The sequence below is a fragment of the Mizuhopecten yessoensis genome, unplaced genomic scaffold, assembly GCF_002113885.1.
Source record: "Mizuhopecten yessoensis strain PY_sf001 unplaced genomic scaffold, ASM211388v2 scaffold5141, whole genome shotgun sequence".
Lineage (NCBI taxonomy): Eukaryota > Metazoa > Mollusca > Bivalvia > Pectinida > Pectinidae > Mizuhopecten > Mizuhopecten yessoensis.
Window position 1 is genome coordinate 654,703 of NW_018405900.1, and position 72,089 is coordinate 726,791.

At 35.0% G+C, this 72,089-nt stretch overlaps 3 protein-coding genes across 32 annotated transcripts in view; all 3 read right to left on the reverse strand.

Annotated features, from left to right (window-relative positions):
- The window catches only part of LOC110450248 (sulfotransferase family cytosolic 1B member 1-like), a 15,472-nt gene extending 11,311 nt beyond the window's left edge, over positions 1–4,161 (reverse strand). The window contains exons 1-2 of the mRNA XM_021497654.1: positions 4,065–4,161; positions 3,064–3,140 (exon numbers count right to left, since the gene is read on the reverse strand). The gene's annotated coding sequence lies outside the window, so the exon portion shown is untranslated. The remainder of the gene's footprint in view (positions 1–3,063; positions 3,141–4,064) is intronic.
- Positions 4,162–9,222: 5,061 nt separating this feature from the next.
- On the reverse strand, positions 9,223–43,058 carry LOC110450249 (xanthine dehydrogenase/oxidase-like). 2 transcript variants are annotated; one of them, XM_021497656.1, is made up of 35 exons: positions 42,981–43,058; positions 40,025–40,090; positions 39,429–39,486; positions 38,979–39,072; positions 38,179–38,290; positions 37,802–37,928; positions 36,555–36,616; positions 35,939–35,980; positions 35,494–35,556; positions 35,142–35,274; positions 33,895–34,065; positions 33,387–33,463; positions 32,193–32,286; positions 31,953–32,059; positions 30,831–31,009; positions 27,148–27,301; positions 25,676–25,853; positions 24,785–24,963; positions 23,234–23,353; positions 21,823–22,044; positions 21,180–21,243; positions 20,525–20,594; positions 19,552–19,639; positions 17,944–18,030; positions 15,790–15,981; positions 15,162–15,307; positions 14,836–14,917; positions 14,145–14,240; positions 13,648–13,776; positions 13,303–13,377; positions 12,974–13,026; positions 12,467–12,581; positions 12,177–12,263; positions 11,416–11,583; positions 9,223–10,149 (listed from the first exon to the last, which is right to left on the reverse strand). In XM_021497656.1, exons 2-35 carry the CDS (start codon positions 40,070–40,072, stop codon positions 9,997–9,999), a joined length of 3,825 nt encoding a protein of 1,274 aa, XP_021353331.1. In that variant the 5' UTR covers positions 40,073–40,090; positions 42,981–43,058; the 3' UTR covers positions 9,223–9,996. The 2 variants fall into 2 exon arrangements, with proteins under 2 accessions (XP_021353331.1, XP_021353330.1); XM_021497655.1 differs by having other exon boundaries at positions 38,179–38,287; positions 38,976–39,072.
- A 5,304-nt stretch (positions 43,059–48,362) lies between these two features.
- The window catches only part of LOC110450250 (cytosolic carboxypeptidase 2-like), a 143,559-nt gene continuing 119,832 nt past the window's right edge, over positions 48,363–72,089 (reverse strand). For 22 of the 29 annotated variants that reach the window (XM_021497671.1, XM_021497677.1, XM_021497663.1 and 19 more), the window contains 8 exons: positions 70,771–70,938; positions 68,855–68,923; positions 65,816–66,014; positions 64,371–64,379; positions 60,450–60,528; positions 58,733–59,416; positions 55,516–55,591; positions 48,363–50,879 (listed from right to left, as the gene is read on the reverse strand). In XM_021497671.1, coding sequence (XP_021353346.1) covers positions 50,740–50,879; positions 55,516–55,591; positions 58,733–59,416; positions 60,450–60,528; positions 64,371–64,379; positions 65,816–66,014; positions 68,855–68,923; positions 70,771–70,938 — 1,424 coding nt within the window. In that variant the 3' untranslated portion in view covers positions 48,363–50,739. Of the gene's footprint in view, positions 50,880–53,073; positions 53,097–55,515; positions 55,592–57,894; positions 57,917–58,732; positions 59,417–60,449; positions 60,529–64,370; positions 64,380–65,815; positions 66,015–68,854; positions 68,924–70,770; positions 70,939–72,089 lie in introns of all 29 variants that reach the window. The other 7 variants (XM_021497675.1, XM_021497682.1, XM_021497681.1 and 4 more) reach the window with 7 other exon arrangements.

The window sequence follows — 72,089 nt, forward strand, 5'->3', positions numbered from 1 at the left end:
TCCCCTATAAAGTAAACATAGGATAAAGTAAACATAGGACATATACCTCCCCTATAAAGTAAACATAGGATAAAGTAAACATAGGACATATACCTCCCCTATAAAGTAAACATAGGATAAAGTAAACATAGGACATATACCTCCCCTATAAAGTAAACATAGGATAAAGTAAACATAGGACATATACCTCCCCTATAAAGTAAACATAGGATAAAGTAAACATAGGACATATACCTCCCCTATAAAGTAAACATAGGATAAAGTAAACATAGGACATATACCTCCCCTATAAAGTAAACATAGGATAAAGTAAACATAGGACATATACCTCCCCTATAAAGTAAACATAGGATAAAGTAAACATAGGACATATACCTCCCCTATAAAGTAAACATAGGATAAAGTAAACATAGGACATATACCTCCCCTATAAAGTAAACATAGGATAAAGTAAACATAGGACATATACCTCCCCTATAAAGTAAACATAGGATAAAGTAAACATAGGACATATACCTCCCCTATAAAGTAAACATAGGATAAAGTAAACATAGGACATATACCTCCCATATAAAGTAAACATAGGATAAAGTAAACATAGGACATATACCTCCCATATAAAGTAAACATAGTATAAAATAAACATAGGACATATACCTCCCGTATAAAGTAAACATAGGACATATACCTCCCCTATAAAGTAAACATAGGACATATACTCCCATATAAAGTAAACATAGGATAAAGTAAACATAGGACATATACCTCCCGTATAAAATAAACATAGGACATATACCTCCCGTATAAAATAAACATAGGACATATACCTCCCCTATAAAGTAAACATAGGACATATACTCCCATATAAAGTAAACATAGGATAAAGTAAACATAGGACATATACCTCCCGTATAAAATAAACATAGGACATATACCTCCGGTATAAAATAAACATAGGACATATACCTCCCCTATAAAGTAAACATAGGACATAAACCTCCTATATAAAGTAAACATAGGACATATACCTCCCATATAAAGTAAACATAGGACATATACCTCCTCTATAAAGTAAACACAGGACACATACCTCCCGTATAAAATAAACATAGGACATATACTTCCCGTATAAAATAAACATAGGACATATACCTCCCCTATAAAGTAAACATAGGACATATACTCCCATATAAAGTAAACATAGGATAAAGTAAACATAGGACATATACCTCCCGTATAAAATAAACATAGGACATATACCTCCCATATAAAGTAAACATAGGACATATACCTCCCCTATAAAGTAAACATAGGACATATACTCCCATATAAAGTAAACATAGGATAAAGTAAACATAGGACATATACCTCCCGTATAAAATAAACATAGGACATATACCTCCCGTATAAAATAAACATAGGACATATACCTCCCCTATAAAGTAAACATAGGACATAAACCTCCTATATTAAGTAAACATAGGACATATACCTCCCGTATAAAATAAACATAGGACATATACCTCCCATATAAAGTAAACATATGACATATACCTCCAGTATAAAGTAAAAACAGGACATATACCTCCCGTATAAAATAAACATAGGACATATACCACACATATAAGAAATAAACACTTATTTTAACAACCAGAGTACTAATTAACAATAAAATAAACAACAATTGTATCAAACCTACAACAAGACATCACAATATCATAATACTATATGTATCACAGCAGATTATCTTAGCCAAGACCTAGATAGAATTAACAACTGGGCTAGTACATGGGACATTCAATTTAACCCCTCTAAAACCAAATCACTAATGTTTTCTAGATACCAAGATCCTATCCATCTTCTAATTAATTTCTCTAATACTTGTGTAGATAATGCCCATGATCACAAACATCTTGGATTAACTTTTTCTAAAGAGGCACTTGGTCTACCAATGTTCAATTAATATATGAAAAGGCTAGTAAAAGAATAATTAGGTCTCTGATATATAAGATTGATAGGAAATCACTATGTAAAATATATACAACATTTATCCGTCCAATGCTTGAATATGCAGATATTGTCTGTGATAACTGCTCTGACAATCTTAAAAATGTATTAGAATCTGTACAACTAGAAGCTGCAAGGATTATCACAGGCCTAAGGAAAGGTACATCACACCAAACTCTATATAAAGAACAAGGCTGGGAATCTCTGTCTGATCGAAGGATGAACCATAAGCTAATTCAGATGTATACAATAACTAACAATTTATCACCAACATACCTCCATGACATATTGATCCTCTTATTCATAACCCAGAAAATGATAGGTATAATCTAAGAAATGTAAGAATGTTTAACCCACCACTATGTCGTACAGAACCCTATGCTAAAAGTTTCTTCCCAGTAATGTACAACAAGTTCAATGGACTTGAAAATGATATAGTACATTCCCCTACTCTAAATAAATTTAAGGCTAAAATATGTTTTAATAATGATATCTCTTATGTATTTACAAATGTAAAAATTGTGAAAGCAGAATGGGTAACATAATCTTATATGTCAACTGAGAAATGAGGCGAGTGACCTGCACTATGATCTGTTCAAATATCACTTGAAAGAGTCTCCATCTTGTCTGAGTGTTGATGATTATGAAACTGCTATCCATTATCTTTTACAGTGTCCAATGTATATGGATGAGAGACAGACTCTAATAAATGAGATTTTTGAAGTGTGTCCGGTCAATCTTGATACTAAAATACTTCTTAACGGAAGCACTATGTTAAACAATACGGAAATTAAATCTATACTTGATAGTGTTCTTAAATAGATAAACAACACAAAAATGATTTGGATAATTAATTAAAACAATCTATAAATTTTGTTATATATAGTCATAATTGATAAAAAAAAAATACTGTCCTTAAACCATTATGTGATTCTACTGATTGTTATATATACATTGATGTTTATACTATACACCTAAAGGATTAAGCTTTGGGTGCTGTTTTTACTGATGGGTGCAATAAAGTAAAACAAAAATGTGCTAAGTTTAAATACTTACGTGTTCTGTAGTTAAATCTGGATTCTTCTCGAGTGGTGATATGTGAACGGTAGAGGCCGTTAGTCTAGACTTTATGTCTGAAAGTCGATTGGACGAAAGATTTACACATTAGAACACTGGCAATACAGCGTACACATATATACTACATGTACTTGAAATCTTCTAGCTATATTGCCTCATTTTATTTTTTTTATTTTGTATTACCTTTTGTATCACTCCTACCAATGATATATATTGATACTACATGGTTCTATATTGACTTTTTAATTAGAGCATTGTATATCTCAAAATATCAATTATTTATATATAATTGAAACATTCATGGATTTATCTCCCCTATACCAGCTGTAATATTTAGAGTGGGGATAGTATATAATTTGCATCAATATTTTCTTGCTAACCGTTTCATATGTGTCTTTGTCATGTCAACCTAAGGAGAGAACGTATATAGGCCTAGTCTGCTGTTCAATCCTAGTGTTCACCCAATAAAATATGATGAAATGAAATCACAAATACATAGCAACACCTCACATATTATTACACGCTAAACTTCGACAGTATTTTAGATCTGATCCATGGCTTTAGTCTCTGTGCTATTTATAGCCCAAAGTCTTATAATGGTATTAGATATTAAAAAAATCTCCCATAGCCACACAAGTCCTTCCAACTTTGCAAGCTCTCATAAATAATGCAGTCACTGATTTAAATCTGTCTTTTGTGAAGTTTTAACATTTGTACCAAACCGATAAAACAAACAACTATGCATACATAATGTACCTGTCGTCTGAAATAGATCGGTGTTTATGTTGGATTGTTAATCGGTATAACGTAAAACATGTGTACATATGTCCAATTTAAAAACAAATGCACATGTACTTGTCATATACATATAAGATATAAACTGTGTGCATGTTCTTTTTAAAAATGTACATGTTTAAGTCATATACATATAAGAAATAAGGTTTGAAGGCTGTTATCGGCCATTGTATACGAGAAATTACCTTGTGCAAATATGTCCGTCGGTTACCTTGTACAGCTCTGTTTAAATTCGACATAAACGGGAACACGCTTGTGTAAGGTTTAACGTGTTGTCTGATCTAGTTATATGTCAGGCGAGGATTATGTAATTACGATGGCCGACAAGTGCCGGAAAAAAAAAAGAAATTCATTTTTCATATCTTTGGGTACCATGGAACGCTTTTCAACACAATGATAAGAACAAGGCAGAGTACTGCAAGGCAATTCATAGTCCCTCACCAGTAATGATTTATATATTCAACAAACAGTACACCTATATCAGGAAGCATAGGTCACAGTGAGGATAAAGTGACCTACTTCTTGCATTCTGTCTTCCCAAAATGTCCTTGTACACCAAATATGGTAACTCCAGGTGAAATAATACAGAAGTTTCTCAAATGATAAGTTAAAATGTCAAGTCATAGGTCACAGTGACCTAATTCTTGTACATTGCACCCCGCCATCCCAAGACAGAGAGACGGACGGAGTGCAAACCTATAGTCCTACCCGGGAACCGGTTTGGGACTAAAACTCATATCATTGTGCACCATGGTTGTCAAACCTTTGATTTTGTATGTTTCTGTACCAACACAGCGGCCGACAAGAGCCATGGTACAGAAACATATCAAACCGTCGCCTCTGAAATGTTATCCAGTGTGACAAATTATCGTCTGATAAGGCTGTCACGTACACGGAGTTTATGTCTCGTGAAAGGTGTCCAATTCTCATTACACCAAGCATCAGTGACAATTATGATAGGTAAATCAATTGATATAAGCTATTTAATTCATAGCATTAAAAAAATTGTGGTGCGCTTCTACAACAAAATGGGAAATAATTTCAATCGATATTATCCAATACTTGTACATGCTTGTGCCTTCACTCGCCAAATAAGAAAAGTGTGAATAACTCAAAACTCAGATGGGCTCGATGTAGGGACTAATTGATTTATTCAATTGGTAATGAAGTGTAAAAAAGACCATTATATTTTCTATGCTATTTTGCATTCTATTTTTGATTATAAACGGTTATTTTATGAGCATACAATCGATAGCAAGATGATATACAGAAGAAATATCGAAAACAAACGAACTTCGTTTTATCCTCTATTAGAAACCATATTAAGGCCCCAGCATATTCAAAAGTGTAGCAAACTCTGCCTTTCCTCAAAAGTGATAAATGCAAGCCGATTACTGTTTCAGCATTGTGATCAGGTATTTTATTACCGAGGGTCATTTCTGGTCACGGTGTCAGATAGCGCCATTCGAATGCTTTCATATCTTTCTGTTCCATCCATTCAGTACCATTTTTAATGGCACATAATATGACAGCAACGAGCTTTAGTATCTTTGTGTATCATACTGCAATGGAATTAAACAATGAGCTTTCATATCATTCTTCCGGCTGTTGTCGGCTGTGAGAACAGATTTATGTGTAATTATATGTGATTTTTTAAATTTCGTTTATGATCTTTATATACTACACATGGTACACAAAGAATGTTTTTTTCATTTTTTTTGTGTAACGTGGTATACTTTATGTGATGCACGAAGAAATTATTTTTCATATCTTTTAGTACCACGGTACACTTTTATGTGGTACACATTGATATGAAAAATCAATTCATTTTGTTCGGCTCTTGCCGGCCATCGTATAAACACAGCGTTACGCCTGATCCCACGATAGCGTCCTACTTAGTTACCTTCGACCCATTTCTTCCCCTTCTATACAAACAATTAAAAAATGTCTCCCATTCCACAACCATATCGTGCAACTTCCTTACGATATACACACACTACCTTTTGTTTGATCTTTTCTCTTCAAAATCCCGTAAGTTTGACAAGTTTATGAATTCTTATTAAAATCAGACATGCGTCACTTGTTCTACAAATTTGTCAACAACAACAACAACAAAAAACTATCATACGAGCTAAATTGTACTGGAGATATCTGACACACTGTTACATAGTGGTGCATTCTACAGTGTTCGTGGTACATAAAGCTATGAATTTGTGTATATCTGCACCTCTGGATGGATAGATTTACACGCCTTTGTGGCGGATCTTTACAACCCCACTATGGCTAAAGGCCATATATGAGGTTAAGCTGTGCCTCTCTTCTGTCCAGTTTGACTTTGATTTTGAAGAGCTTAACAGAACAGGTAACATAAACCTTTCAATTCATTCTCAACTGTATTGACGATATGCCGTCTTTAAAACAAAATTTTAAAAAACATCAATAATATGGGCAAGTTTTATGGTTGTCATCGTGGTCACATTGGGAACGATTCTTTTTCCTTACGCGATATAAACATTGACTTGTTAATTTTACTCAAACGTTTTCCTGCTGGTTTAGATTTTACTTCCTCAGTTCTCCTTTTCAGAACGTGACATCACTTGAATTTGGCCAAGATGAAGCAACCGACGCCTACCCTTTCGTAATATATTTTATTAATATGAGCCTGAATCGCTCACCTGGTATTAATCTCACACGTGTAATCTTAAAAGCGGGCTAAAATAAACCTACAGGCAGAATATCAGTGTTTGATTCATAAAAACCTATTAAAAGATTTAAACATATGACGGCCGTGACCTTGAATGTCGAACAAGGACATTAGGTTGAACAGAGTTTATAGTCTTCCAACCTAGCATGTTTCTAGGTAAATATCATTACCCTGGACCTTTTGATTATACAGAACAAATCATTTAAAGATTAAATATCATCAACCTTGGCCTTTTGCTTATTAAAAAGAAGTCATTCAAAGGTTTTAAACATATTTGACCCCTGTGACCTTGAAAGTAGATGAAGGTCATTCATTTGAACAAACTTGGTAGCCCCTTCATCCCAGCATGCTATTGGCCAAATACATCATCCTAGGCTTTTTGGTTACAGAGGAGAAGTTCTTTAAAGTAAAAGGTTGACGCCGGCCAGACGGACGGACGACGGACGCCGCACCATGGCATAAGCTCACTTGCTCTTCGGGCAGGTGAGATAATAAATCACACACCGATACAATACACAGCATAACAACGCAAGATGTAGTTTAACATTCAAATGGTTTATTTTTCTGATATATTTAAATAAGAGTTTCTTCAACGGTATTCTGAAATAAGTAATGGTTCAACAAATAAATCTTCTATTTGACATACATATCAGGATGCTTACCACTTTATACAAACTTATGTCATTAAATTGCCTCTTAAGGATCCTGATACTACTGGACCAAACTGTAACCACGTATTTGAAAATATTCTCTCCGACATCACTTTAGTCATACCCTGCCGAGTTTTATTTGTATGAAAAATAATAAAAATGAAATAAACAAAATAAAATTAGCAACGGGTATCTGATTAAAAACAGTTCAGTGGGTTTTTTACCGGAATTTGAACCACAGATTTCAGATGGCTGTACATGTACTATAGTTCTACTGATCTACCTGGTCTACGGAAGTGGCCTTAGTAAAACTGTGCTAAAGTATAGCCAACACAAAATGACGAGGAGGTTACCGCGTATACGAAAAACCATAGTGCAGTGGGACAGGGATCCTTAAAATCCAGTTCCATTGAGATGTCACTCCATTTACATCTTCAGACATTCCTATGCTGCATCAGACATCACGTGTCCTACAATTAAGTGCACCAGTACATCGCATGACTCTACACTTAATTGTATCACTCCCATCATATGCCTGCGGGACACCTGCATTTGAACAACCGTTTATATCATGTCACATGTACGTTACCCTTATTCACATCCCATTTATCGCATGTATATGTCCCTTATAATCAACTTTCAGAATAACCTTTTGCTAAAAAGTAAATATATGATAACAGGATTATAATATGTGCACTGTATTGAAATCAAATCGGTACAGCATTCGACAATCGGGAAATAAAAACCTTAAAGCAAGAAACACTAATATATGGAAGTCACAACGTTGGCATGTACACATAAACAAGTGTACTCTAACTTGTATAAAAAAAAAATGTCTATGCAATGATGGAAACAATTTTGTTTATAAATCAATCATTTCATGACTTGGTGCTAATACTGTAAAATTGTTTGTTTTGGCTGCTATTGAAAAGGACGACACACTCACACACATAAATATATACTTAGTTTCTAATTTAAAACTGCTGTTATAACTCTGTTTTGTTTCATTGAAACGATTTGCAATGTTCTATATCTCGAGTAAAACTAACTATTATTTCTGCGTCTGAACACACGTCCAATCACTTCCACATCCTTGTTGAGATTATTCAAGAATTGATAAATTTTGAATTATTTCATCGTTTCATTACTGTTGGAGATGTTAAAATACCTTCAAACGCTGCATTTAGACATGCATCTACAATTTATCAAGACGACCATTCACAAATAGAACAAGAGGCCCAATGGGCCTGAATCGCTCACCTGGTATTACTCTCATACTTAAAAGCCGACTAAAATACACCTACAGGCAGAATATCAGTGTTTGATTCATAAAAACCTATTAAAAGATTTAAACATATGACGCCCGTGACCTTGAATGTCGAACAAGGACATTAGGTTGAACAGGGTTTATAGTCTTCCAACCTAGCATGTTTGTAGCAAAATATCATTACCATGGACCTTTTGTTTATACAGAACAAATCATTTAAAGATTAAATATCATCAACCTTGGCCTTTTGCTTATTAAGAAGAAGTCATTCAAATGTTTTAAACATATTTGACCCTGTGACCTTGACTATATGTCAAGGTGATTCATTTGAACAAACTTGGTAGCCCCTTCATCCCAGCATGTTACTGGCCGAGTATCACCACCCTAGGCCTCTAAGTTGTTCAGAAGTTGTTTAAAGATTTTAAACATATTTGACCCCTGTGATCTTGAATATAAGTCAAGGTCATTTATTTGAACAAACTTGGTAGCCCGTCATTCCAGTATGTTACTGGCCGAATATCACCACCCTAGGCTTCTTGATTGTTCAGAAGTTGTTTAAAGATTTTAACATATTTGACCTCTGTGACCTTGAAAATAGATGAAGGTCATTTATTTAAATAAACTTGGTAGCCCTTCATTCAAGCATGTTACTGGCCAAATATCATCACCATATGCCTTTTGGTTACTGGGAATATTATGTTTAAAGTAAAAAGTTAACGCCAGACGGACGACGGACGCCGCACCATGCCATAAGCTCACTTGGCCCTTCGGGCCAGGTGAGCTAAAAATCAGCCGTTGCTTGTGACACAATATCTCTTGATTACTATAATATTTTTATATCATATTATTTCTTTAGGAAAACATTACCTAGCGCCTTTGGAACATTTTAATCGCATACGATATTCTTTTATCATTTATATACATATAGGGCATTTAAGCTGGCATTTTGTCATGCGTAATGATGTAAATCGATTACACTCGTTCACTGTTGTTTGATCTCTCCTAATTAATGGTGGTCTCGTGTCTATTTTGTTAAACCTTGTGTTCCTGTGTGCAGTCGCTGTTTCGCTACTTTCCAAAAACACCATTTGCTTTGATCTTTACATATTCAAATCATACACACAACTGAATTCTGTATTTGGAGAGTATATTGCTCAAACGTTCCAAGTGCAAATTGAATTTTCCAAAATACAGAATATGTTAACAGAAGTATCCTCTGCTACAGCACTGACCTTTAGTCTTTCAAAATATTGTCGCCCTCTTAATTTTTCCTCTCACTTGATGATATTTTATCGATTGACTCATGTCCAGTCAGCAATCAGCATTTCTTATGTTTGATAATTTACTGGAAAGCTTCCAAATCATCAGCTTCCTGTTAAAATCCCCTCTAAATCAGGATCGAAAGGGGTTTAAATAAAAAGGGATAATCTCTCCAATTTTCCAATGTACGCAAACTGCACAGCCAGTCATAAGAAGAACATGATGGTCATTCAAGTTCAAGGACACGCTGACCGTATGGCTTCAACCGTAAGTGGGGCGTCCAGCCTTATTACCGAAGGTAAGCCAGCGTCTGACCTAGCGGCTTGGATGGCATCTCTCAGTGCAAGATATACCGAAATGGATAGTATCATTGGTGGTTCTCCAATTCCCTGCGGATAATAAATCGCTGTCAGCAGTTCATTTGTTCATGATATATTTATAATGGATAAATAATGAGATGATGTAGATGATCAAATGAAACACAACTTTCACTAGCTTGTCTTCACGTCATAGTGATCACCATGTACCCTTACTTTACATACATTTAATAACTCAGAGGTGTTCCTAGTTAGATTCACAAATGAGACAAGGCGAGTTAGATGACGTTCCAGTTTGATTACAGATAGTACTGTATCACATAATGTACTGTGCTATCCAGTGAACATACCCATGTCATATATTTTTGCGTATTAACCCATGTAATATGACCTATCAGTCCTGTGATTGGTTGTAAGTTTCAATTGTTTCAATTGTGACGTCACGTCTAGGACAAGTACATGACGACATAGACTTACTCACTGGAGTCTAAATGGCGGCTTTTTACATTTCAAGGTTGCATGAAAATTGTCGTTTTACACGAATAAATGCCACAAATCTTGGTTATGTGATAAAATGGATCTTACACTCTTTTTAATTTAATATGAATTTTATGAAACTCGTCACGAATTTTTCATTTTATAGATCCTTTATGTATGCTTTCTGATATACATAATATACATAATATACATCTGATAACATGTTTGAATGACATAGAATTCAGTTATATGATCATATTAATTAAAACTGAAAATAAACTTGAGACCATAATACTATCGAGTGTTTGTGCACGTGTTTACACTATCAATGTTTCCTTCTCTAATCCTTTATAACGGTTTAGATAGTGTTCCATGTTTGGATGGGGTAGAGCCATATTGAACAGTTGAAATTGTTCAAAAATCCAGCTGTTACATAAGTCGTGTTTTTTTAATATATCTATTAGTTCTTTAAATAAACCACTTCTTATCCAATGCCAATTATATTGAGTAGCAATTGTACAAACTATAAATACTGAATGATGTCATCAACAGTTTTTTTGTCATCATCCTTTTATCATGTTGACAAATTATCAAAGTCTTTGTGTCATCATGTATAACATAGTATTTTAATATGTCATAGATATTATAAATATTTGCATGTTAATTGTAAATCATGAATTAAACTTTTTAGAAAACCATTAACTGTTTATTTCCATATTGGATATTTTTTATTCGATCAGATTTAATGCCAGGTAGATAGCAGAAATATAAGTTTTCAAAATATTGTTTTTATGCTTCAGTTTATATCTATCATTGATAATAATACAACGCATAAAGGAAAATATGTCGTTGAATACTAACCTTAGACGAATATACTGCTCGTTCGTTAGGACAATCCTTTAAGAGCGACACTCTGAACTCTCTTGGGATATCTTTGACATTTGGAATCTTGTAATCAACTGGTCCAGAAATGTTGTATCGACCGTTGGCTTCCACGTGTATTTCCTCCATAGTGAGCCCGCCGTATCCCTATCAACCATCACACATTTATTTGTCAAGATATATAACAAAATTAAATGCGTTATATATGTAAACCAAACCCTTATACCTGATTTGTAATGATAACCAATGAAGGGAATATAAAATTGATATGATGTGCTCATATGCTTTCTAGTACAGACGACATGCTGTGACGCAGTTTTTAGACGACTGATTGTCATAGCCAATTGTCATATCACAGAGCGGTACCGTAGTCTGGACGAAAAGGAACCAGTGAAGCAACAATGGCTAACCTGCATCATTTCTGATGTACTGCCTAATACTTTCATTATTTGATTTCGAATTTTGTTGTGACAGGATTTGCGATGACATTCACTTATTATTGACTTCCCATCGAATTAACAAATTAACTCCCAGATTTTCATAATTTGAACTGCATGTATTGATTCAGATCGAGCATTCAGATGAAGGTCATCATGTACAATTTGATTATTTTAATAATCATAAATTGTCATTTGTCAATAGACAGCAGCTTGACTTGCACTTGAGTTTAAACATCTCTGATTAAATTACATTTTAAAACACGTGATTATAGTGACTGTAGTAAGCACTTTGTAACCTACCTGTACAAAAGCGCCTTCTATCTGACCTATATCTATACCAGGGTTGAGACTTTTGCCGACGTCCATCACAATATCAGTACTCAACACCTGAAGGCATAAAGCAGAACCACCAAGAAATCATTTTTCATATATCGTTAAAAGAAGTTGTATTATTCTACATCATTACTAGGAATACAAAGTAGCGAATCTTTGATTTTGAAATTTTTAAAGTCGACGCATAAAGTAAAAAATAAAAATATTTTGCCGCACCATGTATTTGTTTTTAGAGGGGTATAACGTAATCAGAATACCTGGTGTTCTCCTGTCAAACAATCGATCTCCACCACACTACAGGCTGCACCAAACGTAAAGTAGTGATAAGGGTCGCCTTCTCCCTTCTCAAAGTCCCAATGATGGGTTCCGATTCTGTCGATTCAAATCAATATATCCATGCCGAAATATATCGTCCGCTGTACTTATTGATACATATTGATAAGATAATGTTGGTTAACAGTACTAAAGCGTATAACACAACAGTTATGGAATTCTGTGACTTTTCGGTTAATATCAATTTTCAGGCTCAAATCACATCATATTCACCATCACAAAAGTTCAAGATTGTACAATATTAAGCATTAATTTTTCTGACGTCGTCAATGTATCCCGTTGAATTAGATAATGTGGTATTGTTAACTGTTTACTTCCAAGATTATAATATCATTGTTTATGTTTCCATTTTGATGTATTGTTGACTTACCTATAGTAGTAGTAGCCAGTAGCTGACAGACTGATTCCATTTTGATGTAACGTTGACTTACCTACAGTAGCCAGTAGCTGACAGACTAATTCGTTCAAGAAAAGCTTGTTGAACCTGCACGATGAGAAATAAGAAGGACATAACACAAAAAAATACACATAATACTTCAGATTTATATTTTACGAGTCTCGGACTGACATGTTTGACAAGCCATCTTTGCGACCACGCTTCACTTTAGAGGTTGTTACTGAAGGTCAGAAAACACGTAAAACATGGAGCTTAATGCTGCGATTTCATAAACAGGTACATATGTAAATGGTCCACCCGGGAAAACGTGTTTCTAATACAAATTTGAATAATTTCTTCTGATATAATTGATACAACTCATACCAAGTCTATCCAAGTTAGTTGTGGTTTTCCCTCTTGGATTGGCGCCAGTCTTTCCCTGATCGTTCTGCATGCATTCTGTTAAGATAATATAAAAGACGTCAGGCACCATTTATCATGCTAATCCCTTTTCACCTGTTTACTCAGTGTTACAATCACAACCCGTCGAGGGTCAAAACCGGCGCAATTCCAATATAGCCATGCGGACCTCTGGACTCCTTCCTATACATGCATATGTGTGTTCTTTTTAAATATTCTAATACTGATACAGATTTATTGAAATTGTCTGTCAAAACTATATTTTTCGTTACTATATGCCTGAACTACTTTTAAAACAGCCAGACTTACCAGTACGGCCTCTCCGTAGATGTCAGAGCTAAAGCTTGCTGCTGACGGTATGGAATTAGGAATTATATTGGTCCCCGTGCCACTAATGTGCACGTTGTCCATAGGAACACCAAGTGCTCTTGAAGCAACCTAAAGTAGATTGTGATTATAACCATTATATATATGAATCACAGAACGATCAAACTAGACAACGACTATTTCAGTACATGTAACAAAACAACAAAAAATACCGAAATGTTAAGAAAACATTATTCGAACAAAGAAAGATTACATTGTCATTGAGACCCGTAAAAAAGAACGAGACGAATAAGATAAGCTATCCTACATTGTATGAAATATCATACACACGTAACTTTCAATAAAATAGTCAATGTGGCAGACAGTATTTATAATATATAAAACTGTTTTTTTATGGCAGTTGTTTCTTTGAAATTTTTAAGGTATATTTGCGAATTCTACACGACTGCAAACATTGAAGTAGCTTAGAGTAAACCTACTTGTATCATCTTGGTGTGAAGTCCCTGACCCATCTCTATCCCTCCGTGTGATATCAACACTGATCCATCCAAATAAATGTTGACGAGGGCGCTTCCCTAGCAATCATAGACATGAACAAAAACTATCATAGTAAAAACATAGGAAATACACTAACAAACCACTATCTTGAAACATTTCATTTATTTTGTAAAGATATCTCGAACGTTTTTCCTGCCTGAACAAGTCTTTAAACAAAAACGGCTATTTTACAACTCGTTTTCATTAAAGTGTTAGTCAATCAGATCTTATGGTGTCCAAAAGTATGGAAAAAAATATATTACATGAGGAAAAGTCTCGAGCAATCAGTTGGTTTGAACGGTGGCCATCTTGGATTTCACATCCAGTTTGCATTGACTTATTAACCTTGGATTACAAATTGCCTTCAGATAAAAGACTGAAAAGTCAGGAAGGGTAATATTTTGATCGAGTTTTTATTAATTGCAAAGTAACAGAGAAATAATCAAGAAAATATTATGAACAGCAGTAGACATCCCTCAACCATAACTAGTGGCTACAGCTCATGTATATGACTTGTGTCTTGTGACTTTCAATTACTTACCCCCATCCCCACCCCCTACTGCAACTCTACCCGATATGCCCCCGTCACATAACCCCCTTAATCACATAAAGTAAAAAATAGTAATGGTGTACCTGATTTTCAGCTCGATTGGGGTATGAAACAGAGCATTTGCATGGCAACAATGCAAGTCCTCTCTTTCTCAATTGATGTAATCTGAAATAAATGTTAAGTGAGATATTTGATATTCAATTTTTAAATATGGTATATTTATATATTAAATTGTATAATAGAACCATGAAATAAGATCTAACCTCAAGCAAATATTATGAGTTGGTATCCAATTCAAATGAAGTATCTGGAATAGGAATCTCGGGCAGTGTACAGGAAGTTAGTGAATTAGATGTGAGCGAAATCGGGCAAATGTATGTTTCTGTGTAATGCAATACATTGTACCTACTTGTTAAACTGACTGACTTCCTCTTTATTCTGAACGAAGTTACTCTGACTTTTGCACTCATTCCAACATTTCTCAAGATTACAATTCGTCAGTACCTTGCGGTAATGTGTGCAGTCTCCCTCCTTGTACAAATTCGTGAATCTGATCTTTAAACCAACAACAAATATTACTAATACATTAAATCGGACATTTGCTCATGTTAAATATAAATAAATACGAACCGTGTTTTTTTTTTATAAATATGAATGGCATAGTTTTGGTTCCCCACATAAAAATGCAACCGCAAGCATTAATGTATTATCCAAGCAACCTTGGGAAGTCATTGAAACACGAGTGGTATTAAGTTGATTAAATATACCAATCACTGGTTACAACAATTGACATGTTAACTTTTAAGACAGCACATTTTTTTTTTTACCGATACATCGATTGTTTTTTCTGCTTAAACCTCAATGAATAGTAATTTTTAATAACAGACAAATACAAAAAGCACCCATCCCATTGGCCTTTAGACGACTTCTTTTAAACAATTTTCATAAATATATGAAAAATGATATTAATAGATTTTGTTTTGTTATAGAAATAGTCATTTAAAATGCTGATGATGATCGTATCTACGATGTGTTACCTGTTCCGGTGCCAGTGTAAATGCCTGCGCCAAATCGGCTATGATTGACTCGATTATGAATGCCCCCTCTGGTGCCCCGAAACCTCGGAAAGTCGTGTTTGATGCAGTGTTGGTCCTGCAAAGACTGCCCTCCACTCTGTAGTTAGGAATTCTGTAACTGCCATCCACGTGGAACATAGTTTTGTTCAAGAACTGTCAGCAGCACACAAAACAAACAGGTCATGTGTATTCTAATAATGAGGGTAGATTAAATGAACATCAATATATGATTTTTATGTTACAACTCGGTGGATTACCACTTGTTCGAAAGACAATTATCGTTTTGTCCTCTTTTCACTAAACTCGATGACCCGTTTTCAATGGCAAACTGGCTAAATGATAAAATGCTCTATTTTAAATGTAGGTAATAAGTTGCGGTCGTGGTAATCTGCTTAAATTGTTGAGTTTTTATTTATTTTAAAATCAGAAAACAATCTTAACATGTTTAAATCTACTTATAAATTATGAATATGACCCAGTGTATTGCAAATAACAGACTACTTGCAAGCTTTCCAAGGAAGACCTGGTACTGTCGATTCAATGTTGCAAATTGTAAAAAATGCATATGAATTTAAAATGTCATATTTTAATAAAGATAAACCAGAAAATGCAGCAAAGCTGCTGGACACCTGATCTTTTGATGATAATTACTTACTTACAGTCTAAAAATCACGAACCAGCACACTTGAATTTATTCTTCGAATATCAATGACATTACTGTTATCGTTCAGGATATTCTGTTCACGATCCATATCCACACATAACGCACAAGTGTCACTCTATAATTGTTTCAAGACACGAACATGTACATTTTGACTGCATGTTAAAATGTCAACAATGTGGTACATGTCATAACGTAATCTTCTGAGGGAGAGGATACAGTACACGATATACATGTACATAAAATCCATTTAAATCTGGTTCGATTTTCATAAATATTGCCTTTGACAATGCACGTTTAGATAAAATAACAACTGTCTGAAGTAAAGAGTCAAACGTTTCCTCTTTAATTGAATAATATATAAAAGGTTAATATCTGAATGAGGATACTGTTCAACAGGAATACCATGAAATTTTCTTTTTAATATAATTTTTAAAGTAACGGGACGCAAATATTGCTCCATCTGAAAAGCGCGGGAATTTATAGCGTATTATTTGACGCCAGGTTTAAATTGAAAACGATTGAGAGCTCCATTGTGAATGTGGATCTCAATGCGACTTTACCATTTGCTTCTATTATCTAGTAAGATTTCTAAACAAAAATGGTAGCAATGGAGTGGCTACATAAATACTATAATGTATGTTGCAAAAATGAAATAAGACAACAAATTATTTTGCCGTCACTTCATCTGAAACAAAGTCTTCGCAGTGAGGAGAAAGTACCGTTCTGATTGGACAACTTAGTGATATCTTCGCTTCTTCCTTTGAACACTTCGTATATTTTGACTTTAGTGAAGATAAAAGACCGTATCAAAGAGAGAAATCATGATATTTCATTGGTAAAATATAATAAATATTGTGCGATTACTGTAGTGGTTTTCTAATATATTTTTGTAGATAAGATGCGGCCTCAAGTTCCCAGGAGGCTTTCACGCATGTGGAAGCACCGGAGGAGAACCAAGGTTTAACAGATCAATCCAATGCGAAGCTTCACGTAGCTTAAGGGTTTGAAAAAATGGGAGGTTACTTCAGAGAACAGTCAGGACATACACAAGGTAAGCTGAATAGGCTGGGATGTTATTAATAACAACAATCAGGACATAAACAAGGTAAGCTGGAATAAGCTGGGATGTTATTACTTACAACAGTCAGGACATAAACAAGGTAAGCTGGGGAATAAGCTGGGCGGTTATTACTTACAACAGTCAAGACATAAACAAGGTAAGCTGGAATAAGCTGGGCTGTTATTACTTACAACAGTCAGGACATAAACAAGGTAAGCTGGAATAAGCTGGGATGTTATTACTTACAACAGTCAGGACATAAACAAGGTTAGCTGGAATAAGCTGGGCTGTTATTACTGATAACATCCAGGAATTCAATTCGGCATAGTGTTTGGTAGTACACATCTGTGTTATAACCAATACGTTATAAATAGGTATACACATATATTACCCAAGTTGAACAATCAAGGGAATATCCAGCATCAACGAAAATCTTGAGTTTGACCGCAATCAGCTGACCATTTTTATTGATTCCAGCCTGTAAAGTAAAATGTTTCAAAGATTAAGGACAAAGGTTTGAACTGGCGTAATACAACGAATGTTTATCAAACCAGTCAGCACTAGTCCTACTGTCTCACTATCACGTCACCACTAAACCTACTGTCTCATTAGATAGTAGTCTCCACTAATCCTACTGTCTCACTATATGGTCTCCACTAAACCTACTGTCACCACTAATCCTTCTGTCTCACTATATAGTCACCACTAATCCTACTCTCTCACTATATAGTCACCACTAATCCTACTGTCTCACTATCACGTCACCACTAAACCTACTGTCTCATTAGATAGTAGTCTCCACTAATCCTACTGTCTCACTATATGGTCTCCACTAAACCTACTGTCACCACTAATCCTTCTGTCTCACTATATAGTCACCACTAATCCTACTCTCTCACTATCAAGTCACCACTAATCCTACTGTCTCACTATATAGTCACCACTAATCCTACTGTCTCACTATTCTCCTGGAATTAATATCGACTACGAGCAAGAGTACATTGAAAAATATTGCCGCTTTCATTTTTAAAGCGAATGAGATACGGAACATTAACTTATTTAATCAGGAGTAACGTCCGCCCTGATGTCGTTAAACCTGCATTTAAGTATGGAAAGTCACTGTTTTACTTTATAATATATTTATGTAATTTAATGCATTGTACCACTACATATATCCTTGTATATGCAATGTATTTATGGCACAAAGACATTTGTGTCTATTGCTGAATAAAGATTATCATAAACTATATAGTCGCCACTAATCCCACTGTGTCACTATATAGTCATCACAAACCTTCTGTCTCATTTTATAGTATCCACTAATCCTACTGTCTCACTATATAGTCTCCACTAAACCTACTGTCTCACTATGAAGTCACCACTAATCCTACTGTCTCACTATTTTGTCACCTCTAAACCTAATATCTCACTATCTTGTCACCTCTAATCCTACTGGCTCACTATCTAGTCTCCACTAATCCTACTGTCTCACTATCACGTCACCACTAATCATTCTGTCTCACTATATAGTCTCCATTAATCCTACTGTCTCACTATTTTGTCACCTCTAAACCTAATATCTCACTATCTTGTCACCGCTAATCCTACTGGCTCACTATCTAGTCTCCACTAATCCTACTATCTCACTATCTAGTCTCCACTAATCCTACTATCTCACTATCTTGTCACCGCTAATCCTACTGTCTCATTCTCAAGTCACCACTAATCCTACATTCTCACTATCTAGTCTCTACTTAATGATAATTAATAATAATGATAATTGACCTGTTTTCATGCTAACTACGCAGTGTGTTGGAATTGTTACTTTCTTATATTCAATCGTTTCCTAGTAATACCCCAACATCATCCCATCCTCACCCTAATCCACTTTATTGAATAAAAATATTTTATTCAAAATGCATTTTTTTGACATTCCGCTGAACACAGTGATCCCAGACACGTAGTCAGATGTAAGTTAGGAAATCACTGTATAACTTACTTTGTACTCGGTAAGGAATGGATGACGTTTTCCCGAAATCTTGAAATCCATTGATCTATCTAATACACATCGAGCAGGTCGCTTTGTTCTGTTTTAAATGTATCAAAAATTCATTTGTAGTAAATATTCAATGTTGTAATGACTATTTCCCGATTTGTTTCATTTATTTTTCAAACCATCAGCTTCCATCGATATTTTTTAGGCAAATATTGTCAGATTTAATTTGATTAGCTATTGCGCGCCGCTGTCAGCCTATCAAAAATAAGCAGTTCTCGACAACAACAAGGACGGTGGTTTGACAGTCATTGAGGCAACCTAAACGCCTCATCTATTTCTAAATTGGTAACGTATGGGAAATTGGAAATACATTTTTCTGATGCGGTACATACATGTAGTATGAAACGGTGAGTTGCTATATCTGCTGAACTTTAATATAGAGTAAATCACCTTAGCATAAAAACACAACGTCACAGTTCAAGGAAAACAGTCTTAGGACTGATCCGCATTCCGACACCAAAATAGTCAAGGTGATGAGTGTAATTACAGCGATAGGTATAGTCGTGATTGTAAACAGTAAACCGCCGTTCGCCCTCTTTTTTGTACACATATTTTTTGTCATACGAAAAAGTATTTTTTATTTTTTTTATTTCTCTCTGGCTTATATTTAACTTTAGTACAATCAGCGAGGAAAAGTTTTGATCGAATTTCTTACTGTATCCTTCAGTGTACAAGTTTGTTGTCCTAAATGATGTAAAAATATTGGTTTGAGCAGGTACACGTACGTATTTTATACAGTACATACTTCCTGTGTATATAACCAAACGTTTGCGAGAAAACAGTATTTAACTAACCAAGTAAAAATTAATGTTGTTCTAATGTGCTGATTGTGTGACATTGCTGTATTTGTCATATTGTCTCTTTATTTTCTATAACTGTACGAATTAAAAAACATATAAATGTCATTAAAATATACCTGTATGCTGCTACGGCCGCTGGAGCAAGCGCATACACAACTCTGAACTCTTTTCCTCCAAACGCACCTCCTGCGAGGAAAGTTATTCTAAATAAGTGGTCAGAAACTTGTAAATCGACACTTTCGACCATATTATAAAAACAACAAAAATGCAAGAATGCGACTTCTTACGTATCATTATATATGTAGTAACTGAATCTAGCCTTGGGTAATATATAATATATGCTTGTTGACATTCATTTATTACATTCAGGCATAATTAAGCGTGATATACATTGATAACTATTTTAACATGCTTTTAGAAATAACGTCTTCTCTTCAACTCCAGCCTTTGTATGAATGAACCCAATTATATTAAATTTATTAGAATATGAAATACATAACTTGTAAGCTACAGCTTACACAGGTACATGTAGGAGTTATACTTCTTAACTTTCGATTAACGTTATATATTTATTCTTAATTACACGAGTGATGCGAATACATTACTTTGTGTGGAATAGTCAATAAATAGCCAATTACCGTTCTTTAAAAACAGTTTCTCGCTTTAAGTCAGGAACTCTTTTGCAAAGTAGGACATTGGCATAGATATGTAATTAAGGTTATGCGTTGCTGTATTACAAATTGCGAATAGCGGTTTATACTTTGTACTCACCAACCCGTTTTGTCCTAACGGTAATGCGATTTGCCGGAATTTTCAAAAACTTAGAAACTGACTTCTGTAAAAATAAACCTAGAGTTAATAGTATAGAAATACATTTGTTCAAATACAAGCTGTTGAGCTAGAGTTCACATCAAACAAAATCATGATGAAATGATCCGTTTCCAATTTTACTTTTGAGACAATTAAGTCAGTATGTCAGAAAATGCAAAAACAAAAACAAATACGCACACACACACACACACACACACACACACAGACAGATACACACACAGACACACACACACACACACACACACACACACACACACACACACACACACAAAAAAAAAACTTATTCCCTTGTTATCAGTAAATAAACTGTTTTTGACATTATCAGGTTTTTTCCGTTCCTTACAGGGCGATTTTTGTTAGAACAAGCTAATACTCCATACACGACTGGGTGGGGTTTCAGCTCCAATTCCATAATTCGTTTATACATTCTGCACTTTACTCCTGTTGCAATGTGTTACATTAACAGCTTTTCAGAAATTATTCATATCTTCAAAACAAGATACTGAATATAACTCAAATATTTTGAAAATATTTCACAGTCTGTTGTTAATGATGGCACCCACCAACTTCTCAAAAGTCTTACTTGACAGAAATCCTGTGATTGGGTTGTAATGAAAACTTCCATCTCGTCGTCCTCGTGCGGGACAGCCACTGAAGCCTGAGTTTCCATGTACATGTGTTCCTGATAACCTGATGGGATCACTCCCTCCAGTACAAAGTCGCAATCCTCAAACACCTTTTCAGGGTCTCCCATTTGCAGTGGTTTGGATTTGAATGGTATAAACGATTCCTTGCTGATGGCATCCTTTTGATTATAAAAATATAACATATTGAAAACCCATTTATTATAAAGTTTGAATGTAACATGGTTACTATTGTGTGTCCAATAACAGCAGCACATTGCTCTTGTGATAAAACAAAACCAACTGTAGGTCAGACGGAACATCTATTGATAGAAAGACGAACGTCAGACGGAATAGCTATTGATAGAAAGACGAACGTCAGACGGGACAGCGATTATTAGAAAGACGAACGTCAGACGGAACAGCTATTGATAGAAAGATGAACGTCAGACGGAACAGCTATTGATAGAAAGATGAACGTCAGACGGACCATCTATTGATAGAAAGATGAACGTCAAACGGGACAGCTATTGATAGAAAGATGAACGTCAGACGGGACAGCTATTAATAGAAAAACGAACGTCAGACGGGACAGATATTGATAGAAAGATGAACGTCAGACGGAACAGCTATTGATAGAAAGATGAACGTCAGACGGGACAGCTATTCATAGACAGACAAACGTCAGACAGAACAGCTATTGATAGAAAGATGAACGCCAGACGGGACAGCTATTGATAGAAAGACGAACGTCACACGGGACAGCTATTGATAGAAAGACGAACGCCAGACGGAACATCTATTGATAGAAAGATGAACGTCAGACGGGACAGCTATTGATAGAAAGATGATCGTCAGACGGGACAGCTATTGATAGACAGACGAACGTCAGACGGGACACCTATTGATAGAAAGACGAACGTCAGACGGGACACCTATTGATAGAAAGACGAACGTCAGATGGGACAGCTATTGATAGAAAGACGAACGTCAGACGGAACAGCGATTGATATCAAGATGAACGTTACACAAAATGCGCCTCTAAAATTTAGTTATAGATAAAGTACGCAAAACAAATAATAGCACTTCATCATACAGCTGTTCTATAATTCTAGGAATCATCGATGATGCTAGGGTCAAACAGTTGGAATCAATATAGACCTAAACTACTGTTGAAACAAAGGGAATGTGCATAAACCCTTTAATTTATCAATTTTAACAATTTAGAAGAGTCCCGGGTATTTTCAAACTAATAACTAAAGTTTGTAGATTTTGAACTTGGAAATGATTATGCATCAAACATAAACCTCTGGCATAGTTTTATCTGCCTTGAAACGAAACGATACATATTTTGTTGCACCTTAGCATTACCTTAAGTGTCAGAATAGCAGGTAGGTCTTCATATCGTATCTCCACAAGCACTGCTGCCTTTTTTGCAGCCTCTTCTGTCTCTGCTAAGATTGCACCAACTGGTTGCCCATAGAAGTGTACCTTATGTTAAATAGATATATAAACATGCTGACAGTACAAATCTATGATAAACATTACTCTCTACATCGTGATGTTTCGATGTAGAAACCTAAATAATCAGGACTCTTTTGAAATATGATTAACGATTTACTGATAGTTTCCACAGTTATCATTTAAGGACTGCATATTTGATACCTCTAAGTTAATATGGGTCAACAATAATAACGTCGAAAAAAAGTGAAGTAATCTCCTATCTTCGTGAAACACGATAAAATAACACTGGTCTTTACTGGACCTGTGTGTTGACATCATAACGATAAAACTATATGAAAGCTACCCATCATAACTATAAAACTATATGAACGGTTCCCATCATAACTATAAAACTATATGAACGGTTCCCATCATAACTATAAAACTATATGAAAGGTACCCATCATAACTATAAAACTTTATGAACGGTTCCCATCATAACTATAAAACTATATAAACGGTACCATATTAGTCTTTGCATACGAGTCGATACTTTCGCAGCATCTGATGAAAACATTTGACTGATATAGCTGTAATTATTAATGAGGTGACACACGTTTTCCCTACGTCCTCATTGGTTGGATCATAAAGGCGTGGTGGAAGTGGATATTTTTATATCGACGTTTTCTCAGTAACAGAAGGTTAACATTCACTTAGTGACTTCATTTCAATTGTAATGTCACAATGCTCTCTACCCAATCCGGTACTTTCCTCCCGACAAATCGAATACGTTCCGTCTTGTTTGATGATATTAACAATATCTAATACCTTATATAACAAAAACCGACATTTATTTCTGTGAATATCTGATAACATGTATTCCGTCTTTTCGTATTGCAGAGTTATCTACTCTTGTGAACAGGTATTGATTGTTACGTCGTTAGTTTGTGTGAGAAAATTACGTCGTTTTCTCAAATGTTTATGACGTTACTCTCACAAACTCTCACAAACAAATGACGTAACAATCAATACCTGCTCACAAGAGCAGATAACTCTGCAATACGAAAAGACGGAATATGGACCTGAAAAGTGGTATTAACCTGGATTTCGTCTCGGTTAATATCACTTTCTCCTGTGGATTCTACAACAAATGTCCACAAGTGATAAATCAATTAGATATTAGACCATTGTTAATTTATCGTTTTACCAATGAATAAGGTTAGATGGACTCAATATATTACGCATTATGGTAAAAGCAAAATACCTGTATGAGTTTTGAATTCTATTAGATGTGTAGAATATTCAAAACATTTTCTAAATATTTGTATGTTTTTCTGTTGCTTGCATTCACCTATCAAAAGGAATTACCATTCACCAATACTCTGACATGCTAAGGACGAGTAATGAAAAAACATCCCATGTAAACCATCTCATCGTTAATTTGGTTTGCCTTTGATACCAATTGAACTTAAACTGTACCTCTGATGTAGCAAACAAAACATCGTCTTGGGCGCTGACTCCCCATTCGTTCGGCCCTGGTATCCAACTCGCGTCCATAAAATCTATGACGCCTGGAACCTGTCTTGCTTTTGTAACATCTATTGACACAATTTTGGCATGTGCTTTTGTGCTACCGATCAGTTCGACCCATATCTCACCTGTAATAGCAAGCTAGATAATATTTTTATTTCGTCCTCGACATATTTATAACTGACAGGAAGTTATCGTAGATCAAACTTTGATTTGGCAGTAAGTTGGGAAGGGATACACTACATATACATTACATATACATTACATAAACATTTCATATACATTGTATTACTCCGATAATTTAAGATGCACTTATACATAATTATCATAATTCAATATTTCTGAAATAATTTTATTTATAGCTTTCCACTTTTAACGGCAAAATCTTACAACAATTATGAAAAAAAATGTGTTCTGTATTTAAACAACTAAACATTAGGACCAACACAAAACCTGCTGGCGTTTCGTTCACCAGGCACCAGAAAGGCCCACCGGTTAGACGGAAGCTTTGCTAATTTGGAATAAAATTACAATAGTGGGTTACCCGACATAGGACTTTGCTCAGCTGTTTCACAGAAGCTGCGTTTTTGTGATTTGCTTCTATTGTAAACGTCTTTATATATATAGCAGCGATATATTTCCCTCTTATTCCTTTTAGCACTAATGATGGCGTTTGAAATTCGAATAAATTAATCAAAATGCGCTTAATATACCATTTTATATTTCAGATATCTAAACTTAATGCATGAATGTCTCGTTATAACAGAAATATACCAAAACTCCTAATGAGTCAGCCTTTTTCCGAAGGTGTAACCGATTATTGAGCGCTGCCTTACTTACCTTTATGACGTGGAATGTCTGAAACAAACGTCGCCTCGCCGGATACTAAAGAACGTCCTGATACAATGGGGATGGGTTTGCCCACTGCATCGTGCTCCGGTTGGGTCGGAGATAGAGTCTCCCACACCTGTGTGCCTGTACTTGTACCATAATCACGAATATCGTCTTTTGTATCTGTCTGAGGGAATAGGTATGGAATTCGAGTATAGCTTTAGCTAAGCAGTCCTTAGAAAACCTAATTCTAATTCGAGCTGATCTTAGATTTTTAAGCACTAGGATTTGCTAAACTGGAAATATAACATTTATGTACTGTCGAAAAGGGATGAACTATTTCTCTCTCCCTACAATTTTATTCAAGGTTATCGCCTTAGCTATCTCATAACCAAACGCTACGCTTACACATACCCCGCCATGACTTTTAAGGTGTCCTATGTCACCGATTGCTACGCTAACAGCTGATTTCGACCCTATTCTCGTACCAATTTGAAAAGGGGATAGGGGGGATTGTCCTAACTTTAATGAGAACAACAATGAGACCCGTACACAATGCTACTGTTTTGCAACAATGTATATTGAGCGTGTTTATGGTTACATAAAGTATTGTATGACAGTTTTGTCTTTTGACCTTAGGTACAACTTACAGGTACGAAATGAACGAAATGGTCGTATAGACTAATTCAGCTCTTCGCTATGTTTAGCTTCCCGAATCAACAAACCAATTTTATATATAAACGCTCCGTTACTTTGTACTTTTAGTAAAGATTCCACGTCACAATGTGGTTGGCCTATACAGTATAAGACCTCGAGTTTGCCGTTACCTTTCAGCTGGAATTTATTCATGCGCGGTTTTATGAAATACCAGTTTAAAAATACAAAATATGATATTGCAAAAATGTGTATATGTTTAATTGGCACCTAGTGTTTCTGAACAAGTTAAAACGGCTGATCCTTTGTTCCACTGATGGGTCCTAAATAGATAACATAGCAATAGAGATGTAAACATATGCACTTTGTTTGACTTTTTCATCGACTTAATAGAAGTTTTCTTTCTTCGTTTTTCCAGTGAATTGTTCACCATACTTTCATCACATGCATGGCAGAATCCAAGCGCCGTTTTCATAGGTCATTACTCGGCGAAAACTCGTTCAGATAAATAATTGGAAACATCGGAAATACTCATAAATGATCAGAGTGATATAACAGTATGATATAACAGTTATCATGATATAACAGTTATCATGATATAACAGTTATCATATAATCTCTGAGTTGATAAAAGGGTAAGCACGAAGGATTCTTACTATCAATAACTTTACTCTCTTCATTAGACCTAAGAATCTAATTAACGTTTTTATCATCTTATACGGATTTTGATGGAAGCCATAACTATTTCAACATAACTATTACACTCAACCATAGTATTTCAACCATAATAAACAAATTGCTGCTGAAAAATGATACTACACAAATACCTCTTTGGTATCAATCGCTATTTGGTTCCAGAACTTCCGAAAAAATCCCTGAGCCAGCTGCATTTTGAACTTGTTTTCTATTCCTTTTTGCATCCGTTCTAGGTCTTCTGTTAGCGAATCACGTACTTGTCCAAACGTGGAATAGTTTAATTTTCTGTGAAATAAGTTTTCATTCATAATCTTAAAGTGAGCAAAATCTGTTAAATGTTGAAATAAATTGTAATATTGGCTAATATTATGTTCAATCAATTGCTGTGGTTTCCTTGATAATCATCTTTGTTCTTGATAACCGTTAAAGGAAATGAACAGGAGCGTCATTTCTAAACATTAACTGCAATTAATATGATAGTGGTACATTTTCTCATCTCATTATTGTCGTTTCTTTATTTTTAATATATGTGATGAAGAACGTTTCATAAGAATAATGTTAAGAAATAAGTGTGCATGTAAGCAATTGCAATTTCATTTGTGTGCATGTCGTATGATATTCTTGTAAGATTGCAAACTATTTCACAATTCTTATTGTTTGCCGCGTCTAAAATGAAATTCCATGTCTGGTTAACTGAATTGGCTGGTGAGTTGTACAGTATCAGTATATATTAATTGGCTGGTGAGGTGTACAGTATCAGTGTATATTAGTTGGCTGGTGAGGTGTACAATATCAGTATATATTAGTTGCCTGGTGAGGTATTCTTATTGTTTGCCGCGTCTAAAAGGAAATTCCATGTCTGGTTAACTGAATCGGCTGGTGAGTTGTACAGTATCAGTCTATATTAATTGGCTGGTGAGGGGTACAGTATCAGTATATATTAGTTGGCTGATGAGGTGTACAGTATCAGTATATATAAGTTGCCGGGTGAGGTGTACAGTATCAGTATATATTAATTGGCTGGTGAGGTTACAGTATCAGTATATATTAATTGGCTGGTGAGGTGTACAGTATCAGTATATATTCGTTGGTTGGTGAGGTGTACAGTATCAGTATATATTAATTGGCTGGTGAGGTGTACAGTATCAGTATATATTCGTTGGTTGGTGAGGTGTACAGTATCAGTATATATTAATTGGCTGGTGAGGTGTACAGTATCAGTATATATTCGTTGGTTGGTGAGGTGTACAGTATCAGTATATACTAATTGGCTGGTGAGGTGTACAGTATCAGTATATATTAGTTGGCTGATGAGGTGTACAGTATCAGTATATATAAGTTGCCGGGTGAGGTGTACAGTATCAGTATATATTAATTGGCTGGTGAGGTTACAGTATCAGTATATATTAATTGGCTGGTGAGGTGTACAGTATCAGTATATATTCGTTGGTTGGTGAGGTGTACAGTATCAGTATATATTAATTGGCTGGTGAGGTGTACAGTATCAGTATATATTCGTTGGTTGGTGAGGTGTACAGTATCAGTATATATTAATTGGCTGGTGAGGTGTACAGTATCAGTATATATTCGTTGGTTGGTGAGGTGTACAGTATCAGTATATATTAATTGGCTGGTGAGGTGTACAGTATCAGTATATATTCGTTGGTTGGTGAGGTGTACAGTATCAGTATATATTAATTGGCTGGTGAGGTGTACAGTATCAGTATATATTCGTTGGTTGGTGAGGTGTACAGTATCAGTATATATTAATTGGCTGGTGAGGTGTACAGTATCAGTATATATTCGTTGGTTGGTGAGGTGTACAGTATCAGTATATATTAATTGGCTGGTGAGGTGTACAGTATCAGTATATATTAGTTGGTTGGTGAGGTGTACAGTATCAGTATATATTAATTGGCTGGTGAGGTTACAGTATCAGTATATATTAATTGGCTGGAGAGGGGTACAGTATCAGTATATATTCGTTGGTTGGTGAGGGGTACAGTATCAGTATATATTAATTGGCTGGGGAGGTGTACAGTATCAGTATATATTAATTGGCTGGTGAGGTGTACAGTATCAGTATATATTCGTTTGGTTGGTGAGGTGTACAGTATCAGTATACATTAATTAGCTGGTGAGGTGTACATTATCAGTATATATTAGTTGGCTGGTGAGGTGTACAATATCAGTATATATTAGTTGGTTGGTGAGGTGTACAGTATCAGTATATATTAATTCGTTGGTGAGGAGTACAATATCAGTATATATTAGTTGGCTGGTGAGGTGTACAGCATCAGTATATATTAATTGGCTGGTGAGGTGTACAGTATCAGTATATATTAGTTGGCTGGTGAGGTGTACAGTATCAGTATATATTCGTCGGTTGGTGAGGTGTACAGTATCAGTATATATTAGTTGGCTGATGAGGTGTACATTATCAGTATATATTATTTGGCTGGTGAGGTGTACAGCATCAGTATACATTAATTGGCTGGTGAGGTGTACAGTATCAGTATATATTAATTGGCCGGTGAGGTGTACAGTATCAGTATATAGTAATTGGGTTGCCTGGTGAGGTGGACAGTATCAGTATATATGGCTGATGAGGTGTACAGTATTAATATATATTAGTTGCCTGGTGAGGTGTACAGTATCAGTATATATTAGTTGCCTGGTGAGGTGGACAGTATCAGTATATATGAATTGGCTGTTGATGTGTGCAGTATCAGTATATATTGGTTGGCTGATGAGGTGTATAGTATCAGTGTATATTAATTGGCTGGTGATGTGTATAGTATCAGTATATATTAGTTGGATGATGAGGTGTACAGCATCAGTATATATTAGTTGGCTGATGAGGTGTACAGTATCAGTGTATATTAGTTGGCTGGTGAGGTGTACAATATCAGTATATATTAGTTGGATGATGAGGTGTACAGCATCAGTATATATTAATTGCCTGGTGAGGTGTACAGTATCAGTATATATTAATTGGCTGTTGATGTGTATAGTATCAGTATATATTAGTTGGCTGATGAGGTGTACAGTATCAGTGTATATTAATTGGCTGTTGATGTGTACAGTATCAGTATATATTAGTTGGCTGATGAGGTGTATAGTATCAGTGTATATTAATTGGCTGGTGAGGTGTACAGCATCAGTATATATTAATTGGCTGGTGAGGTGTACAGTATCAGTATATATTAGTTGCCTGGTGATGTGTACAGTATCAGTATATATAAGTTGCCTGGTGAGGTGTACAGTATCAGTATATATTAATTGGCTGGTGATGTGTACAGTATCAGTATATATTAATTGGCTGGTGAGGTGTACAGCATCAGTATATATTAGTTGGCTGGTGAGGTGTACAGTATCAGTATATATTAATTGGCTGGTGATGTGTACAGTATCAGTATATATTAGTTGCCTGGTGAGGTGTACAGTATCAGTATATATTAGTTGGATTATGTCTTGATTTCAATAATCGGTGTAAGCGACGACACAAAAGACGTTTCAATCTTCCTTAATACGTAACTTATTAATCCCTTCCTTTTTCTTTTACATTGATTCGTCAATCATACCAATGTAATCTTTAGTTGTTTAATTACACCATTGAGCTGCTGGATACGTTTAATTGGCTTATAAGGCGAAGTTTGGTGTATGAATTGCTTGATTAAGTAGCCACCAGCGTTCTATCGTCGTCAATGATGATAGTTAACAAGATGTCTACATGACAATCACGACGGTTTTATGTAAAAACACGTAGTATGGTGGTTGGTACGTTTGACTCGTTACTTGATGTAACACTTACTTTCCAACAAGTAGGCTAGCTGTATGTGATGCTGCTGTAAATGTTGGACCGATTCCGCCAAAGAACAGACGTGCTGAAGTTACCGTCTCATCAGCCAGAGTAACAGTGAAGCAAGCATTGGCAATGGCGTAGTCAAAACTCTTTCGTTTTGACTGTTTATAGTAAAACGTTTTACTTTGCTGTGAGAAACAACAGAATGTAAAGGGAAATTAAATGTTACTAAATTGCGGGTATGAATCATTTCGGAAAATACCAATACTGTCGCAACCCTATTTTATAATTGTAATGTGGGGTTTTATTCCAGGCTTGTCCTTAAAATTCACGTTGGAATATTGTAATTTTATACCAATAATCGTTTATTCCTATATTTTATAAAAAATCATTGTTTGTATCTTTAACTTTAACTTTTTTCGATTAAGTGGTTTTTTTTCAATGCTAAACTTCTCATACTGTCCGTCTGTAGATTCTGAACGTCTGATTTCATGGAACAGTTGGTAACTTAATCCAAATGTCATTTAAAAGAAACCTTACAGTACAAGCATACAAGTGAATCAAGTTGATATATTCTACTATACCGACGAATCAGAAAGCGGAGTTTAGTGAGAACAAATAATAAAAGTAAATATTAATTGCGACGTCTCAACAGTATTGACTTTTCCTTTTTGTGACATCGAAATGCAGTATTCATTGACTCAACATTTATGAGATCATATTTTTATAACGAAAATGCAGTAAAAATTATGTTTGCGAAAGATACCAAAATATTCACCTTAATTAGTGAAATACAATTGTTATTTATCAAGAAATCAGGGATATCTCCTACCTTTTTGTAAGGTGTCTCATTTTGATATAACCATCTATATAAACAGCATCAATATGTACACATGTTGAAAAGGTGAATTGATTAGTAACTAGAGAAGTTAACAAAAATCTAAATTTGACTCAAGTCTACATTTTTTATAACGAAAACTTATGCATTTAACAAAATATTATGTATTTTATTAATTGTCTTCTGATTCAGTTTGCTGAAGTGACGGACATTGGTCTAAATATACAATCATTGAATGATAGACTTCTATAGATGCAGGATGCGTTCTGACCGCAGTTTCCTGACTATCTTACCGTGTTCATAGGTATTCTTATTGAAACTACGACGTCCGATTTCTGCAGACTAGTTTTCCAAGGCCCCGAGACCAAATCTTCCTCTATCAAAATTTCCGACTGTCCATCTTTAAATGAAAAAAAAAATCACATTTCGAATGGTTTTTAAATAGGTGTGAGAAATTGATTAAACAATTCTATAACGAGTGTAAACATTGTAGTTAATTCAATTTAAAGTCTAAATTTAAATGATGAAAATACCTTTCGTAGCTATAAGCGCCGTAGCCCCCAGAGCCATCAGCACTGGGTACAGGTCTGAGCGTGGATCACAAAGTGCAAGGTGACCGCCTATTGTCTGTAATATATTACAATGTACATACATGTATATGGGGATATAAATGAGTATTGAAATATATGTTGACATCATGGGCGAAAATTCCATTCAAATTTAAAGGCCAAATTAAATTCTTAGCCCTTTTTTCATTTTAAAAAATTAATTTAGCCTTTAGCCTTTTAATTTTCTTAAATAAAATAAAAATAGATAAACTAATTGATAGAGGCTTTGTGAACAAGAGGAGGTAGTGTTTTTTGTGTTTTTGACAATGCGTGTTGCCTACTACGATGAAAAGATTCCATTCATTTTTTCCAAACACAAAATATAACTTTTGTTTTAGTGAAAAAAACGATTGCAATATTTACCAAACAAATATCAACGCGCAATAGTTAATGTTATACAAAGATTCTAATTTTTGAAAATATGTAAACGTTTATTAGATAACAGTTTCTAAATATGTTCACGTTTTTTTCTACATTCATATTGATCTTAACGTGTTATACACAATGACAGTTGACAAAGTGATAGGACAGCAATACAATGAGTCGGTATATTGTTCTAGAGTGTCGTTATCACTCATGGCTTTTATCCATAACAAAAGTAAACGATTTGTGTTTTAAATGAAAAGTACGAGAAGAGCAAGACCGGGTGTTCCGGAAGTGAAAACGTCTTCTCTTCTGCTTTATAGACGACAGCAGTCGTGTAAATTTAGGTCAGATCATAGTAATGTCACGTCTTTAAAGAGATAAGTGTAGAAGACGAATAAAATTAAAACAGGAAGGAATAACTCGACATTCACGTAACACATGGAAAAGGCATATTTCCAATTGAGATCATTATGACGAACAAAGCAAATGGCCCTATCCTTCCCGAAACTGCACCTCTCAAAACTATGTGTTGTTCAAGTGAATTCGGCATGCTTATTGTACAGCTTAGTAGTGCAAACAGTGCATGCTTATCATGCTGTTAGTGAAGATCTAAGTAGCAAAAGCACATGCACCTTAATAATAGAGATATTCTATCAAATTCTAGTAAAGTTCTACTTGTTAAATTTGAATTTCTGCACTTTTTGTATATAATATTCGCTCCACAAATACGTAATTCCACAAGGCGTTTCTTACTGAAACGTTCCTTATCTGGTCTGATCCTAGTAACCGCAAGCTTTTCTTCAGTGCATGGATACTCGTGTAACACTGGTCTGAAATGGTAATATATCAGTGTTTTTTTTGTTTTTGTTTTTATAAAAATTGAACCTAAAGAATGTCTTAAAGCGACAGAGTTGACAGGATATTATATTTGAATATGATCGATATGTGAAGGAAAAACATGTAGATAACCTTCTGTTTATGTGAAGCAATACATATTTGTTATTTCATGTAAGTTATGTAATTGAGACCAAAAAGTAATCCGCATCTATCAAAATCGATCGATTTTATAAGTGTTTTAGATTTGATTTCTTTCTGAAATATAGATAAAAAATTACATGATTGATACTCATCAAGACATTTTGAAAAACAATCTTGATAATGAGTTAGAAGTTTGACGAAATCCCCTCAGGTAAAGGTTGTGTTTTAGTATCTTTTAACATTGAATATTACATTGTGTGTCCTCAAAAAGTATAACTTTTACCTTTTTCAACGGCGGAAATGATACCATCTAAATGGTTCTCCAAAGATGCAAGATCAACTGCAGCACCGACTTCAAGTACATCGTTTTGTAACAGGAACACATTCATTTCCTGTACGTGGGAGCAACAAATCAGTGTATTTCCGGTCATAGTTCCTTTCTTCAAATAGTATCCTGTAAAGAGATGAAATGTTATGAATCTGCGAATAGTCCGGCTAAAATGTTATTATATACTTAATCACACACTTTACTGATATTTGAAGCGAATTAAACACATTAACAATGTAAAAAAAATATTCTGAAATTTTAAAAAGAGGCCTAGAGGGCCTATGTCGCTCATCTCTTTATTTTGTTACATGAAACTGACATAAAGGTAACCTAATTTGGTAACTAGAACACAAGACATTTTAACATCTCAAACGGTTCTCAAGATATTGTTGTTTGGATTTTGAAATTTGAATTTTACAGCTTTTAACCCACGTTGACCTTTGACTCCGACTAGCAATTCAAGTTGACCTTAAACGTCATTACTGTTATTAAGAAAAATATTTGCACTGCTGGTCTACATAACATACCCAAGTATAATGACTCAAGTCTAAATGGTTCTTAGGACATTGTTGTTTGAAGTTTTTAACATATTTGACTCCATGTGACCTTGAAAGTAGGTCAAGGTCATTTTAATGAGAAAACTGTATAGCACTCCATCCCTGGTACCTACTGGCGAAATAGCATGAACACATGCCTCATGGAACTTGAGAAGAAGATCGTTAAAGCTTTTAATCCTTGATGATCTTTGACCCCTGACTAGCACTTAAAGATTCGCACTGCTAGTGTACATAACATATCCATGTATCCTGACTCTAGTCCTTATGGTCTATTAAATATTGTTGTTTGAATTTTTAAAATATTTGACTCCTGTAACCTTGAAAGTAGGTTAAGGTAATTTAAATGAGGAAACCCCATCCCATCTACCTACTGGTCAAATGTCGTGACCGTATGTCCTCCAGGTCTTCAGAAGATGTGGTTCAAAAGAAAAAGTTGACGGACGGACGACGGACGCAGTACGGCATAAGCTCACATGGCCCTTCGAGCCAGTTGAGCTAAAACTGTTTGTATCGGCATTATATCAATGCTAAGACATGGAGGATATCTAACAATTTCGCTTTGAACGCCACATGTATTTCATGAGTGTGGCAGAAAACTTCAATATTTCAAGGATTGCGACTAATAAGAGAAAAAGAAATGCAAACCAATAGCAGTGGCTCCCATGACAAGCCTGGCCCCTTGGATGTCCTCCATTAGTTGTACGACTTCCTGTAATGTGGTTGGTCTGACCCACACCATGTCCCTTGACACGAAGCGCACAGTGTTGGAACCAAGCGCCTATTTGTAAACACAGGTACTACAGTTGTGTACGTGATCGGGTAACCATGTGTTTAATTGATTTCGCTTACAAGAACAGATTAACTTTTAACAGGAAAGGACGGAAGTCAAAACTTAATATGAATACAACATCATATGGACGAGACTTTTTTTCAAATGGTAAAGCAAGAACGCGTTATTTGATATTTTTAGAACAACATGCACAGCGTTAATCGTTACCTGTAGATCCGATTGGAAGTCACTAACTGAAGCCTTTTCTTGATGAGTTTTGAATTCACAAGTCTGTAATAAACGGGTTAAATGTTATTCAGCTGAGGACTTTGTTTAAATCCCATACATTCACATGTGGTATCCAGAATTAAACAGGTTAGTAGTTATAGACCTTTCCTAAATGTATCAAGTTATAGATATATAAATATCTTTTTTAATAAATCAAGCTTTGCTTCGAGGTGAGATTCTTGAATGTCTAACCCTCAGCTTGAAGCAAATCTTGCGTTGGACAAACAAAAACATCACCTCTCATATTGAAATTTTTCAGTCATATGCCCAGCGTTAAGGGTAAGTTAAACCAACTGGAAACTAATGTAAGCACCGTCACTCATTAACAAATCATCAAATTCTAGCCGTTGAACTTCATGAATCATCTCCCATTTTCTTTCCTTACCCGAGCTTTCAATATGTCTTCAATGTCGCCGCATGCACCCTCCTAAAAATATTTATGTGTATAAAATAAAAATGGCATTATTACAAAACAGAGTTAAGTGTAAATTGTGTAATTATGATACCGGAATTCCTATCGGGTGTATTGATATGTACGTACTCTACACTACAGTTGATCATCAACTAAACGGATTTTTCTAGAGAATTGAGCTTCTGGAAGCAAAGGAAAAGACTCGTAATGAAATGATTCTCTAATTTATTTTATAAATAACTATAGTTGATTAACGCTTAAATTTTCGGTTTAATTTAGCATTAGTATCACGCTTCATCTTTTAAATGTTAGTTAAGATATTTTTCTAGCACTATTGGACAAACTGTGTTTCTTCAATGCTTTATGATATCTTTTAAACTGCAATAAGGGAAGAGCTGACATATAGTGCAAAACTGTCTCTTTACCTATCATTTGAATTTGATTTTAACTGTTCAAAAACAGTTAATACTTTCTATGATAATGACAGATATTCATCCGGTACTGACATATTACCAAGACTGGGATGAATCCAATCTTTCATACTGTACCTCAACCGTAGAAAATTAGAATGACTAATTAAAACAAATACCTTACAAAGAGGTTTGAATGACTCTATAATTGGTCTGTATCCGGTACATCTGCAGAGGTTACCTTTAATGATAAAAAAACCATATTAAAAGCAAACTTTAAAAATGTGATAAATGTTTAGATGTATTAGTTTTTGCTCTTATTGAATTCCGGACTCTCAACAGTAAAATTGACAATTAAGTTGTACAGTCTCTATAAAACCTCAAAATCAATCGCTCTGTGGTTTACACATAGGGGCCCACTTGCATAAAACATCTCAACTCTTGAGATTTCCTCAAGTCTAAGATTTCCCATAGACAATACATTGCTTGAGATTTTCCTTAACTTTGAGATGTTTTATAGAAGTGGGCCAGGGTCTTTCAATTGGAGACAAATTATGGTTAAATTAAATGAAAAAAACACTTGTTGTAAATCATTATCAAACTATGAAAATATTTCCGAAAAACGAGTGTTGCTATCAGTAAACATAGAAAATGTTATCTCGTTCCTGCAAAATATGGATTTTTGTTTAAAATAAAGCAAGAACCAAAGAAACCATCCAAAACGATAAAACCTTTTGTTGCTTAATGTAAATATAAGTAAAACTAATTGGATTGCATACCGTCATAGAGTCAAGAATAGGTATTTCTATCTTCATAAACAAATTGTTTCCATTGGATCGTGTTAATGCAGATAATGCAAACGAAGAACTAATGATGTTTATGTGCCTACAATTGTATCTTTCATCAGATTGAACGGAAAGCTACTGATGTAGAGTATTACTAACAAGTTGAAGAACATACCCCCAAGCTTGCGATAGACCGACAGAGTCTGGGATAGTGAAATATCCGCGAGTGTCCAGGACAGGCCAGGAACAGCCTAACTCCGAATCAATGCCCTAAAAGCCGTGCGTTATCCGAACTCCGAAGAATTCCCTAGTATGTATTATCTTTTATAGTTTGGCAAGAACGGAAACAATCAGTAACACGGATTTTGTGTCGAGTTTAAATATTGAAATTTACAAATGGATGGGACACATATTTCCAATGAGACATTCAAACAATGAATAAAATAAATTAACCATAGTCTCATCTTGGGATTATCGTATTGGTGCACGTTCCAAAGATGTTATGCAGTAATCAACTGTCACGCAAAACTTGTAACAGTATGAAAATGTTGCAACGCTGGCAAAGTCATATCTCTCCATCAGATAACTTCCTTTACATCAATACGATATACCTTATATCGACATTAGCCAGCACACATTACCTTCCAGCGCCTGCTCCAGTCGTTCCTGTGACGGCTCCTTGTCTGTCTGTGTGAGTGTATACACAGACATGATCATACCCGGGGTACAATAACCACACTGTACACCGTGGCACGCCACCATACTCTCCTTTATAAAAATATCGAATATATACCGAACGTCCATTATTTTTGTTACATGATGACAATGATTGAAAATGATTAAAAACTGCTAGAAAAAACGTATAAATTGTCTATTATAATTCAATAATAGGACCACTACACAAACGTTAATGATAATTCAAGTAACTTTTTCATACATATCGTGCATATAACTAAAAATTCATTTTAAACAAATCAGCTGGAATCTATTAACTATATTTTTGTGAGTTTGGTATTACCTGTATTGGATGCAAGCCTTTCCGCTGACTGCTTACACCCTCTATTGTAGTTATAACATGACCGTGGAGATAGCAAAGCGGAGTTATACACGCATAGATGTTTTTATGTCGGTTTAAATGTCAAAGAAATATTTTACAATAATGATGGTGAACAAATGTGTATGTATTATCTTAAGACCAATTAGGATTTCAACCTGTTGTCCCCTAGCATCAGCGTCATCCTAGAAGAACGGAACAGCTGTGTGATGCAGTATACTTCTTTCTTATCGATGAGACGACACGGATAACTCAATAAGTCACCAGAAACCTTCACATCAATCGAAGGGGGAGAGGGGGTTCCATGATAAATAGGGTTTACTGCACCATATGTGGTGCCCGCTTTAAAAGTTGGAAAACTGTCTACATATACTTAAGATAACTATTAATTAGTTTTAATCGTTCGGTATTACGTATTTGATAACAAAAGAAATTGCCCTTTATAGAATTGACACTAGGTATTGCACAGCAAAATAAAATGAGAGAAACAAATAATCAACCTCAAAAATGTACCAAGGCCTGAATTAAAACCTTTGACCTCTAACTCGATTGAGACGGTCGCTCCAACAGACTGAGCTATACCTGATGGATTATAATCACCTGGCCCGTTTCCACCACAACTACTTCAAACCTATTTTAAGGGGAGGGAAGTAAAGATATGAAAACATTGAAGTAAGATTAACCTGTATGATCCCTAGCTCAAACCAACTGGAAACAGAATTGTTCAATCGATAGGCGACTAGATGTCCTATAAAGGATACCGGACAATCTTCTGACCTGGGTCCCACCATGACGTCATCACCGTACACGCTCCACATCCTCCTTGGTCGCATCCATTCTTCGTTCCAGTCAAGCCCACAAAAACATTGTCAAGGAGTTTTGTATGGTAATCAGCTATCCCCTGGTCATACTTACCACGTTTTGGTGAAATTGTGCACTTAATTTATAATGAAAAACTAAATATAACTGACGTACGAAATATAACTAAGAGAATTAGCTGATTAACAGAGTATAACGCTTTATAAGAAACAGAGTAGTTTTCTTTAAATTTATGGATTAGTTTCCATTATGTCTTAGACCCCTGTTTCGCAAAGTCGACAAAACCTATACAATAGTAGTGCTATTGGGGTCGTTAAATAAAAGTCATGGTCAAAACGTATTCAAACATTTTAAGAAATGATTCCAAGTAAAGGTCGTTAATGTTAAAAAGATACGTTCATTCCGTAGGTACTGAAGTAGTGTTCTCGATGGTTGAGGTGCTGCAATCACCTTCTGCATAAAAAAAGTCAAATTATAAATTGTCCATAAGTGTCTTAGTGTTGATCAATTACTCCTTTCTCAGATGGTCTAAACGTCAGCATGTAGATACTTAATTCTGGAATTTGTTTGTTTAGTCTTTGCTATGCCTAATGGTATATAAGGCAAGGACAAATTGCCCTCACTCTTCTCTATAATTTGCTTTTCTATCTATTTCATTTTGATGGTGCGCCTCCAAGTTGTGTTTGGTCTACCTCTTTTCCCTTTTCCTTCTGGTGAAGAGTACTTAATGTACAAAATGGGTATAAGTAAATGATCAATTTGCTACCAATTCTGCATCGATCTATTGGATAGATAGGTGCTTTCCTACCTACACTTTATATAAGATAGCATACTCAATTTTCATGCAGAAAGATATGCCCAAGCAAACAGAACGCCGTTAAATAACAAGACTTATCTATACAAGGCAAGCAATTAACATCAGTAGATACTGATTTCGTATATATATATATAACACAGTGATATACATTTTGTACATAACATAAATAATTACCTGTTCGCCATTGACGTAGATGACTAGTTTATCTCCTACCTCGTCCATCTTCAGTCACAGCCAAGTCTGAAAATATGTCAGTATTGATCATCTCGAGGTGACTTGTTAATAAGTGATCAATTACTCCAACGGGCAATCCAAACAAATCGGCAACAGTTATGTAGAAGATTACTCTACATATATGATGCAGGTTTGATGTCAAATCTGTTTCTGTGTTAACTATTGTAATTGAGAAATTGTAAAATAAATTGGATAAAACATTATTTAAAACAAATCAACTAATTGCTGTTCCCGTCGTTATTCCATCTAAATGTCCTAGTGTAGGAGGAGATATCGCGGCATACATATCCGAATAAATGCAGTAAATATTGTTAGCCACGCTGCATGACTAGGTAGATGTACCTCGGAGAAAAATACCAGTAAAGAACGATGACTATTGTTAATACTTTGTGTTTCTGATGGATATGGGTTTCCTGCCCCATTTGTGTGTATTGCCTTGATTGGGGGTCATTGTTTGCCCGCGTGACTGCGTTTGAGTTTAGTGTTCCATGGCTGAGGAGGAGCACATGTACAGTACTTTTTGAGTTTATTGTTCCATGGCTGAGGAGGAACATATGTACAGTATTTCTTGAGTTTAGTGTTCCATGGCTTAGGAGGAACACATGTACAATACTACTTGAGTTTAGTGTTCAATGGCTGAGGAGGAACACATATACAGAACTACTTGAGTTTAGTGTTCCATGGCAGAGGAGGAGCACATGTACAGTACTACTTGAGTTTAGTGTTCCATGGCTGAGGAGGAACACATATACAGTACTACTTGAGTTTAGTGTTCCATGGCTTAGGAGGAACACATGTACAGTACTACTTGAGTTTAGTGTTCCATGGCTTAGGAGGAACACATGTACAGTACTACTTGAGTTTAGTGTTCCATGGCTGAGGAGGAGCACATGTACAGTATTACTTGAGTTTAGTGTTCCATGGCAGAGGAGGAGCACATGTACAGTACTTTTTGAGTTTATTGTTCCATGGCTGAGGAGGAACACATGTACAGTATTACTTGAGTTTAGTGTTCCATGGCAGAGGAGGAGCACATGTACAGTCCTTTTTGAGTTTATTGTTCCATGGCTGAGTAGGAACACATGTACAGTATTACTTGAGTTTAGTGTTCCATGGCAGAGGAGGCGCACATGTACAGTACTTTTTGAGTTTATTGTTCCATGGCTGAGGAGGGACACATGTACAGTATTACTTGAGTTTAGTGTTCCATGGCTTAGGAGGAACACATGTACAGTACTACTTGAGTTTAGTGTTACATGGCTGAGGAGGAGCACATGTACAGTATTACTTGAGATTAGTGTTCCATGGCTGAGGAGGAGCACATGTACAGAACTACATGCGTTTACTGTTCCATGGCTGAGGAGGAGCACATGTAAAGTACTACATGCGTTTACTGTTCCATGGCTGAGGAGGAGCACATGAACAGTACTACTTGAGTTTAGTGTTCCATGGCTTATGAGGATCACATGTACAGTACTATTTGATTTTAGTGTTCCATGGCTGAAGAGGAGCACATGTACATTACTACTTGAGTTTAGTGTTCCATGGCTAAGGAGGAGCACAAGTACAGTACTACTTGAGTTTAGTGTTCCATGGCTGAGGAGGAGCACATGTACAGTACTACATGCGTTTACTGTTCCATGGCTGAGGAGGAGCACATGTACAGTACTACTTAGCACCACCTCGATTTGCGACAGAATTCGGTCACATCAATCCAAGTCCGTCTAAGGCTACCTGCAAATCGTATCGTTATCAACATAGCAAGGTCAAACGAACCGACTGTTTATATCTTCCCCAGTAACACTATGTACATAGGCCAGGTTAAGATACGTCTGCCCAACGTGTACGCCTTGCCCTACCGGGTTTAACATATCATTTCCATCCAGATTTTACTGGATTGCATTGGAGCTTTATATGTTGACAGTTAATAGTGTTGTTACTATCTTACTGAAAATAAAGTGTTGTGGCAGGTATTTGGGGCTACAGACGCAACGACCGAGACACTGGCGTTCTTGTTGTTTTGTTTTAATCGGGTCATAATAACAACTGTCAAATAGACAACCCTGGCTACATAGCATATTGTTGGCGAGCCAAACCCCGATTCTTAAATCAAGCTCTGGGGTGGCGCCTCTACTGTGACTTATGCATTTTTTTTAAATTTAAATTTACAATCACCAATTGTTTTCATTTCACAGTGTGTCGATAGTTTATAGATCTAATTACAATTTAAATCGAGTACCAGATCTATCATAACATCAAAAGTCGGAGTTTGACTTACACTATTAATGATGAAGTTGATTTTTTGTGTGCACGGGTACAGCTTACACAGCATTGATAATCTTGTTTTATTTTTGAAAAAATGGATCTTTTCCATCTAATGAATTTACAGATAAAAAATTGAAAACTTTACCTTGAAGCCAATCAATTGGTTTTATAGGCATTCTCAGGTGGGGGTTAACTCAAATAGTAGTAAATGGTCAGTAAATGAGTTCTTCAAGGATAATTAAGATCTAGCAAATTGTTTTTATGAAACCCGGGTTAGATTGTGACATGCATTGCTAATGAAGTTTGTAATTACGGACAGTCATAGAATGAAGCTGACATGTGTACAATCGAGACGTATTTGTGCTGTTATTAGGCTGGATGATTGAAATTAACAGAAATTCAAATCTGGATGGCAATACACACTTCCTGGTATGTACTCTAAAGTGATGACATCGTCATATTACCTATTGCACTAGCTTTACGTATTTTAATATGGAACAAAATCTTAACATGATTTTGAATTATGTCATTTATACGAAATTGTACAGGCTTTGTGGCTTAAAGAGGGATAACGGAGTCGTCACATTGTAAGCAACGTTACGTAGCATTCCTATAAAGTAAATCTACTCACCTGATATAAGCTGTCCAGATCATCTGTGATATTACATGGGATGTGTCAAGGCTTGATACCGCCAATACTACGTTGCCCTCGACCTTGTCACCACACTCAGACCACACATATACCGCGTGTATAAGATGGGTACACACACCTTTACTGGAAGTTCACAAACAAATTGACAACTCAGGACAGAAAATATCGGCGAAAATTTCAGTATAAGTTCAGTCACAGGACTTGTATTGAAATGAAGTTTTCGTATGTAGTATGGCACTACCGTCAATATTCTAAAGAGGTATATAACTGGTCCCGTTTAGTCACGTGTGTACATTACTTTTTCGAATAAGCAAACCTTAGGATTGAGTTGGTAATATATATAAGAGAGATAATGAAAAAGCATTTATAATAAGCATACATTAAAAACCATTTTCAGGGAATTGCCTGAAACAAGGTCGTACGGTCGTTGTTTCTTTATAACACACAATGCACCATTTTCTGTACAAAGACAAAGTAGCATATGGAAGTTACATTTGAAAATGATAGTAGGAGTTTGCTAGTGATATGGACCATTCTTGTCTTAGTCTCCCATAAACGATGCCAGCAAAATCCACAGGGAGCTATAGATACCAGTATCAACAATATTTTTCAATAGATCTTAGTCACTTAACCGACATACTGTTATGAACCCATCAATTGTTTGTCTCAGTCAGTAAAGTCGTTGGTTTGTGATAACGTGTCTCGCACGAGTAACTAGTACGGATTCCGTGATTTAGGGACGGTGACATTCGATGTCTGTCTAGATGTTCTAAAATATGATTACACAATATTTGTTCAAGAAACATAAGAATAACAAAGTCAGGAAACATTTATTTAAAATCTTGGTAAGTCGATACAAAAAGCCGAACAAAGTAAACATTGTACTGTATGGCCATTTCGTCCATTCAGGCTACATCAGTGATACTAAGGTATGGACCTTGGCTTTAAATCAAAGAAATGTATCCTGGAATATTTTGAAAGATTTTATTTTGTACTATACTATAGATTATCTTACAATGTTTGTATTTGCTATTTTATTATTATAACTCTGGTGTTATTTTGGCAGGATGGCACTGTGTATAGTGACAGTCTTTGAAGTGCCTCTAACCAAACACTAGACTATATTACTTGAAGTATATAGAATATGGTTATTGAAATGTTGAAATCTATGATTTTCTAACTATTATTTTCTATGGACATGTATCGATTGGTTCAAGTATTCTCCTATTCATTTGAACATATATTATATCTTCTCTATAATACTCTCTCTCTATATATAAACAAACATATGAAATGTGTGTATTTCTTCTGGAAAGGACTTTAATAGGTTATGCCTTGCCTAATCTAATTGTGTCTTAAATGCAATAAAATTTGTTTGAAATGAAATCAGTGGTACTGTTAAAAGCAAAATAATGAAAATGTAAGTCTACAGAGTTACGAACCCTATGTAGGAGAATGGGACCCAAGTTTCCCACAATGGTAAACATTCCTGCTTATTCGAACGACACCCGCCATGTAAACATAGTCGCAGACAGAAATAGAATATTTTACATATAGATATCATGATGGTGACCATATGACTTACTCTTCATCATCCGGCATAATCTTGAAACCCGGAGTTTTAAATTTGTCTGTAAGCGTTTGACATCTATCAAGAAAATCATATATGGTACATGAAAACGCCGTAGTAGGGAGAAACAGATATGCTACTATCAACAAAGGTAAAGTTCACGATCGAAGTATCAAAACCGTCATACTTATCATACAGCTTATTAGCGAGCTGTCGATAATGACGGGTAATAGGTAGAAGTTGAGATAAACAGCCTGTATTATCCCTGATTTCAGTTTCAGTACATACGATCAATATGGTCAATAATTCGAAATTTTCGAAAAATTTAGACCTACGTGAAAACAAAAACAATACGACCTGTGTGAGTTATGCTAGTGTTCAGATTGGAAAAGTCAAAAGTTCTGACAGAAGTACCTTATTTGGGAAACGATATGGTAAACGTCAATAACCCAGAAATAACATCACTTCAACACGTAGATTGTATTATTAACGATCTAAGGCAGGTGATGTATTGGTTGACATGACGCATATAATCAGTATGTTTCGATACTAGGATTACTGGAGTAACGGATCATTTGCTATATGCGTCTATGTTATTGATAAGAACAGAAAAATAACGATCCTGAATTTTATTCCATCTGGTTTATGTTAGTTTGATAGAGAGGTGATATATTTTATTCAATGTAAATAAAGTTGAAGGGTATCTGCGCGATAAAAGAGATGCAGGTACTTATCAATATATAAATGGCCCATTTTACTATGCCATACGGCCAAGTCATAAATATGGTATTACACACGTGTAGTAATAAAACCTAAAGGTGTTGTGATTGTTCAAAACCGTGGGAACATATTCCTGCGCCACTACAAGCACTACATTTATTTACTACACCGTAATATAAAATGGCTGACTAGATAAACATTGGCGACACGGTTACAATTGACAACAAAGAAACAGGTACTGTAAAGGTTATTGTTCCAAGAGGTTTTGCAACATTTTAAAGTGTAGAAGTTTCTGGAATTTATTTTAAAGTTGAACTTGAACGAGATCGGAAGGTCACTGTTACACAGGCCCGGTCAGAACAGCAACCAGGCAGACGACAAACTTGGATGCTGGGCCTGGGGCTGACAATCCCAAAACAAACAGATTTGTTACCGTAAATGAAGATGAAGCGGGAAATTGTATCCTCAACCAATCTAACAAAAACACTCTAAGCAAAACATTCTACGATGTGAAACTTTTGTATCAATTTTCAAGTTGCCTGAAGTCAATGAAAGTAGACAAATCCACGATATCCCAGTTATTGAACTGTGTCCTTTGCTGTGTAGATTTTTTTATTGGAATCAGGAAAACGGATGGTTCTGAATATGACCCAACCAATTTACGGGGGATGATGTCAAGTTTTGATCGGCAATTACGTCGCAACAGCTACAGTCACATAATTGTTTGCAGCCCTATGTTTGCTCAAGTGGGCGAGGTTATGAAAAGGCAAATTTGGAAACCCCTGACAGGTGCCCTGTGACAATTTATAAACTTTACCGTGAAAAACACCCGACTAGCAACGGTGCCCCATCTGATCCTTTTTACGCAGCAACCAAACAAATATCATCACCTAATATTCCAATTTGGTTCAAGAAACAGCCAGTAGGAGTCAATAAATTGTGCACCATGATGCAAAGAATGATCAAGTTGTCGGGAATCGAAACTGAAAAGCATCTGTCAAATCAGTGCTCTGAAATATCTCGTTCAAAAACTCAGTGACAGTAATGTTCTCCCCACTCAAATTATGCAAATTTCAGGACACAAGAACATTTCATCAATAAACAACTATAGCCATATCAACACAGATCAACACAAGCAGATTTCACGAATCCTGAGGTCCGGAAAATCCGTTCTCTCACCTGCCAACATGTCAACGCCGTCAAGTAGGCCTATTTCCACGTGTTTCACAAAATCGACAAGTTTCCATCTTCGATGTCAGAGATAAGTGGCGGCTTTGAATCAATTTTCAGTGGTTCGATTAGTGGTGGTAACATTTAAATTGATATTTACCAAGGTGGTCAATCAGAACCACCAGGAAAACGTATCCGAAAAGCTATCATTGAAAGTGACAGCGACTCTCAGTAGGCCTGTTGCGACTGCTTGAAACGACATAATTATGAAGCGTGATTAATTTTAATGTCTTAGCTATTAAATGAATTGGAAATGTTTATTTTTGTCATTGTTACTTTCATTGCATTTAAAACTGTTCATAATTTAAAAAAAAAAAAAAAAAAAAATGGAACTAATTTACATTCAGCGGAACGGCAATAGTATGATCGGAGTACTTTGGTATTGGCCTGTATAGAATCTTACACTCGTGTCCATGGCATGGCCACTCATGTAAGATCCTCTATATATGAAATTAAAGGATCAGCAACATAATTCGTTTTCTACCCTCAATGTCTTCCGTATAAGTTGTTTCCTAAAATTAAAAAAACCCAGATCGACTCGGAGTCCAAAGAAACCCCATCGACAATTTTCTTGAGATTCAACAAAACATTGTCAACAAAGTAATTGATCATGTTACATGTAACAACATCTTCCTTTATGTATTTGTTCTAGCTGTAATGTGATTTTTTTATGAACATATTTATCTACGCTTTCCACTTTTAAACCGAAAGGAGATACCACATCCTTGAGACGTGCAAGTGAGGAGTGGTGGTAAGGTACTGAGGAGAGATTATTTGACAAGACATAGATGCAAGGCTCTTCTGAAGTTATTTAAAAAAAAAAAAAATCTAAATCAAATAGATGCCGGTACGTGGATGAATATTTTCCCTATGTTTAAAATCCTAGTTATATTGTAGTTGATGTGGTAATTAGTCTATATTATAGTGGTTTAGCAGAACAAGGGAAGGATCTCGTCATGCCCCTTGGTTTCTTTTCCGTCCAATATTGGGACCCGTGATCTAAATCAAACACCTTATTTGATACACCCAATGATTCAAGTATAGATATATAATTGGTCGATATCACTTTCCTCGGCAGTGTTGATGGTGTACAAGTAGGATTATCAACATTATCCAACAAAGCAGGTTTCTTAAAGTAGACATTTTATAGTATTACCTTCATGCTTGTAATAGACGTTGGAAAACTTTAGTTGTGAAATCGTATTCAATATGAAGTTATAAGAACAGCGTTGAAGATTCTCCCGTCATCTAAATGTACTCCAATCTTAGCATTTTTTATACTTGAAAAACTTCGTATGTACTGGTTAACAAACGTCGTTAGAATATAAAAAGCAGAAAAGGAGAATTTGCAAAAACTGCTGTCCACTCTGTATATTCAGTCATACATCAAATCAATGTTATCATCATAGCCCTGTACTATTGTAATCATTAGCCCTGTCTTTGTGCTATCATTATCCGCGTTGTCTTCTCATTATCCACTTTGTCTTCTCATTATCAACCTGGTCTTTTTAAGTTCATTATCCACCTTGTCTTTTTGTGTTCATTATCCACTTTGTCCTTTCATAATCAGTTTTGTGTTTTCATCATTATCAACCTTGTAACTCGTGTCCTCGAAATCCACCAATTTATATCCAATCACAAACTGGTATCTGCGTAATCTAGAATTTTCTCTTGTAACATTGTGTCTTAATACCAGCATGTGTGTACTCATTATTAGTATTAATCTTTGTTGATATAAAGCTTTATATATTGCTTTGAGCACAGGTTCTTACAAACAATTAGAAGCCTTTTTTGTGACAATTAAAAACTCACCATGAAGTCAATAAGCACGAAAATAACAATTCAATGTTAAAATAAAATTTATTATTATTACTATTCTCTTCCTATGCCATTAATCAACATGAAAATTGTAAAATTACACATTTTATATAATGTATTTAACTGTTGAATAAATGACGAATGACAACGATGCAATTTATAACAGGCACCTAGAAAATTAAATGACCATAGAATCTAGTTTCTCTCTTCTATTAGTCACTTACAGTCATATAAGTTATATAATAATGATTGACATACTTCTGTATCCTTTTAGTTCAATCTTTTTTTTCATTACGGAAATGAGTTTGATAGCACATTAGAACATGTTTCTCAATATAGACAGCACCCGATATTCAATGCAATCATTATCCAAGAATTGACATCTTAAATAAACCCAACATGAGTTCATTGACATAGATTGTGATGCTGAAATCGTTCACACAATAACATTTAAGTACAATATCATCCCTTCACAATCCGTACCTTAAGGAGTATTTTCTCACAAACATACGATGAATTATGTTAATAGAATGATAAACAACGAAACATGACAAATCTACAGAATCAAAATGGTTTTGTAAAGTGTAAGTACGATTTTATTGAGATAAGCGAATAATTGAATATAAGTTTCGTAGTAAAAAACAACTGTTCGGTGCAATTGCTCAGAGAATCTTAAAAAGGAAAGTGCTCTGCGCCAGAGTTTAACTTTTTTAACACGGCTCATACCATTTTACCACTATTTGGGGAAAACGTTGATTGTATTTGATATGGGTGGACGGACAAGATAAATAGAATACAAGATATGGACGGAGAGACACAAGCAGCTTTGAACGGACGTAAAGTGATGTCATGTAATAAACAAATGACGTATTAATTGGCACAAATATGTAACGTTGACGGAATGTTTAAGTAACGTGTATTATACACTAAGTCTCGTCTAATTCAATTCTTACAAGCACTTTGTTTTTAAATGTGAAAAAAAACAAGTTCCTTTCGTAGTAATTAAAAAGAAGTTGCAATAAATAATGATATTTTCGTCGACAAAAATGAATACAATCAGGAATATCTATGAGGTAATGATACTAATAGTGTTCCTGTCCTGATCAAATTGACCAAAAAGGGAATATATTATACTGCACAAGATCATAAGTACAACAATTGCAGTTATATGACCAACATAGATTGTGATTATATGACCAACATAGATTGTGATTATATGACCAACATAGATTGTGATTATATGACCAACATAGATTGTGATAATATTTAAACGGGGCCCTTTTTTTCTTCAACGTTTCTTCTAATCACTTTTAGTTGAGCATGTCATTTCTACAAGAAAAATTAACAAACGACGTTCGATTGACGTCAATTACAATCATATATATAGTAAACAAAACCATTTGTGGACAAGTCTCAACAAGTACGTCACCAAATACATTCGTTTTTAGCGACTTTGGACATTCTATTATTTGCACAAAATTGAATACATTAACAGACGCCATAGAAAAAAACTGAATTATTATACTATATATTGACAATGCTTTTTCTGGCATCATACAATTAAGTGTGAAGAAATAAGTATTTCAGAAAATAAAGCTGCAATCTTGGCATTCCTTCTACCTTCAAGTTAACACTGGCTGTGTTAAGGGAATCAGAAACAATTCTCCCTACACAGGACAACCTTGTACTCATCCATTATATGTTTCCTTAACTATATCAGACACTCTGACAACACATTCATGTGTTTACCAAATCAATTCAAAGAGATTAACATGCCATAATTAACTTTGATTCCTTTTTTATATGTTGTAGATAACTCATCTTCGAAGACTTGTCCTATTGAGTTTTCAGCGAAAGGATATAAGCACTTATGGTATTAAATGCTGCACCGATGTTTGTAGCATGTCCAGTGAAGTAAGCACAGGTAGTTAGGGTTAGATTGTAGATTGTATAAAATCGCACCAGAAGGTAGTACGTATACGCAGCAGATCAGGTGACGTATCGGAACCTGAAGGTGGTATCCACTGTCTGGTGAAGAATCGGAACCTGTTAGTAGTATTCCGTATGGCAGATGAAGTATCACACCTTGACGATAGTATTTAGTATCACAGGTAGGTATGATTTTTATTATGTTGGTGAAGTATTTGAACCTGAAGATAGTATCACATACAAGTAAGTCACATACTAAAAGCCAATAGGAAGAAAATGTCACTATTCCCTGAAAAAAGCACCCAGTTTTTTGTCTGGTTTCAGAGATTCAATAATTCCATTGTCAAATATCACAGTAGTTTTGGTGTCATTCTCTGTGTTATTTCTCTATAACTATAAATAAGACATAGTTCAAATTTCTTTGGAGTTGCCCTGTTTAAAGTAGTTTAGTGTCACATATCACATTCTTCGTCATTTCGTGGGGTTCTTCTTATTATTTCTATAAAACGGTGCCCTTATTGTCCTTGAGAGGGGCAGAAACTGGCCCCCAAAGGTCTTCTCCTCCTGGTGACTCTGGCTAATCATCAGTTGTATCTTTGTCGGCACAGTCTCTACAGATAACAATAAACATTTCAAATTAAAAGAACAAACATTTGCACCCACGTTTTCTGCATTTAAGGTATGTGAATAATCATGTCATAGTACTTAACCTTACAAACAATGTCATTTATTGATCTTTATATAATTAAAGAATAAAGTTCATCAACCATAAAAACAAATCAAATTCTTCCTCACAATTTATATATATTTTTTAGCTAGCAGAAACCAATATTGAAAACTATGAAGGAGATTAGAAAAATAAAGTAAATCTTAGACATGCTTGAGTAAAATGATTGAAACTGAATTACAACCAGTTCTCAAATTAGTAAATTATTGAACTTATAACAGGAGAAGTTTAAAATAGAACTTGCATATATATACAACATCGATAAAATTTATCCTTCTTTTTACATAGGACCACAAGTGTATGTATAGTAATTATTGAGAGTTCACAAAAGATGAATTAGCTAAAGCAAAACTGACATTTTGACCCTTATTTGCCACGAAAGCTGTAGCTAGTTAATGCCTCTAGCAAAACTCCAACACCAGCAGGGTGATGACAAATGTCATACTGACTATAATTAACGTCAAAATGTCATACTGACTATAATTAATGTCAAAATGTCCTTCTTAAAAATATAAGGATAAGATAACAGTATGACAAATATGTCGTTTTTACGAACAATAGCAATCAATGACAGGTTATTTGATTTAGCAACTGATCATCATATACAAATGTAGTCAGTTACTGAAAAAGGCTAGAAATATTATCTAAATGTATCATTTATATTTCATGAATAGAAAAGAAACTAACTGAATATATACAATCTACAAGCTGTTTTAATGGAAAAGAAGACGAGTGAAAATATGTTTAAATCTTAGCTGAAAATAGAGAGGAACAGAGTCTGAGGTCAGGTTGAAATATATCTTCCAAGCCACTTCGTGGTACATATAAACCAGACACCATCATACACCATTTCAAACAAGCTGTATACCAACGTAATATTACCAGACCTTTCCCCAACACACATTATTTGCATTGGAAACAAACAAACAATGTAAGATTTTCGAAGTCAAACAGTATTGTTCATCATATAATACCACCTTTTATATAGCAAATACTTCTTTTTTGTTTGCAAGTCTCCATTTCACTTTTAGAAATAAGACGATATTTAGGGAAGACTCCCCCTATCATCAACAAGACAGAACAGGTACACCTTGGAACCTTCTCCTGAGGTCACAGGAGCTGGTGTGTCATAGCTCCATACCATTCCATAAAGACTGAGAGATGTTCATAGGCAATGGTCAATAGCATTAAGCTCGGGACCCAAGTATATCATTACACCACTCAATCATGAAGAGAGTTTTTCAGATTTGTAATATTATTTCCTCTGCATGTTGTGGACACACCACCAGATCAACCTGTGGGGAAACAATCAATTTGGGAAGAACGACCCTGATCATAAGGACACAAGGGTTTTACTTATTTGCTTTAATATATATATAAACCTCAGTGATAAGCAACAAAAAGGGGATATTTGCTATATGTAGTGGTTGAGTATTATTAAATACCATGTATCCAAAACGAAGATCAGTCTGTTTTACAGGTAGATAAAAAAGAACATTCTGAGAAAACTTTGGTAAATAACGTAATTGTACTTTTTTGCAATAATTAAAGAAAGGAAAGAAGAATATGATGGTTCTAATGAAAGACTTTGGTAACAGCTGTAAGCCTTGTCCTGCATAGCATGTCTGTTACTGTTAATAAGTAATGCAGTAAAACTATTGGACATTTCTTATCACATATAGTTGGCTTTGGATTTTCTGAAATCTTTCAGCATAACCTTGTTTATCTAGACATACCAGAAAAGAGTCACCTTTCATGTGTTTGTCTCCCTATTTAAACAACTCCATTGACTAATCAAACAGTCCTAAAGATCGGTCTCGCCGATTGGAAACTAAAAACGTCCTCAATATCAAAATTCTGATGCGATTTCTTTCTTAATTGATCAAATATGAGCCAAGCTAGGATTATCCTAAAACTCATTACTTTCACATAGTTTCTATTGCATGTTTATGTGCGTCAATTGTTTCCTGATCGTCTTTCTCTTATTTATGTACCTGTAAAATATATGAGTTTCAAAAAGAAGAAAAAAAGAGGGTTATATAGAGGTTATTGTACAAATGCATGTAGAAATATTGTACCGGTAGTTTATTTATCTTCTTCCCTGTCAATACAAGAATGTCAAACAAAAACTTTAACATGTTTTTATTTTATTTCATCACTTCAATGTTAACTGTTACCTTAATAATTTCTTTAACAAGTGCAAAATGTATTATAATAAACAATTTAATATTTTCTCCAAATGAATATAGCACTTTATATAAATCCTTAAATCATTTAAAACACATTAAACATTTGAAATTGACATACTTCACAATAAAGCCCCTTTCCTTAATAACATAACAATAAAACATTTTCCATGGAAACATGGAAACAATGTATTTTACCAATCAATCTTTATCTCAAAAAGTAAATGGATTTCACAGCAATTAAAAGGTATGTACTCGTAGTTTATCCAATTCTACCAAGATATCTCAGAATTCTGTTAAATGTACATAACTTTAAACGTGACACTTTTCGTACCATGATTGCACATCAACCAAATTAAATAAAAAGAGCTAAGTTTAATTTTCTAACATGCCTTAAATCCTACTTTTTCCATGATAAATATAATGGGGACTAATTGCCAAGGTTTTCTCATTTTTTTTTTTATTCAGACAAAATAAGTCAATATTGCAATGCTTGTAAAGATATTTGAGGATTCTTAAAACACTTCTATGATCTTAAATTGTCCAAATCAATTATTTGGAAATCTCCATAGCCCTTATATAGCAAATTACAGCAGGTCATCTAGGAATTTTATAGATGTCATTTGAAGTTGACAAATATGAAAAAAAATATTGATAACCAAAGTAACATGAATACGGATCAAGGTAATTTAATTGTTTGCTTTGACGGGCATTATTGAAGCAAGTAACTGGCTAGATTCTAGGTGTTGTGGTTAACTACAAGAATTTGGTTGCAGATTTGACATAATATTATAAACCACATTTAATTGTGAATGTGGATCAATGTAATTCATTTGAACAAACAAGACCTTCTTTGCAGCAAGCTTTGTGAAATAAAAATATCACGAACCAAGGCTGTTTATATCTGAAGAAGTTCATTTGAAGCAAAATATTGATGTCAGATACAAGTGGACAACAAATACCATATCATCATAAAAGTTGAAAGTGATATTTTCCCATGTAAACTTATAACTAAGTTCAGTTTCCAGCACCTTCTGGAAATATCAATTCCTACTGGCAAATCTGCTGTTTCTTTGATATGTTAAACCGCTGTGTCAATCAGATGTAGGTATCACATTGAAGTTGTGAGACACATAAACATTGGTTATGGTACAGGTGATCACCTTTTTAAGGACACATACACATTGGTTATTGTACAGATGATCACCTTTTTAAGGACAAATACACATCGGTTATTGTACAGATGATCACCTTTTTAAGGACACATAAACATTGGTTATGGTACAGATGATCACCTTTTTATAGACACATAAACATTGGTTATAGTACAGATGATCACCTTTTTAAGGACACATAAACATTGGTTATGGTACAGATGATCACCTTTTTAAGGACACATAAACATTGGTTATGGAACAGATGATCACCTTTTTAAGGACATGCACATTGGTTATGGAACAGATAATCACCTTTTTAAGGACGCATAAACACTGACTAAAATGCATTAGACATCAAATCAGTTACCATCGTACAGTAAACCCTCACTGAACATAACAACACTGGCTATGTTACATAACCCTTACATCGGACATAACCACATTGATCACAATACAGATGTCAATGTCCTTTTAATGTTAAATTGGGACCCTTTCACCAAAAAAGCACAAGTTTGGTTAGAAAGAGAGCCTGAATTTTCAAAGTATCCGACGTAGCTCAAAGGTTTTGTTTCCAATGGCTTCATGAAATTCACCAACCTGTCAATTTAGATATCTTAAATCTTAAGATTTCAACTACCATATACTTCTCTCAAACTTTTTAAGATATTTCAATTTCAATTTCTAGCACTTTATACAGAAGCTTGTCTGGCTGGTTTCCAGATTTGCCACTTGATCAGTGTCATTATTGTCTTCTTTGGATAAATATAATCATTATTCATATGTGCATCAGCAATGTTGGATAGTATTAGTAATGGCAGCTTATTATAGATAAAAATATGAAATAAGCGCTTTACAGAGTTTTGGCCAAATATAAAATGAAAATATCCAGGAACTTCATATTATATGTATACAAAGTATACCAAAGAATAGGGTTATCGTACAATATTAAGTAACAAAGACTTTTAAAAGACATGATTATCATACAATGTTAAGCCACAGGTATTTTTAAAGACATGATTATCATACAATATTAAGCCACATGGATTTTTAAAGACATGATTATCATACAATATTAAGCCACATGGATTTTTAAAGACATGATTATCATACAATAGTCAGCCACCAGGTTAAAAGACAGTCAAGCCAGACAGCAGAATAACAAGCCAACTATAGATACCTGAAATGATCGGCCGGAGAAACATCTTACCTACAATTCCCCGGCTACTTTTGGCAGATTTTGCTCGGTTTGTCAGCTACAAACGTGTCATCAAACACAATCAGTGTGGGGAAAATATCATCCAACGGGATAACAAACTTAAAACTTCTCAACTTTGTACATGTAAGGTCACTACATTGTCTTAATCCGGGGGGAAAAGGAATATTTTTGTAAAGTTTAGGCTGATCCAGGGTGATGTGTGTACTTTTTGTTCATAGAACTTTTAAATCACACTCGTGAGTGTTGTCAGAACTTACTGAGATCAGCCTACCAGTAACCTGGAGACAAGACTTGGCAGTTTTCTTTCTTGCTCATGATAATGCTTGTAGAGGACAATATAGGACTAAAATAGTGTAAGTACTTAAATACATTTGGTTGACTTTTGTCTCAGGTCTTATATTTTTTATATATATATATCATTTTTCAGCAACACATTTTGTTTAAATGATATTTTTAGCTTCAACATTCAGTAGAAATAGTTAGATTTATAAATCAATAAAAAAGAAGTCTTGAAATTGCCGAATTCTGTTTAGTTCATATATAATCTAATAAGGTGACAGTGGTGCATGTTAAGTGAAAACTTATTGTTGTAAAACAAGAGGCCCAGTGGACCTGTATCTTTAACTTGCTATTCAGTTCTGTTGACAAAACATATTTCACATCCTTCAAGTCTGGCTAAGGTCACATGTTATTAAACAAATTGATAGCCAGCAAGCTAGTACTTCATACTAAATACCACACTTTACAACTTATGAATCAATGATGAAAGATTGTGATTAATTTTACTTGTGTGATCTTCAAAGTTGCTCAAGTACATTTTTCTGAACAGACTTGATAGCATGCTATCAATGCAAGCTATAAATGTATAGACCAAATATTACTACTTCACCATGTTATATTATAGCCTTGATCTTTGACCTCCAATTACCGTTGCTAATTACCAAACAGTAGTCAGAGAGACCTTAGGTAGACATATGAGTCACTCTGAATGTGTAATCCACCTTGTACAAGATGACCCGACCTTTTGACTTTGTAATAATTCTGTTTACTGCTTGACTTATTGGTATGCATCCTCTAATGTTTCAAGGTCCTACTTTTAGTTCACAATTCTTTTTTAGCGAGTACTCTCTTTACGTTGACCTTTCATCCCCTAATATAAATTAAGTTTACTCTTCACACCATGTGTAGACATTCTGTGAAGTTTTAAGGTCCTAAATATAAAAGTTTTATTTTTGCATTGCAGAATCAATTTTCACAAAGTGAATCACTATGACCTACAGTTAATTCCAAAAAGAGACCAATGTGACCTTTGACCTTTGACCAAGTAATGAATAAGAATCTCCTCCACCAATTGTGCTGTCATTATGTGAAGTTTGAAGAACTTAACTTGAAACAAGGGTACAAATATTTGTCTGTTTTAACTTTCACCCTTGGGTAACCATTTGAATAAGTTTCAATGAATAGCACTAGACTATGCACAAAATGAAATGTCAAAGTATGCTTTTCCATATTTCATAAAAAAAGATACCTTTAAATCTCACTACCTCTTGTTAGTAACACTTTGTATGGTTCCTTAGCAACTCAGGTCATTAATATGATCAAAACCATGTTAAAGATATTATCTTAAATATTGTGCATTGGATGAACTCCAACTTGGCCTAGACTTGAGTCTAAATGAATAAAAATACAGAAAACGAAATTGAGCGATTGACAAATATGTTGCAGTACAGGATCAGATAACTATCCCAGGCTTCTAGTGTAACATGTCTTAGATCAAAACATAACATAGCTTGTTTTTACGATTCAATCACAAAGGTACATTATTCATCCCATAAATTCATTGTTCTGCATTTAAGATATGACTTTATTGTTTATAATTTCCATGTGACACTTTGTAATATGACAGACTGTATTTCCAGACTTATTTTATTTGCTTTCTCATAACATCTATCAAATACAATCCTATTGAGTATGGTAAAAAAAAACACAATGTCATCCATTTTTTCAAGAACTTCTATAAGTCAGAAGGACGAAAAACTGATGTAATATCTACAGGTTAAAGTACAGAAGATTTCTATAAGAATATCTAGCCATGAGGTAAAAAGGAGAGAAGGAAACTGGTGGCATTATCAGTACCAAACCGTCACTTATTTACTACAGGAAACATAGACCAGCACCGTACATGCAGTATAAGTTGAGAAGTTTTATAAAGGACTGTGAATGTATATTAAATTGTGGAATCTGGTGGATTAAAAACAATAAGGTAGAAAGTGGTTTTTAGCAAAAGGTTGAAGTATTATTAGGAATTGATAGAAGAAATTAACAAAATTTCACTGGTACCTGGAGTATTAGGCCCATTTCCCTGAAAATCAGTTTATTAAATGTATTTTGAAGTGTAATTCATTAACGTCGAGTGTACACACCAAGTTCCACTGGGACATGTGACCACAAAAATGTGTCTTTAACCTGGTACAGTAAACACCTTTACAAATCAAATAGATTCTGTAGAATTAAAATTGCTTCATTTCTAGTTCACTGAACTGAAGAAAGTAGAAGATAATAAAATGGTTCAGTTATATCAATGTAATCAATTTTATAAATTCTATAAATTAAATTATTCAAAACAGTTGAATTATTATCATTCTTTTTCTACAAATATAAACAAACTAAATGCTCTTAACTCACACAATATTTGTCACTATAAACTCACACATAATTGCTCATCAACAAAATTCAAAAGATTGCAAATGTGCAATAACACACAAGTCAAAGGATGCACACCCAATACAGAATGTGACAAAATCAAATGATTGTTTTGTACTAAACCTAAATCTGTGTCATTATACTTTCCCATTAATTCTATATGTAGCATCTTTTTGTACCTTACACCTATTTCATCTTATAGTAAATATAAGAGTATATCAATACCCTGTGGGACCCCTATTCAATCCTTTCATGTTCTCCCCTTCCTTCAACATTACACATATACGTATTATATACAACATTATAGCATGCTAGGGGCCCCCAATAGGGTACTGATACATTGATAAGTTGAATAAGGTGTGAAGCTCAAAAAGGATATCACATATGGACCAGTTTAGGAAAGCATTTTTAAAAACAATTTTTTCTCCCAAATTACATGCAGAGATAAAATAAAACATGCTTCTAAAATACATACCTCAAAGTATTTATCACTATTTGGGTATTTGTTTTTCTCCTCTCGACTACTGCTACTGGTGGCACTGCCCACCCTCATTCCACCCTTGCCACACTTGACGAAGCTCTGTCCTGTGTAGCTGCTACATTCAGCCAGTTTGAGTGGTTCTCCCACAGGCTTTCTCCCTCCGTAACTGCTGCCTACCTGAGTACTACTGTGGGATAAACTTACTGATCCGTTTTGTGGGGCTGTAGGCACCTCTGTATAATGCACCTGACTGAGGTCAAAGGTCATATCAGAGAGTTTTTTCTGACCTATGGGAGGTTGAGCATTGTTGTTGCTGTAGTTGTTAACACCACTGTCATTGGACCATTTCTGAACTCTGTCATGAGTTCTATCACTGACAGGATAATTAGTTTTTGTTTCCATGGGGGTCACAATTCGTTGTCGTGAACTTGTTTTTTTCTCACGTGTCACTGAAGTGTCTTGAAGCCATTTGGGGTTTTCATCCGGCAAGTCTAAGCCAAGACCATTATTTTCACGAAGGAGGACCAAGTCTTTATGGTGGCTCCGTGACACTGGCACTTTTTCCGGGACTGGCACAATATTGGAATCACAGATGGGGGATAATTCTCCATTCACTGGAGTGGATCCACTGGAGGCAGACTGAGCACCAGATCGCCTCTTGGCAAGCTTCTTTTCATACTGCAACAGAAAGCATTACTGTACAGAATAAACTATAACACAGACAGGTCAGGAAGGGTTTTACAATGTGCCTGATCATATCTATAACACCGACAGGTCAGGAAGGGTTTTACAATGTGCTTGATCATATCTATAACACCGACGGGTCAGGAAGGGTTTTACAATGTGCCTGATCACATCTATAACACCGACAGGTCAGGAAGGGTTTTACAATGTGCCTGATCATATCTATAACCCTCATAATCAACACGTATTACCTACAGCGATCATTTTAGATTCTGTAATATTAATGATCAGATGTTTATCACATGTAGTTAGACCAGTACCATTTCAACCAAATAGGAACAAGTTAGCCTAAACAGAAGTTATAGCCCAAAAGTTCCAAGCCAACCACAATCAATGGTGGCCATCATCCTAATTGTAACTTACACCTATCTCACCTAATAGTAAATACAGATACTGTGTGTATCACTTAATCTGAACAAAATCATACCAATAGACCAATAGATGTAACTGTATTTGTCTCACCCAATCAGAGGTGATAGACAGTGACCATCTTGGATTATTAAAGTAGGGTATCCATTGGCCATCATATCAACCATGTTCTATTTTAAGTAATGTTGACCTTGACCATTTACCACAAAAATAAACACGAGAGGGTCATTTCTTTTTGACAATACTTCTCCTCTCCTGTACTATTTTTAGTAAGTGACCTTGACCTTAATAGTGTAACCCTGGTTTCTGTGGCTTCAAAAAATGTCTAAAATAACAATTTAAGCTTCCATATTTCCATTCTTCATGATAAAGATAATAGTATCCAGCAATTGTTTTGAAGTATTGTTTAATTTGTGCTGACTATAAGATTAACATTTGGAATATATAATTAAATCAACTACAATAAGCCAAAGATAAAACTCATGGTTCTGACCTATTTAGAATCCACACAAGTTCACTATCAATTTCTGTACAATTCACCTGTTCATTACCATAGATTTAAATATCAGGAAGCACAAGTACTTCCTGTACAACTTACCTCTATATCACTTTTGATTTCATTGGTCAGCTCATCAATGTCATGATCAGTTTCCTTCATGAGACGTTTGATGTAGCGTCTAAATAAAACAAAATAGTAGCAAAAAATTAATGCAATACTTTGTTCCTTTTCAGCTAATAATCTGTTATTTTCAGGCACAGATTGGATGTACAAAACTGATTTTAAATAGATTTTGATTTAATATTAAACTTCCTCGTATTGGTTACAGCATTTTTGTATGTTTTATTGTTCACGCCTTAAAATACTAGAAGTGAAATTTCATGACATCTTAAAGAAAATTTTAAGAACTAACATGTAAAATACACTTTACACAATTCATGCTGGATAAAAACGGTGAAGTACGACTCATCCTACCTGTACCTATCACAAGTAAATCCTAAAATCTCTTTACTCTGTGCCTGTAACAGGTAAATCCTAATATCTCTTTACTCTGTGCCTGTAACAAGTAAATCCTAATATCTCTTTACTCTGTACCTGTCACAGGTAAATCCTAATATCTCTCTACTCTGTACCTGTAACAGGTAAATCCTAATATCTCTTTACTCTGTACCTGTAACAGGTAAATCCTAATATCTCTTTACTCTGTACCTGTAACAGGTAAATCCTAATATCTCTCTACTCTGTACCAGTAACAGGTAAATCCTAATATCTCTTTACTCTGTACCTGTAACAGGCAAATCCTAATATCTCTCTACTCTGTACCTGTAACAGGGAAATCCTAATATCTCTTTACTCTGTACCTGTAACAGGTAAATCTTAATATCTCTCTACTCTGTCCCTGTAACAGGTAAATCCCAATATCTCTCTACTCTGTACCTGTAACAGGGAAATCCTAATATCTCTTTACTCTGTTCCTGTAACAGGTAAATCCCAATATCTCTCTACTCTGTACCTGTAACAGGTACATCCTAATATCTCTTTACTCTGTACCTGCCACAGGTAAACCTGTTTATTCCCCACCTCACAAGCACATAATATGTCAATCAAAGCATTATATACAATCCAATATTGTTTGTAGTATATGAAAATAGTTCAATCAACGTAAAATGTATGATAATGTCTAGAAAAAAATCAGCAAAAAAGCAGCATGCATTGTTCATAAAGTTATACAAATGTATTATCAAAACAGGGAACAACATACTCCTTGTTCCTTTCATCATCAGCTTTTGAAACAGAATCCCCACAGATCATTTAGAAAGTCTGTACCCAAGGGTATGACAATTTCATTACGATTCTATACAAAACCTTGTTTGAGGAGAGACAGATTCAAAACCAATATAGCATTAACTTTAACAGGACTAGACAGTGTTGCTGTAACAAAGAACCCCGTCCCACACCAACACCAGTATAGAACTAACGACAATAGTGTTACTTACAGAATACATTGACACACAGTAACTAAGTACCTCAGAGCCTCAATCACTGCAAGCTTCACAATTAGCTATTAATAGACATAATCTTTGAACTTATCTTAGCTTCCAAATAAATAAGATATTGGATGATAATCAGATATAATCTAGACACCTACATGTTTTTAGTACATGTATAATACAATAAAAAATCATGTATAATACAATTTTTGGAATTCATTTAATGTAAACATTCATTCAGTAATGAAAATTTCCTGTTTTGTTGAGCCGGAAGAAAAATATGACTTATTATTTATACCTGACCCAACAGAATAATAGATGAATCCATATTCACATAAGGTTGCTGAATGAGATGTTAAATTAAAATGATGACAACTTTTGTTTTACATTCTGCAAAACCATCATACTAGTATCCCAAAGCCATCACCCTTGATATTAGGTAGATTAATCTGATCAGCTTCTATACCTGTAGGTCAGGCCACAACAAAGTCATTAATAATGCAAGCAAGTTAGGATGCACATGCATGCATTGTATCTTTGTCAATCCATGGTCGGCTTTGTTTTTTCTAATCACTAGAAAGCATTTAAAATAATAAACTTGGCAAATTTTTGTTAAAATTTATTTTCAAAATAACAATTCACATAAAACTTTAATTGACTCCAATTCCCATACACCAAACGTTTTATTTTGATTACTGACACTTTGCTGAAACCTACAACTAGTTTTCAAATATCAAAACCAATGCTCTACTGCAGTATATCTATCTACATGTCCATTGACAATCTAACACAGGGGATTACAGCTCTACTTAATTCTCAATTACCACAAAAAGCAGTCAGGTTTAATTTGGTTATCGAGATCATTAGACGTAGAATTAGTCTATGAGAGAGTTGATCTAGTGTGCTTCAAACATTTAACTTCCAAGTGTATATCAACCAGAAATAAATATATGTAAACAATGCTCAAATCTGTCCATCGGATCATAATTGACTGATTTTGCAATTAAAAGTTGTGTTCTGTTGTTTCATAACCATATTATATTGCCGCGCGATGTCGATGATGATCATGTGACAATCACATGCCTTACCAAGTGTGCAGTAAAGGTAGCTTGTACAGAAACAATAACAAACTAAAACACAGAATCTTCCATCTGTTAAATATTAACAATATGTATTTCAACGAAAACAGTGTACAGTGTACACGTTACAAATAAAGGATTCGTCGTCAGTCTATTGTGACAATAACGTTAACATTGAACCGATTTCCCCCACAATGCGGTCAGTGAAAGTAAGGCCAGATTGTGATATTTTCTGCATGATGTGTCCAGGTAACCATGAATATGCATGATTGTTTTTTGTAACAGAATTTGTGCCAGAAAATGTCGGTAATCATTTCCATTTACACATGTAACAGTCCTATAGTGAATTCTAAATAGCTATAAGCTTCTGCACTTGTTTTGTTTAAATAAAATATAAAGTGGGTTCCACCGTGTGTATTATCAGGAACAGTAGGGTGTTTTACTCTACCAGGACCAGTAGCTATAGGTTGAATGTGTTGTGGTAACCTTTACTCCTGTGTGATATACTCTACCAGGACCAGTAGCTATAGGCTGAATGTGTTGAGGTAACCTTTACGCCTGTGTGATATACTCTACCAGGATTAGTAGCTACAGGTTGAATGTGTTGAGGTAACCTTTACTCCTGTGTGATATACTCTACCAGGACCAATAGCTACAGGTTGAATGTGTTGAGATAACCTTTACTCCTGTGTGATATACTCTACCAGGACCAGTAGCTATAGGCTGAATGTGTTGAGGTAACCTTTACTCCTGTGTGATATACTCTACAAGGACCAGTAGCTATAGGTTGAATGTGTTGAGGTAACCTTTAATCCTGTGTGATATACTCTACCAGGATTAGTAGCTACAGGTTGAATGTGTTGAGATAACATTTACTCCTGTGTGATATACTCTACCAGGATTAGTAGCTACAGGTTGAATGTGTTGTGGTAACCTTTACTCCTGTGTGATATACTCTACCAGGACTAGTAGCTACAGGTTGAATGTGTTGAGATAACCTTTACCCCTGTGTGATATACTCTACCAGGACCAGTAGCTATAGGTTGAATGTTTTGAGGTAACCTTTACTCCTGTGTGATATACTCTACCAGTACCAGTAGCTACAGGTTGAATGTGTTGAGGTAACCTTTACTCCTGTGTGATATACTCTACCAGTACCAGTAGCTACAGGTTGAATGTGTTGAGGTAACCTTTATTCCTGTATGATATACACTTGGATGCTAACAGCGCAGTACTGTTATAGTAAATATTACTACATTAGAGATCTCTGTTTTAACAACACAATCTACCTCGAGAATGGAAACTTGTCCGGAACCCTGTGTTTATAATAAAAGTGTGAAAGGAGAGAGAATATAGTGTAATGTCCGCATTAAATAGAACTCAACAAGTCAATCCAGCACACCTTGCCATATCATTTAGGTATCAGTATATAATGGCTCCGGAGAACTTACCTTGCTAGCCTGACAACAGAAATAAGGACATAGCTGTTATATCTACTGTCCAGTGTCACCTCATAAACTTATTATTTACAGTCAATTTAAATCTATATCATCATACATATAATTGACCGATTTGTATCAGAATACTTCAACAGTTAAACCTGTTGTATTATTTTTGTATGCCATCTTTAAAGGGAATGTATAGAACAAGTCAGGTTATCTTTTTCACACTATCCATGTGAACTATCTGACATCAATATCACTTGTAAATGTGATTATTTGATAATTAAAACTTCATCTGAAGCCTTGTATCCAGTACTGAATACAAATACAGGGTAAGACTTCTATAAAATAGCTTTCACATGAACATAAACAGTCGAATGTATTAATAATAAACTGTCACAATACTTTACTTGTACTTTGTGTTATCACAAATGTTTGAATATTTGACTGAGATTTGATTAAACAATATTTAATCCTGAATAATAACTGTGATTCAGAAAAATGCATGCAGGTGCAGAAATGTGTATATATATGAGCATATAGCAATACTCTTGGCTCTGGTAAAACAGCGTCATCACAACAACAGCTTGTCTGATCTCAAAAAGCAGCTTAGACATATGGTGTCTACGGTATGACAATGAGCATTGACTTGTTGGCCCAGCTAGCCAGAGCTGGTGACAGGTCTTCCTGTAGTATAACACTTACAACCTACCACACACATTTACTGGTGACAGTTCTTCCTTTAGTGTAACACTTACAACCTACCACACACATTTACTGGTGACAGTTTTCCTGTAGTGTAACACTTACAACCTACCACAAACATTTACTGGTGACAGTTCTTCCTGTAGTATAACACTTACAACCTACCACACACATTTACTGGTGACAGTTCTTCCTGTAGCATAACACTTACAACCTACCACACACATTTACTGGTGACAGTTCTGTTTGTAGATAACACCCACAAAGCATTGCAACTGTAATGTTCTATGTAGATTTTGGTACTTCCTTCCCTATTTTGGGTATTCCCTTTTCTTGCATCTGGTCGACTGTACAAGATTTAGAGTACAATTTCCCAAAAATGATATGTGGTAAGGAAAGAGTTCTTTCTTTTGAAACAAGTATATTTTTGATGCAAATTTTTGCCTTTTGAGAATCTAATGAGATGTAAAAATTGCAAATAATTAAAACTAAGAAATAATAATCCGGTGGTAGTAGGTCATTAATCAAGTCCAGAAGTTCCTTTATGTGAGCCGCCCACCTTGTCTGTCCAAAACCTCTCTACATACAGTGTATATAATAACAACATCTATTACTAACCTGTTTATAGATTCTCGCTGTAAGACAATGTGGACTAGCCAGGCTGCGATAATGATGAAACTAAGCTATTGGCCAACGTTAGCAGTATATACTGTGTGGTGGGATTATTGGTCCCGACGTGTGGTACCTACCCTGCTGTTGGACTGAGGTTCTGCTGTATGGCGGTGGTAGCAAGTGACTGCCTGAGCTCCTTGATGCTCTCTATTGCACTGTCCACCTCCTCTGTAGACTGGGCTGACTTGACCCTTGGCTCCTTCCGCGTGTGGGGGTCAGTCACATAATCTGGCCCCTCTATACCTGCACCGTGATCCTCGTCAGACTCTCGCATACCTATAGACAGGCAATCATATACCTTTAAATATCGTACATATAATACAACCTCCAGCTAGGATCACAAACTCTATGATAGCTAGTCCTCACACCATGTAATTGAAATCTAATGGTGTCAGAAGTTCACTCTTTCCTTTCATTAAATTTGAAAAATAACAGTACAATATGTGGAGAATAAAGTAAGGTCATGATTTTCTAAATCCAACACTCAATAATAAATTAATTTATGAAAATTCACAAAGGGATCAAGGGGCCTTAATGCTCACATCAGATTCATGGACCTTGCAGAAACATTTGTTTCAAGCTGCAAGTTAATCATATATGTTCTAAAGAGGAAGTACAAAAACATCAGCCAATCAGATATCCTGGCATCCATCTTAGATTCTTCCATCCATACAAAATGGAGAATTTTAGCTGTAACCTTATGAAGAAGCTGCGTACAGAGTTACGAGTCAATCTCTGCAGCCTTCCCGAGAAGTTGAAAATGTCTCAGCAAATCAGAGGCAATGGTAGCCATATTGGATATTCAGATCAGTGCAAAAAATAACAACACTTCATCAGGACCATTAGCAATAAGTTTGAAGTCCATGGCTTCATACATTCTACAGAAGTTAAAAATGTGTGAGCAAACCAGTGACGCTGATAGATAATATTGAGGGTGTACATACATGTAGTACAAGTTTTGCTAAACCTGAAAAAGGGGTTTATTATCTTTGGTACAGAATAGAAGTTTTCTGTCGCAATGAACTTGCCAATCATATGTGAAAGAAAGAAATGAAAAGGGAGTGGGAACTCACACAGCTGCACCCTCCACCTCCTCAAAGTGGTCAGGTGTGACCTTTGACCCTTAAACCTTGACAGTTGATATATCAATACCAAAACAAAAGAATGTCAAAATACTCCCGACAGATAGTCTTATAGTTGTTACATATATTCATGACCATGATTTTGTTTTTAGAATTTCTTATTAACTTTATGATCTGTATAAGTTGATGTCATAGTATCATGGTGTACATACAAACAAATCTGCTGAGGGTTTACAAGATACCTGTACACAAACTTTCATTTTCAAAAGTGGACAGAGGTGACTCCTTCTAGTGACTTAATTTGCATGAGATATCTTGTTTAGAATTTATTTTTTTGTCACATGCATGCTTGGACAGAGCAATACCCCCTCCACTAAGTAAGGGGTATAATGAATTAAAACCAGCTAGTTGTTATTCCTTAGAAACTAAGAAACAGAAATTAGCATATATCATAAATGACATGGAGGATGATGGACTTGGATGTTGGTAAACAGATGATACATGCAAGTGTTTGTAACAGGACCACTGCTGCATCTGTCAGTGTTAACATGCAGTGTGTGATTGATAGGAGTTAAGATTGATGGAGGCCTATACAATAAATATACAAGAATCCATGGAAGTGGATGTGTCGCCTGCGCAGGAAGCTGGGAGATTACGAAGAAATAGATCCACTTTTCATTTCAAGAAATAATGTTAAAAGTAAGCAATAATAATAGATTATGATTTTGGATGCCTGCAGGCTTCATTAGATTATATAATCTGTTATTCTGGGAAGAATACTCTGAGTTTTAAGGAACTTGCTATCTATTTATAGTAACAGTGACCTTGACCTTTGACGTTCGGAACTGAAAAGCAATCCCAAGCAAGCACTTTTGGTAAGGAAGCACTGCATGAAGTTTGAGTTTGATCGGCCCAAGGAAACTCAAGTTATCACACGAAAACCTCTGCGGACGCTGCCGCCGCCATAGCAATACCTATGTGTCGCCAGCTTTTCGCAGGCGACACAAAAACTAGTTAGGATACATTACATTACAGGACAAGTGTTTGTAACGAGACCACTGCTGCATCTGTCAGCGTTAACATGCCGTCTGTGATTGAGAGGAGTTAAGATTGATGGAGGTATACACTAATTATAACTAGTACGGATACATTACTGTACAGGACAAGTGTTTGTAACGAGACCACTGCTGCATCTGTCAGCGTTAACATGCAGTGTGTGATTGAGAGGAGTTAAGATTGATGGAGGTATACACTAATTATAACTAGTACGGATACAAGTGCTGTACACGTTACCAAACACTGATGGAGATTACTTACAGTAGTACTCAAGTGACATTAGTAAAAGTGACAGTGGGTACATATGATAAAGTCTGAGTCATTCAGGTGACAGTTAACAACACAAGTGATATGAAGCTCTTGTGTCTTTAGTTGATAAACATTAGTTCTATGACAGTGAACACACTTTCACTTTGTTTCCATGTGTCTTTGTAAACGTCGTGGTTAAACTGACGATATCGGTAACCCCTTCTCTCCTGTTTGGCACTTTTACTTGAGGTGTCATTAGGGACTAAAATTTGAACAAAATCACAATAGCGATGTATCATATTATCATCTTTACAACAAGATTTACTCGAAACATCTTTAATGCACATATAAGAAGTTTAATTGTGAAAATAAATAAAAATACAAACTTTTTTGAACTGAAGGTATAACCTTAGGGATTTGTTCTAACGGTTGCTCAGATTCTTAACCTAGACACTACAGATAATTTTGATATATCAGGTTTTAATTTTGTTTCCTATTGGTTCCTAATCCACAACATTATACTTCATGGAACATCGGTTGAAAAAATATATAGCTTTAAGCATGCCAACACAATTACATGTACCAAAAACCTTGCCAGGCAAATATCAAATTCTGCTTCATGAAATTAAGTAATCCAATAAAATGAAAATAATGACAAATCAAAACAAAAATAAAATGAAAAGTGACAGAAGACAGTGATGGATGACTGGTATGGGTATGTATACCTACCCATCCGACTCTTTCTGCCTCCTTTTTCTTTATGTTTCCCTTTATGCTTCTTACTTTCTTTTGATTCATCTGAAAAGTAATACATGGAGGCACTCTGTAAATAATCAGAGACTTGTGTGTACATGTGGGCAGTATACTGAAAGAATCCTGGGCCGAGATCCACAAACCACTCACATACATGGCACAAGTACTACAGGCGATTGTACTTGAAAAGTTTTGTTTTTGTGAAAACCGTCACCTGTTACCGAGATGTTATATAAGATAATCATAACTCATGAAGGAGAGCTTGCGGCAATGACTACCAGTATAATTATTTGACATACCTGCCAGAGAAGGAAAGAAACAAACAGTAAGTACGATTAAATACTGATATAGGAAAAGTGTGACCAACCCTTCACCAGTCATTGTAGATACTGACATCACCTAGTGAGAAACACTGATGTGTCTAGCTTTGTAGACTATACACTGCCAATCATGTTCACTGTTTTATAGACTTATACACTGCCAATCATATTCACTGTTTTATAGACTTATACACTGCCAATCATGTTCACTGTTTTATAGACTTATACACTGCCAATCATGTTCACTGTTTTATATACTTATACACTGCCAATCATGTTCCCTGTTTTATAGAATTATACACTGCCAATCATGTTCACTGTTTTATAGACTTATACACTGCCAATCATGTTTACTGTTTTATATACTGTTTTATAGAATTATACACTGCCAATCGTGTTCACTGTTTTATAGAATTATACACTGCCAATCATGTTCACTGTTATATAGAATTATACACTGCCAATCATGTTAACTGTTTTATAGAATTATACACTGCCAATCATGTTCACTGTTTTATAGACTTATACACTGCCAATCATGTCCACTGTTTTATAGACTTCTACACTGCCAATCATGTTCACTGTTTTATAGGATTATACACTGCCAATCATGTTCACTGTTTTATAGACTTATACTCTGCCAATCATGTTCACTGTTTTATAGACTTATACACTGCCAATCATGTTCACTGTTTTATAGACTTATACACTGCTAATCGTGTTCACTGTTTTATAGACTTATACACTGCCAATCATGTTCACTGTTTTATAGACTTATACACTGCCAATCATGTTTACTGTTATATAGAATTATACACTGCCAATCATGTTCACTGTTTTATAGACTTATACACTGCCAATCATGTTCACTGTTTTATAGAATTATACACTGCCAATCGTGTTCCCTGTTTTATAGAATTATACACTGCCAATCATGTTCACTGTTTTATAGAAATATACACTGCCAATCATGTTCACTGTTTTATAGATTTATACACTGCCAATCGTGTTCAATGTTTTATAGACTTAAACACTGCCAATCATGTTCACTGTTTTATAGACTTATACACTGCCAATCATGTTCACTGTTTTATAGACTTATACACTGCCAATCATGTTCACTGTTTTAACTTAATGTTAATGCAGTTTCCTCACTGGATATGATTTTAGAAATTGCACCCTTTTGATAATGATTTTGAAAATTCAATTTGAAAAATCTTTCCTGTCAGGTTTAGTATATAGTTTGTTCACTATTTTTGCTTTTTCACATGTACAATCAGTCGGGAAATTCACATAAACAATATTTTGTCAAACTAAACAGATATCTTAAATAATTAATTGACAGTGTATGACCACGAATTTTAATAAATTTGAAATGGAAAGAAAAAGAAAGTGAAAATCAATAGAGTATACATTACAAAATGTTAGAAAATAATACATGTCCTTTTAGAAGTTTTTTTGACCTTTTCCTTCAGGTAGCTTCAACACTTAGCAACCATTTTTGTTTGCAAAACAGGCTCAGGGTAACCTAATATCCCCGTTGGTTACCGAGGTGGACCCTTAGTAACGTACCGTCCTGGTTGTCCAATGAGAGAGGCTCCAGTTTCTCTACCTCCATCAGCAGGACCTCCTTAGACTCCCCCTGTGGTTCCTCTGTTTGCGCCTTCGCTGAATGGTACTGATCATAATTTACGAAAGTGGCAGAAGGCACCTGAGTTCGAGGTCGACCAGATTTACTGGCTGAAATAGGACCAGGAAGTAACAGGTAGGATTACAAGTACAGAGATAGGATAGTAGGACTGTATTTAGGGACTTCACCTCACATAGATCTCTATAACAACAGTACTAGTGTACCACCAAATGTCATTTCTTTTGGCTGTCCTTATTGAAGGTTTTTGATAATAGTCTTTATCAATCAATATAAATCAGAACGAATATAAGGTATTGCCAGAAACACAGCCATGAGAATCATCAAGGAGTTAGTTCCTACTGGCCACAATACCATCGCCACTTGTCAAGTTTGTGATGAACTACAGTAGGAGAGCAATACAAATCAGTAATTTATATCAACAAAACTATCACACCAGCTATGGTTCTAAACATTAAAGAATGTATATGCTTGCATAATAAATTAGATTTGCAAAGAGAAAAAATGCAAATATAAGAAATGTCTATAGATATGACCTTGACTTTTGGAATAAGCATCAAAACAGATATATCTGAATGTTTTAAATGTTTTTGTGTACAAAATAACCGCAACAGATAAAGTGTGATAAAAAATGTTTAAAAAATTAACATAACCTGATGGTGAGTCTTAGACCAGTAGGCCAAACTTGTCTTATCTGGTGACAGATCAAACATTCACTGTCAGAGAATAGTCCGACAATAGGTGTTCAGCAATCGTAAGACAAGTTTCACAAAGAGTTATTTATCACAAAAAAAAACAGGTTGATCAATGATTTTTGAGGTTTAGTTAAGATATCATAGACAGATAGTATTGAACTGAACTGATCCATTGTCCATACTTGCCAAGTATTTGAAGCTGGACTTGATTTTTCACCCACATTATATTTTTTAAAGATTTAAAATCATCAGAAATCTGTTCATCCTGCTTTTTTCACAAATAAAAATAAACAATTGTACAAACAACAGGCACTGATATTACAGGTACTCTGTGTACTTTATAGATATTGCCCTGTGGTTTAGTTGACTGAGTTAATTTCTGAAGTAAGGTACTTTTAATTGGCTTCAGTTAACTGTGTTACATTGTGACCAGGTACGATACATTAACTATGTTAGCATTACGTAGAAATTGTGTTGTTACATATATCATTAGTTTAAAGCAAGCAAAATTTGAAGAAACTTAAAAACAAAATACCTGGAATACTTAT

Excerpts from the sequence above, each read along its gene's own strand:
- LOC110450249 (XM_021497656.1), bottom strand. The coding sequence starts at position 40,072 with ATGGACGAGGTAGGAGATAAACTAGTCATCTACGTCAATGGCGAACAG. Across the intron at positions 37,929-38,178 it reads AAGGCTTGCATCCAATACAG|GAGAGTATGGTGGCGTGCCA; the intron begins GTAATACCAAAC and ends ATTTTTATAAAG. Across the intron at positions 13,378-13,647 it reads TCTACGGAGAGGCCGTACTG|AATGCATGCAGAACGATCAG; the intron begins GTAAGTCTGGCT and ends TTATCTTAACAG.